This window comes from Eucalyptus grandis, chromosome 2 (genome assembly GCF_016545825.1).
Source record: "Eucalyptus grandis isolate ANBG69807.140 chromosome 2, ASM1654582v1, whole genome shotgun sequence".
Taxonomy (NCBI): domain Eukaryota; kingdom Viridiplantae; phylum Streptophyta; class Magnoliopsida; order Myrtales; family Myrtaceae; genus Eucalyptus; species Eucalyptus grandis.
Genome location: NC_052613.1, coordinates 10089138 through 10160660, shown reverse-complemented (window position 1 = coordinate 10160660; position 71523 = coordinate 10089138). Strand labels below are relative to the sequence as shown.

Here is a 71523-nt window from a genome sequence, read left to right as displayed (position 1 = left end):
TAAATCGATGGGAAGGATAGAGGAAGCACCCAAGATCGCAGCACGGAAGTCATGAAAGTTGTCGCAGGTGAAGCAGCAAACGAGAAAGACGACAAACGGAAGCACTATGGCGAGAATCTGCCCAGGACAAAGGGATTAGTCTTCTTTCTCGAGATATATATATATATATATATAGAGAGAGAGAGAGAGAGAGAGAGAGAGAGAGAGAGAGAGAGATTGGCCATGAGGACGGAGATTACGTTGCAGATAGCAGCACCTGTGGAGTGAGAACACTTACCGGGACAGCCCAAAAGAGCCCAGTGTTGGTCTTAAGAGGAGGGTATTTCATGTCTGTCATTATGTCTTCTCCTGCAAGACGGCGAAACGGTTCTATCATAAGCAAGATGGCTTCTATCACCAAGAGAAGCAAAAGAATGAGCCATCCATGTTTATGTATCGTCGCCACCTGGGATTGAGGAGTGTGAGATCCCCACTCGATGTCTGGCATTCCTGCACAGCCGAATCGTTTGGAAGCAAGAAAGACCATTTTCCGCAATCCATTTCATCCGAAGAGCCAAAGCAGAAACGAAGGGTTGAACAGAGTCAGAAGAGCATGACACGGATAGAGCGAGACAGAGGGAGAGGGAGAAAGTCGAAGAAGCTGAACCTTGCGATACCGATCCAATCTGCGAGAAGCCTTGAAGCGAAGCGGAGCCAAGAGCATCACTTCCTAAGTGCAACGTGCATGGTAATGTGTACCCACAGAGGCTAAACGCAACGCAAAGCATGAAATGAAATGTCTAGTCGAACCTGGACGCTCGGACACGTGGGAATGGCATTGATGGCTCGCCCAAAATAAAAGAAGTCGCTTTTGTTGTCAGGTCAGAAGTCGCAAGAAGTCAACACGAAAACCTTCGGTTTCTCTGGGGAGGTGGGCCGGAGCTACGACCGTCGGGAATTTGCGTACCAAAGGAGAACATCATCTACCCCTAACCTCTTATTCCAAAACTAGAGAGCGAGCGAGCGAGCGCGCACACGACCGGCACCTTTTGTTCCTCTGACTCCGTCAACGAGTTCTCAAAGAAATTCGAAAAGATATATTTATTTTAATAGCTCGAGCTCACTCAGAATTAAATCAAGGCATCAAATTTAAAAGATAATACACCTGATTAATAGAATTATCATTTGAAGTGTAAGTCACTAAGACAAAGAGATATATTGAAATAAATCTACTTCATTTGAAATTAAGGTAGAATGTAAAAATGAATAACTAATACAATCCATCCATGGAAAAAAAAGTTCTTACAGTTTCAATCGTAATATTACTTCCATTCAGCAACATATATTCTTACTCTAAAAAGATCAATAAATTTAATTGAAGGATTACAATGAAATTACAGTTCACTTAATCAAATGATGGGATTAAAAATCGGAAAAAGGGGGAGGAACACATGTTTATATATAAGAAACAAGGTATGCAAATATCAAGGCAATGTGGAGTTGCAGAATGCAAGGAAAAGGAAGGAAGACAAGAATCCCTTTGCTTAACTTCTTGTTGTCATAACTGGCTTAGCTACCATTCAAAGGCCCCTCCTACTGGTCTTGCCAACCAAGCTTTTTCATGTCTACATACATGAGCTGTCAACCAAAAGGTATCATATGTAATGGTGCTTGATTCTGACTTAATGATGGCATAATGTGTATGAACATAGGTATTTGGCGCATTTTGCATGCAGATTACCGTCGTTGTTCATCGGGACAACTCATCCGGCGAAGCGCCCGTCTTTCTAACATATAAGCATCCTGGATCCTCTTCAACGGCTCGTTGTCCGACATCGCGATCTTCGGTGGCCGTTTCATCCGAAGGAAGAAGATCATTCGTCCCAAAAATTATTTCTCCAGTTAGAAGCACCATTAATCATGATCACATAAATCTGCTATCGTCGGATGCATTTGATTCTGATTTCTTGCGTAAGCTCTTCAAATCAAATGAATTTTGTGCGAATCGCAATTTAAGTGGAAGTTATAATCGGCACATAATCAAAATAAGTAAAGATGTCTTTGTTAATAAGGTCGTTGATTACGAAAACTTAAAGGAATTGGTTGTTTTTTTTTTTTTTTTTTTGTAGTGTCTATTATTTTATATAATTTGTGATTATTGAATTGAAGATGGTGGTCAAACTTTTTTGATAAAATATGGAGACCACTCCATTATTTAAGCAGGCCCCGTACTTTCTCAAAATAGCACCAGACGAGGACCACGACCTTGGATACAATAGGCGCAAGTTCTTACACGGGAGAATTTCCTTAAAAAGACCTGAGCAAAAAGCGAAAAGGACGAGAAAAATAACGAGATCCGACAACGCAGACAGCAGCGGCCCTGCACAGGCTTGTCCACGCTGGTCCCTCACTCACCTCAACAAAATCAGTAGATCGAAGCACACGCACCATTCGCTCTCCCGTATCCAACGACGCCCGCCCGCCCACCACACCGTCTTCTGCTCCGCCTCCAGATTCGCCCTCAAAAATTCAAAATGCATAATTGTTCCCGCACAGTTCGTTCTGCATTTTCAGCACGAGGAGGTGGGTCGGGAGGGGTGCTGGCCCAAGCGGCCGAGCCTAAGTCACAATTTCTGGCAGCGGCGGGCCTGCGTTCGCGCGGCCCCTACCCAATTCCTTAGTCCAAGATTCGTGTTTTTGGATTGTGGGAAGCTCCGTTCGCTGATTTTAGTAATCCGAGGGTTCTCCGCCAAAATGAAGAGAAAAACATGTGAGATTTAATTTAAAAAAGAAAAATCCTTAAAAGTAATCACTTCTGTTTCACAAAAATATTTAGATGAAAATTGTTGTCTTCAATGAAAGTATTTTTCACAAACTAATTATTTATTTCAAGCAAGCCAAGGGAATAATTTTAGGAAAAATATTTTTCAAATCTTAGCGGAAGAAAAAAAAAAGATTGAGATCTCTTACTTAAAAGTAGTAAGCTCTTTCTACTTTATATAATAATAGTGTAGATCAATAACTAGAAGTGGATTTATGTCATCATAATCTAGCAAAGAATCAAAGTTGGCGCCCCTCTTTAATTTAACAAGAAATAATGCTTTTTTGTTTAAGGAAAAAAAGACAAAAAATTATGTGTAAATCCATTTACTGAACTTATCTTATTAAATTCGGGCTAGGAAATAGGTTTATGACCAATTCTCACATGTCTAGCCCAAACCAAATCAGCTTGGGAAAATTATGCCAAGCCATTTCTTTCTAAGAAAAGCTCAGCCTGTTCACACCGCTATGCTAGAGGGGGTCGAGGGAGTGAAGGACCTCCTACACAACCAAAAAGAAAAAAATTCAGAAACACGAAAATAAAATCGAAGATATCTTATTAAATACGGGCTCGGAAATAGGTTTATGACCAATTCTCACATGTCTAGCAGAAAAGCTCTTCTTCTTCTTCTTCTTCTTCTTCTTCTTCAACCACAAAGGAAAAAATTCAGAAACACGAAAAAAAATAAAAATCGAAGAAATGCTCTTTAGAATCTCTCTCTCTCTTCCAGTGGCCCTAAAGCCCTCTTTCTAAAGCAAAGATAATTGTGGCCCCTGTGACATAAAATATTATCTTTCTTATCTAGCTTTCTTCTTCTTCTTCTTCGGACCAAGCGAGGCTTGACCTCGTTGGAATCTAGCAAGCTGGAGCCTCGCCGGCTTATGGCGAGGCTTGAGCTCGCCTATGGCCGATCATAGGTCATGGTCGACAACTGACTAAGGAAGAAGAAGAAGAAAAAGAAAGAAAAGGAAAATTTCAAATTTGATCTAAAAAATAAAATAATAGAAAAGAAATTATTGAATAGAGTGCATGGAGGAAAAGATTTTCCTTAGCAAACTGTAGAAGATATTTTGTAGCTCGTTTCAAGTTTCAGCCGAGCACCAAGAAAATATTATCATATTCTTAAAAAACATTTTCCAACAACGCCATACTTTTTACAAAACGAAGGGCGATTGGCATTTTTACCGGAAGGCGATTCGTTGCGTTGCGTTGCGTGCTGTTTCAGCTCATCTTCTTCCGGAAGCGATCCCGTCCCCACCCCCGCGTTTCATTTCTGCTAGCGCATTTCAGCCGAGCAGCGCCCCCGCCCGGTTCTTTTGTGGCTAGAAGAGCGATTGGCATTTTCCAGGAAGGCGATTCATGGCGTGCTGTTTCAGCTCTCCTTCTCTCGTAACCGCTTCCCACCGTTCTTCGCTCTTGCATTTCAGCCCGAGCACGGAAGAGGTGGGTGGATTGTATTATTGATGTCGAAGGCCCGGGCCGTCCTGCATCCCCTACCTAATTCAAAAGTCCAAGATTCTTGTTTTTGCATTACGTTGGCGAACCGAGCTTTACGTTGGCTTCACCTTCCTGGAAGCTCGGTAAGCTCGGTTCGCCAATTTTAGGAATGTGTGGGTTGGGGAGTCGCGATCGCGTCTATTGCCTTGTCGCCGCTCTCCTCACGTTGGAGCCTGGACCGTGAAATACAAGTCACATAAGGGAAAGTGCAATGTTGGGCGTTGACCGTGAGATATACGGCTTTAGAGAAATGGATGGGTTTATTCAAGAATGACATCCAAGAAAAAATAGTGTTCAAGCCAATTAAATTTTATGAGTTCAAGATTTGTGTGTAATTCTATCGTGAGATTGAAAGATTATTTATCGAAGAATTGTATGACTAAATATTGCATGAATTAATTGATGTTATTAGGGCTTGGAAAACACTTGAGAGTGTTTGAGCAATTCGAGTGTGATTGTAATCTTTGTTATATCGCTTAATGTCTAGTAGAATTCGTTTCCGCTTTGATTGGCTATGATTTTTTTTTTTTGGGTTGAACTATTGGCTATGTTGACAATGTACTTAGACAATCTCTCTTCACGAACAGGGTTTGTTTGGATGCACCGCATTCATCAGTATTTGATAGCCAGAAGGAGAGGACGCCGTTCTAAAACCATAATGACAAATGATAGGTAGAGACTTGCCTTAGGTGGAAGGGCCAAGCTCAGCACACATCGTATAAATGATTCAAAGGTGTGCTTTATAGTTGCCTCCAACAAACATTCGACCACAGCACGTCCAGCTACTAAAAGCATGGTTTCGTGCCGAAACCTGCAATTGAGCTTTCTCTACAAGTAGTTGTATAAGCCCAGTCGCTGCGGCTTGATCACTCCGTTTAAGTCGAGTTTAGACACCAGCCTGTGTCGCAGATAAACTCTTAACCGATGCATCTGATCGATCACTCGGTTTAAGTCAAGTCTTGACATTAGGCTTGTCATATAAATAAGTTTTTGACTGGAACATCATGCAAGCAGTCATGGGGACAATAGCGTATCCATTGATTCCGAACTTTCCATGCCATTATTTCATCCCGTGAATGAAGCTTCGACTTGTGGTTGTTGCGGATGAGAAGAGTTAACCCTTTGAGCTGAAGAATGAACCTCATTTCTCTCTTCCATCGTATGAAAAAATGCACGAGGCGCCCAACCTGCATGAACATTTTACAACTGTCGATGAGTGGCATACGGGACAATGAACTAAAACATGCGAACTAGACTCTGTTGTGCCCTCCAATCATTTTAAATCACGAGAAGTTTCTTATGACATACTGATGATGAACAATGATATGAACATACAGCTGAAGTAGGATATAACCCACGAAGGACATGACTTAAAAAGAAAGAAGTTGCTATTTTCGGAGCTTTATTGTTTGAGCTAGCTGCAAAGCGTGCAGACATACCATTTATATCATTTGGATAAGGGAAGAACTGCATGTAACAAAATGCAGCAACGACCGAACCTGCATAAAAAGAAAAATTGGAAAGGTTGTGGACGAAAGTTATGTATTTCATCTGCAAAGACTAATTCGCACAACCTTTTCTTTTTTATCATTCATGCCACTTCTGCTACTAACCTAAAAGAGCGCCGGCAAATACATCCTGACAATGGCGCCAATAGTCATCGACACGGGAAATAGCGACAAGAGCCACAAGAAGCCAACGGAAATGTATGATGCAGAGTTTTGCAATGTGGCTCTGACGGTCAAATTCTCTAATTTTCCCTGCTAGATACCATGAAAGGTAACTGAGACCTGCGAAGGACCCTGGATGTGGACAATCAATGAGCCTTCTGCACCGTCATACCATGGAAACAAAATAATAATAAGAAAAGTCAACTACGAAAGCCAATTGTCTCAGGTTACCATCTGATTTCGCAATTAATTTGAGAATTGTCGAGAGATTTTAATTGCAGTTTAGCTATTCTCAACATTTGCAGGATCATGTTGACCGACATCTTTACGAAAGGTTACGAACTATACTTGAGCTGTGTGAATTCCTGAGTCAAATTTGTAAACCAGTATGGCGTTCCAGCAAAAAAAAACTTGCAGATATATCAAGATTGTTCCGTTTTTTCTAATTCCAGTATCATGATCTTTGGCATCTGGACAAGAATTATTTAGAAGTCTTGCATCGAGTAAACCTAAGAAAATTGGTGACCCAGCGAAGAGGGCGGAGTCTTGTGTGACATTAAAAAGTGCTGACTGTTTTTCCTATCCAGGTGGTCCAGTTCAAAAGGCCTTTCGAGGAGAACTCAGGATTGAAGAAAGCCGCATTACGAGAATCGAATCAACCCATTCTTATGTTTTCACACGAGCATGACGAAAAAATCAGTCGTTTCACGTATACTCACAAGAGGTATGCCCACTGGGGAAGCTTTTGTAGCCTTCCTTTATCACAGCCTTATCTCCATGACAGATGACATCCTTCATCATAGGATCAAAAACCTGGCATGCGAATGACCATGGGAAGTTTAAGGAATTGAATAACGCAAGAGAATTCTTATGCTTACGCCTGGGGAAGGGAGGGGTGTTAAGCGAAACCAAATGCCTGCAGCATGAGGATCGGAACTTACCCCTATTCCATCAGGGAAACTCCGCCAGAACAAGTCTGGTCTTGGTCGTCCAACAGTATCTTTCAGAGCATCGGTGATCATCGCAGTCAAAGCCACGGAAGATATAAGCCCTGCAGGTTGCATATATTCTCCACGTCAGCTAAAGGTTCTCTCGAAAAATATTTGAGGACGAACAGAGTTCGTCTAAATCGATGGGAAGCATAGAGGAAGCACCCAAGATCGCAGGACGGAAGTCATGAACATCGTCGCGGGTGAAGTAGTAAATGAGAAAGACGACGAACGGAAGCACTATGGCGAGAATCTGCCCAGGACAAAGGGTCGGGATTAGTCTTCTTGAGAGAGAGAGAGAGAGAGAGAGAGAGAGAGAGAGAGAGAGAGAGATTGGCCATGAAGACGGAGATTACGTAGCAGATGGCAGCACCTGTGGAGTGAATATTTCAAGACTTAGCGAGAACACTCACCGGGACAGCCCAAAAGAGCGCAGTGTTGGTCTTAAGAGGAGGGTATTTCATGTCGGTCATCATGCCAACAAGACGGCGAAACGGTTCTATCATAAGCAAGATGGCTTCTATCACCAAGAGAAGCAAAAGAATGAGCCAGTCATGCTTCTGCGTCATTGCCACCTTGAATCGAAGGGATCGAGAAGTGTGAGATCCCAACTCGATGTCCGGCATTTTTGCGTGCCTGCATAGCCGAATCGATTACTTTGGAAACAAGAAGGGAAGCCAGAAGCCATGGAAAAGTCAGATAAACGAAAGGCTTCACCCACAAAGAATGGGACATGAAAAGCACGTAGATACTTTAAACAAGCGATCTTAAAGGCCGGGAACCAATCACGCAGATTTAGTCAAGGAAAGGTGGACATTGCAGTTAAAGTCAAAAATGGGGAGAAGTTGCGTTTAGACTAGAAAAGTTGTAAGTAGACAAAAGCTTCGGCCAGAAAACAAAATATCAAGAAAATGTGAAAACACCCGTCTTTTTCTGGGAATGATATGGAGTTGGTGAAGAGCAAAGGCGACTGCAAATTTGTAGTCTACAACGCCCAAACCAAGGAAAAAAAAAAAGCAACGGCACATGCAAAGTTAGAAAGCAAAAAGGTTTGTTAAGAAACTGAAATCGATATTGTCGGGTTCATCGGCTTCATCTTCAAGTTAGAACGTTACCCCCACACACACCCATGCAAACCAGAAGGATCATTTCTGGAATCCATTCCATCGGAAAAGCCGAAGCAGAAACGAAGGGTCGAATAGATGCAGAAGCGCATGAGAGAGACAGAGGGGAGAAAGTCGAAGAAGAAGCTGAACCTTGGGAAAATCGGTTCAATCGGAGAAGCGAAGCAGAGGCAAGAAAACTCGTTTCGAGAATGGACGTGCATGGGTCTGGAGTCTGGACCGAGTTGTATATATATGCAGCATCGCAGGACGAAGACGGACAAGCTAGTCCGAGTTGAATCGCAGGATGAAAACTGACACCATAGACCGAGAAAGGGACGTGCGTGGGCAATGGACCGATTTATACATTTATGCAGCATCTCAGGATGAAAACGGAGCCTAAAGACCGAGAAAGGGACGTGCGTGGGCGATGGACTGATTTATACATTTATGCAGCATCTGAGGACGAAAACGGAACCTACAGTCCGAGAAAGGGACGTGCGTGGGCAATGGACTGATTTATACATTTATCCAGCATCTTAGGATGAAAACGGAGCCTACAGACCGAGAAAGGGACATGCGTGGGCAATGGACCGATTTATACATTTATGCAGCATCTGAGGATGAAAACGGAACCTACAGTCCGAGAAAGGGACGTGCGTGGGCAATGGACTGATTTATACATTTATCCAGCATCTTAGGATGAAAACGGAACCTACAGTCCGAGAAAGGACGTGCGTGGGCAATGGACTGATTTATACATTTATCCAGCATCTTAGGATGAAAACGGAGCCTACAGACCGAGAAAGGGACATGCGTGGGCAATGGACCGATTTATACATTTATGCAGCATCTCAGGATGAAAACGGACTCCATAGACCGGGTTGAATCGCAAGATGAGAAGGGGCACCAAAAATCGTGTTGACCACCTGAATGCGTATCAACGGAAGATCATAAGATTTAGAAAAGAAGAAGGAAAGAAATTGCTTAGCACGCAGAGTGACCCCAAATTCAAGTGAACGCGATCCATCTTGTGGCATCGACGGCATCGACGACCCCTGTGGAAGGCACGTACGAAGCAAGAACGGCACCTACCCTGACGGGCTGCACGGCTCTTTCGATCATCCCGGAATTCATGTCCCCAACCACAGCGAGCGAGCACGCGTCGACGCCCTTTTGTTCCTCCAAGAACAAGAAATCAATTTTAAGCGAAAGTTATGATCGGTGCATAATGAAATTAAATAAGGATATTTTAGTTAACGAGGTTGTTGAGCATGATAACCAAAAGGTTCTCTTTTCTATATAATTTGTGAGTACCGTGTTGAAGATGGTGGTGATCTTTCTTATGAAGTATGTGTTCCGCTTAGACACGATTGGACCGCCAAGAAAGATTTGGGGGCCCCGAGTTCGGGACAGCGATTTGACTTGTGTTTACCGGAAGGCGATTCATCGCGTGCTGTTTCAGCTCTCCTTCTCTCGTAACCGCGTCCCCCCGGTTCTTCGTTCTTGCATTTCAACCCGAGCACGAAGAGGTGGTTGTATTATTATTCATGTCCAAGGGCCCCGCCGTCCTACAGCCCCTACCTAATTCAATAGTCCAAGATTCTTGTTTTTGCATTACATTGGCTAACCTCACCTTCCTGGAAGCTCCGTTTGCCGATTTTAGGAATGTGTGGGTTCTCTACTAAAAGGGAGAGAAAAACATATGAGATTTATTTTGAAAAAGAAAAGTCCTTGAAACTGATTGCTCCTGTTCCATGGAAAATGTTTAAATGAAAATTATTGTCTACAATGAAAACTTCTTCCCCCGACTAATTATTTATGTCAAGCAAGATAATCAATTATTTTTAGGAAAAATATTTTGCTAAATTTGGTGGAAAAAAAAACGATCAAGATCTCTCTTTCCATTGTATATAATAATCATGTAGATCAATAACCAGAAGCAGATTTGTCGAGAAGCCGCAATCGATATTTTCGCATTCATCAGCTTCATCTTCACGTTAGAACGTTACCACACACACAAACCCATGCAAGCAAGATGTCACGCCCCGAACCTCAAGAGCGCGCACATCCCACTGCAGTTGATAGAAAAGCAACTTCCCAGGACACGTCATCGACCCATTCTCTTTTTAATGCACATGCGAAGCAAGTAAATAATCCCGAGACAAAATTCAATTGGGATAGAAAAGCAGGATCACATTTTCAAAACCAACCACATACTTTTATACATATCAAACCAGTTCATTTACAGGACTAAGCTATTAACAAAAGATCTACGAAGATCGGTCCTCAAAAACTAAGCTGTCCTAAGATCGGCTAGACAGTCCATTCGCTAGCTCTTCAATCGGGATCAACGAAGTCAAAATTCTCTCGGCGACCCTCATTGGTCTACCAAAAAGCTTGAAGGATCCGCCATCTAGGGACCTGAAATATTATCCCACAACCGGGATGAGATAATGTCTCAGCGAGTCCTACCCTCTAAAACTCGATTAGGAAGAAAATAAGCCTGAGGATGCTCTAGCCACACAAAGAGAATAGAGAACTTACGTCGCCTCAGTCCTTCCTGCACGTCAGTGAAATTCATATGTCGATAAATTCATACCATCTATCTATCCATCCATTAATAAATCACGGCTCACACAAGCTGACATGGATGCAATGCTCTCACAAGTTGATATAGATGGTAGCTCGCACAACCGATATATGGATCGTTGCTCTCACAAGGTGATAAACGATCATTGCTCTCACAAGTGACATATAGTGCTCACACAAGCTGACATATATAAACCAATTGCTCACCAAAGCGGTACATATATTTAAACCATAGAACTAGGTATACAATCCAATAACATCCAATGATTCAAACTGATCTTACAAACCAATTACGGTGCCAAAAGCCAACACCGGGTATTTTCAAGTTAAATACCAAAACTTCTCCAATTTCACTCAATTCCACACTTTGGAATTATTAACCATAATCATTCTTTCCACTCAATTTCTCAATTTAACAAATAATTAGCACAAATCAACCGCACTCTTTGCGATCAACGCGAAATTCTAACGACCGGTCATCCCAGCAAAATTTTCGAAATTATTAAATAATTAAATTTAATTCCGAAAATTAAATAATTAAATATTATATTATAATAATTTAATATAATAAAATAATATTTAAAAAAGTGAAATAATTAATTAATTAAAAATAATTAATTAGGGCTTAAACTAGATTACACTAATTTAAACATACAATTAGCCATAATTAAACATCCATTAAAATAATCATACAACTAATCTAATTTACATTAAAATAATCTAATCTAACCACCAAAACCTAATTAGACTAATCTAAACACTCCTTAAGCATGATTATCTTACTAAGCGAGGTTTAGAGGATAAACTCACCGGTTTTGCGCGTCGGTGAGTTCATGGCGACTACGACGCCAAGGCGGTTGATAAACCTTGAAGTGTCGACACCAACGAAGGCCGAGAAGACACTGAAAACGGGCCTCGAAGTCTGGAACTTCTTGCTGTCTTCTGCTTCGATGCAGGCCGAACCGCAGAGAAGAAACCAGCAACTTCAACGGCGAAAACGGGCCGATCGGAGCTTCGGCGAGCGGGTGTTTGGCAACCGGCAGCTCCCGAGGGTCAAGGGAATCTTATTGGAGGTTGGTATGGGTGGAGGTAGGGTAGAAATTGGGAGAAAATGGCTGAAAACCGCGAAACGGACAAAACAGGCGGAACCAGGCGAGTCTAGATGGTCCGGCGAGTGGCGGCTTCGGGCGGCCGTACGGGACGGCCGGAGAATCGTTCCGGCGGCGAGGTGCTCCGGAACGGTCTGGATGTCATCTTCACGGCCATGGGTGGCTCGTTCGCGATTCAACCGGGAAGTTAACTTTTTACTCGAATCTTTGGCGAAAGGTGGCTGGAGCAAAAACGGAACGAGGGAAAACAAAGGAGGAAATGGGGTCCGATGGGCATGCGACGGTGGAGGGCTGATGCTGCTCAGTTCCTCTGGTTTTTGCTGAGCTTCTCTCCTTCAACAATAATGGAGAAAGCCTTGGATTAAAGGAGAAGAAGCTGTTGAAGAGTGGGGGATCTCCTTGGGCTCTCTAGAGCTCAACACTTGCCATCTTCTCATTGGCTTTGCCCCCACCATGATACCACATGACCTTAGCCACTCTCTCTCTCTCCTCCAATCTTCCTTTACAAGCTTGGCAATAGGTGCAAAATGTGGTGTGCCATGGGAGCTACGAATTTTAGACATTCCCCATTCAATTCTCTCTCAATTCCATCCAATTGAAGCTCAATTAAATCAACCCATGTGTCATCGGCCTTCTCATGACATTTCCTGTCAAATGATTCAACTCGCATCCCGAAGATTCGATTAAAACGACCCTCCGACAATCCCGAACAAAAATAGCCTTACTTTGCTTTTCCGCCAAAAATGTCGGTTTGTAGAAAAATCTTCTGAAGATGAGTTGACGTTCCTAAAATGAATTGTGACATGGCAGAACTTTCAATTTCTAAATTCGGGTTTAAAATCACGGTTAATTTCAATCTGGCGCGATTCGAGCTCGTCCTAATCTACCGAGAAGCTTTTAGGAAATTTTCAGTGCAATTGACCCGTGGTTGATTATTTTCAAGCCACGAAGTAATATTCGACACATTGGCGACTCTCGATCGTCGTGAAAATCTTGAGATTTTAAATACGAACGCAGGGTACCCAAAACGACAGAATAATCAGTTCAGTGTTGGTCGACGAGAATATTGAAATCAGGTGGAATCACCCACACTCTAATTACATAACTCAGTCGAATCGACATATTACTCGATCTGTTCGATTTCGACGGTATCATAATGATCCTTGCAGATTTATACGATCGAGCGGTCGGTTCATGGTCAGATTCTCAAGCCTATTGCATTTAAATTCCTTAACGGCTTCACCTACTAGACTAGTTATCTCATGAGTGATCAGCTTGGAGAATTAAACTATAAGCGCGTCGATGAAAAGTCTGTCTCATTTAATTTGAAAATAGAATCATAAATTTGGGATGTCACACAAGAATGACCATTTCTAGAATCCATTTCATCTGAAAAGCCGAAGCAGAAATGAAGGGTCAGATAGATTCAGAAGCACATGACAGAAACAGTGGAGAATATTGGAGAAGCAAGACCTTGCGAAATCGATCCGATCTGCTAGAAGCCTTGAAGCAAAGCGAAGCCAAGAGTATTATCACTTGCTAAATACAAAGCGCGGGCACGGTTCAGACGATGTATACCCACATATAGTAGAAGGTAGGCGCACCACTTAGGGTGAAATGTCAGTCCTACCCTTGCGAGGATTAGGAGTGCTAAATTTGATAATGACATGATGGTAAGTCAAAATTTAGGTAGTCCTCTAGCGCACGGCAATCTTTTTTTTTTTTTTTTTTTTTTCCAAATCTAGGGAGCTAGTGATTGCGCGGTCAAGCGACCAACCGGCACCTTTCTCTCCTCCGACTCCATCAACGAATTCTCAAACAAATTCGAAAAGATATATTTATTTTAATAGCTCGAGCTCACTAAGAATTAAACCGAGGCATCAAATTTAAAAGACAATACCCCTTATTAATAGAATTATCATTTGAAATGTAAGTCGCTAAGACCAAAAATATATTGACATAAATCTACTTCATTTCAAATTAAGGTAGAATTTAAAAATGAATAACTAATACAATTCATCAACGGAACGAAAGTTCTTCTAGTTTCGATCGTAATATTATTTCCATTCAGCAACATATATTCTTACTCTAAAAGTATCAATAAATTTAATCAAAGGATTACAATGAAATTACGGTTCACTTAATATAGAACGATGGAATTTAAAAAATCGGAAAAAGGGGAAAAATACATCTTTGTATATATGAAACAATGTATCCAAATTATCATGGCAATTTGGAGTTGCAGAAAATGCAAGGAAAAGGAAGGAAGGTTATCCACTTGTTTCACATAAAAATAATTTTCGGGAAAACATTTTCCGAATTTTCAAGCATTGGTTTCATGGAAAACAAACTAGTTGAGAAAATATTTTCCATCAATGGAACAAAAAAGTATTCTAAAATTGGGGAAAATGTTTCCCACTTTTCAAGTACAGGAAAATATTTTTCCATATTTTCTTTTACCTCACCTTTTTTTCACAAAACAACTCTTCCTTTTACTTTTATTTTTATTTTTTTATATATTTTTGAAAAATGGAGTTTTTATTTCTTCTTCTTCTTCTTCTTCTTCTTCTTCTTCTTCTTTTCATTTTCTTTATTTTTCTTGCTCTTCTTCCTCAGTAGATTGCTGGCCATAAGATAGCGAGGATCTAGCTTGCTATCGTCGAGTGAGCTCAGCTTCGTTGGATCAAGTGAGGCTCGACCTCATTGGAATCTAGTAAGCTAGAGCCTCGCCGACACCCTATGGCGAGGCTCGAGCTTGATATAGCTAGTAATAGCACCTCAAGAGGGGTGAATAGGTGTTTAAATAATTTCTCGAGATATGAAAGTAATACTAGGCAAACAATAGAAAGAAAGCTCTCCTTTAGTTAACAAAACGAACTAAGAACAAGTAAAGTAGAGAGTAGAGAAGAGAAAATTGAACACAAGGTTTATAGTGGTTCAGCTTATTTCAAGCCTACGTCCACTCTTCTGCACTGACAGCCTACTGGCTGGATTTCACTATGAACAAAAGAAATATTACAGCACTACTTTCCCTTGATTCCACAGTATAGATATTCTATCACACTTCCTCAAGATATCTCAAAGTATAGACTCTTTTTTGCGTATAAAATTTCGCTTAGCAATTGAATTGACTAAGAATCAAAGAGCTTCGGACTTTGGAATTCTTCTATCGTACACACCTCAAACACCTGGAATGTCTTCCTTTTATACTCCTTTGTGCCATCATACCTGTTGGCACTTACCAAAGGAATTCTTCCAATCCTCCCGTTGGACAGAATCAATTAAGAAGATTGTTCGAGCTATTAGAGGAACATGTCGATAGCCCATCAATCTGCTCGCCCATACAATCAAGATCTTGGTTTCCATAAGTAGAACCTTCCAAGAATACTTCGCCAATCATCGAATCTTTAATCATTCTTGATTTGAATAAAGAAATCCCTTACGTCATATCTAGCCAAGAGATCTTCTCCAGTCGATAAGGCCAAATCCTTAATGAAGTAGATCTGGATAGTCTTTCAATGAGAATAGACTTTGAATTTTGAGTCTGGTAGTCCGGAGGTCTTCAGACTTTAATAGTAGAGTATGCAAAGCTTCGGACTAGACTGATAGAAACGTTTTGTCAGCTTCAAAATATTCAGAAAGATTTCTCCAACAATCTCCCCTTTTTATGGTGACAAAACTTTCCTGCTTGATTTGAATAATTTGACCTCGCAAAATATTACTCAAGCAAATATGGATATCTCATAAAGATTAATAGCTTAATGATAACACTAGAATCTGCAATCACGGAAGATAGGTTAGTCTTTCATGAGAGCTTAGCCATTCATAAGATATCAATAGTACTTAATATAAACAGCAGTCAAACCAAATCCAAATCCACGTTCAGTCAATCCTCATCAAGACACGAGACACACAAGTCGAGACACACATCAAAACAACTAAAAATTCAACAAGTTTAAGTTCAAAGATTTCAAATCTCGCATCTCTCCCCCTTTTTGTCATCATAAAAAGGTTGAGATGGGAATAGAATGGAGTCAAGTTTGCTTGGGAATGCGAACAAGCTGGAAATCTCCATGGACTGGATGATGCATTCCATCTTTTTCAGTTCTTCCTTTAGATGATTCACCTCTTCACCTTTAGCATTGGCTTGAATCTGAAGAGCAAGGGCTTGGATCTAATCAGACAATGAAACGGAAGAAGCTTGTCCTGCATTCTTCAAGTTCTGAACTTCGCTTTCCAAAGCATATATCTGACCCCGCATTTCCAAAAGAACATCAACGATTCTGCGAAAATCTGCTGAGTTATCACCGCGTGCGCATCAAGCCAGACGATCTCGATGGGGTAAAAGCAGACGATGGTATATCAGCATAATCACGCAGATTTGGCGATGAAGCACCGTGTCCCTCCTCAGGAAATTGAGAGGCATGAATGTCCTCTGGATCTACTAGAGAGCAACTGACTCCTTCATCGATAACAGGATATGAGGACATTCCTCTGTTTTCACCATCTCCCCCTTTTCCATGGCTTCGGTGGAGAAGAGTTCCTCATGCTCTCCTTCCCGTTGATTTTCTCTGTCTTCATCTTCAAACCTTTTCTTCTCTTCTTTCTTTCTTTAGCTTCTCTCTCCTCTTCTTCCTTCTCCTCTGCTTCTTGCTTCTCTCTGTTTCTGTTTTTTTCTTCTTCTATCTCTGTTCTTCTCTCTCATTTGCTTCTTTCTCCTGTCGTTCCATTGATTAACGAACAACGACTCAGCTTCTTTAATGCTATGGCAGAAATTGTGAGGTCATCCTCATCATCTTCATCGGTAATGAGAACTTTTCTCTTTTTGGATGGAGCAACCATGGGCTCATTCCCTTTCTTTTCGCTGCGAGAAGAGACTTGATGAGATTTGACAGGGTTTTCTCCTTAAATTTCTCCAACTCCTTGTCGAGTTCTTTCAGACGCATTTTGGACACCATTTTCAGTCCTACCACCATCTTGTCACATGGTCGAACGTAGAGAATTTGTGGAGGCTGAATATTCAAATGTCTCGAATATCTTTGACATAAGACTTGGATAAGGAAGTTGGCCATTGTTCTTCTGCTCTATACATGTGAAACGAATAGTGTGAGGAAGAGAAAACTTTTCCCAAAGCATTGATGGCGTACATCGGCTTTGCCTCGAATTAGAAACACGAGTCTTGGAGGTTGATTTCGATCTGAGGCAATTAATCACAATTTTGTGAAGCAGAATATTGAACGCATGCATCCTTGAGTAGGAAATCCTTCCCTCTGTCATTCTGTCTTTAACAAGTTCCAATGTGGCACGAGCTATAGAGACACTGATGGGTTGATATCTCCCTCTCTCAACCCTAATCACATCTGCCAACATATCCACATCCACTACAAAGTCTTGATCTCAGACACTGAAAGAAATTCTATTCGCATCCAAAAAACTAAGATTTGAATAGAAATATGCATTAATTGAGCATAGCACTTCGTGGTGTCGGAAACGTAACTGCTCAAGCTGAAGAAAACTGAACTTTTCCCTCCTATTTACATTTACAGCATCAAAGAAATCAAAGTCCACACTCCTAGGGTTTATCACCCCACGCTTCAACAATTTGGAATATAGATCCTTCTGTTCTTTCGATCTAAACAACTCTGTTCTTTTTCCTCGAATTTTCGACGCAACACCCATTCTTGGTTGAAATTCTCTGTACAATCTGTCATCATCATTTCCATCTATCGGATTAAATCCCCCAACACGCGGATCACTTGGGATATTTGCAAGGGTTTTTTGGTCAACCCCTTTGGAGCAATTTCCAAACTCTCGTTTTTCGCAAAAAGATGTACTCATTCCCATATCCCTTGTCCTTAAGAAACTCATCGATGTAGTTCAATGGAGTACCAATGCTCTTTAAAGCACGGTAAAGCTTATAAATAAAAGAGGGTTTTTGAACTCTTACAGGATCTGCATCTTCAATGATTTCTTCCTCTTGTTAATGACCAGCATCCTGTGGACTAGATGGTGGAGAATGGCGTTCTTTGAGAATGTTGTGGGCTCTACTCGGCTTGGTGACTCCTCTTCCTCGGTGAGATCAAAGTGAGTAGGCCCCTTACTCATTCGCCGTGGTCCTTGCGATTCTCGAAGACTTTCTTGAAGACGACATCTTTCTCAGTCTTTGAAAGATTCCTTGCTTGAAGTCAAGAACCATGATTGTTTGAGACTGAGAGTCTCTAGACTTTAACTTCTTCAAGCTTCAAAATGTTGAGTCTGGAACAGATGATTTCAAATTGACTTTTCTCCAAAGGCTTTGTAAATATATCCGTCAGTTGGTTCTTTGAGTCAACAAACTGAATTGAAACTTCTCCATTTTGAACATGATCTCTAATGAAGTGATGTTGAATTTCTATATGCTTTGCTCTTGAGTGAAGAATCGGATTTTTGGTAAGATTGATTGCACTAGTGTTGTCACAGTTAATCTCCGTGCATGAATCTTTAATTCCAAAGTCTCTTAGCTGTTGTTTTATCCTGAGAATTTGTGAACAACAACTTCCAAGAGCTACATGCTACCTCAGAAAGAGCTCACGTATTTTGCTTCATTGAAAACCAAGACACTCGTCCTACTTCCAAAATGGCGACAGGTACAGAGGTGCTCTTTCTATCAACTGCAGAATCGGCTAGATCTGCGTCTGAATATCCAAGAAGAGTAAAGTCTCCATTTTTAGGATACCAAAGGCCGATGCTTGAAGTTGAAGCAATGTGTTTAATAATACGCTTTGTAGCGCTTAGATGAGATTCTTTAGGAGTCGCTTGAAATCGCACAAATGCAAACACTATACAAAATGTCGGGTCTAGAAAGCAAGTAAGATAGAGAAGTGAACCGATGATACTCTTTGTATAGCTTCTCGGTCAACTTTCTTTCCTCTTTCATCTTTGTCTATCTTCAAAGAACTTGACATTGGTATTTGTCTTTTTGCAATTTCCGGTCAAACTTTTGACAAGATCTTTAGCATATTTTTCTTGATGAATAAAAGTCCCTTCCTTCAATTGTTTCACTTGAAGTCCAAGAAAGAAGGTTAGTTCACCCATCATGCTCATTTCAAATTCATCGCATAGACTTAGAAAATTTCTTGCACAAACTTTCATTAGATGATCCAAAAATGATATCATCAACATATATTTGAACAAATAGAAAACTTTTGCTTTCTCTTTTGATAAACAAAGTAGTGTCTACTTTACCTTTTTTAAAGCCATTTTGAATTAAAAACTTACTTAGCCTTTCGTACCAAGCTCAAGGTGCTTGCTTCCAATCCATACAAGGCTTTTTCGGTCTAAATGCGAAGTCGGGCTTCTTTGGGTCTTCAAACCCGGTGGTTGTTCCACATAGTCTTCCTCATGGATAAATCCATTCAGAAAAACACTTTTTACATCCATTTGAATAACCTGAAATTCTTATAACAAGCAAAAGCAAGTAATAATCGAATTGCTTCTAACCTCTTCTTTGGTGCGTAAGTTTTCGTCATAGTCTATCCCTTCTTCTTGCGTATATCCTTGGCCACGAGTCTTGCTTTGTTTCTTACAACTTTACCTTTTTCATTCATCTCGTTTAAAAAAACCCATTTAGCTCAATAATAGATTTACCTTTTGGTTTAGGAGTTAACTCCAAGACATCATTAATACTTGAATTATGAGTTCTTCTTGTATAGCTTCAATTCAGCTTTCATCAGATAGAGCTTCTTCTATGCTTTTTAGTTCTATTTCAGAAATAAGGGCCACAGCGCTAGACTCTTCGCGCCTTTTGGATCTTGTGCGAATTCCTTCATTAATGTCGCCAATAATGAGATCTTTGGGATGACTAGACTTATGCTTCCAGTTACTGGTTGATTTGTCAGGTTGATGATCACTTCCTTCATTTGAATCTTCAATAACCATTTGTTCTTTGGTCTTTCATGGTGTACATAGATCGACTTTTTGGTATGTTAGACCACAAACAAGCTTCTTTTGAGATTTAGACTTTGTAAAGTCTGTATTTGCTAGAGAATAACAATTTTGTTGATAGTGAAGAATTTCGGGTGGACTCCGGTCTCGTGGTTTTTTATCTCCTCACATTGAGGAGGTTTTCCACGTAAAAAAAAATTGTCTTGTATTCGCATGATTGGTATTTATTTTACTCTACTATATCGATTCCTATTAGGTTTACACAAGATGAGAGATTATTTTATTCAACTGCATTGATTCGATATTGTTCGAATTATTATTGTTCTCCCATCAGAGTGGTATCAGAACATCTGGTTATTGCTTGATTTTTCTGCCTTGTGTTAAACAATGGAAACGAATACAAGTAGATGGTTATACTGAATGGTTCAAATTATCATATTTGAAAAGGGAAGATGGAAGACATTTTATATGTAAAAGATTTTTATTTGCCCATATTTGCCAAGAAGAAACCAGAGAATAAAACTGATGTTGAATTGTCTATATTTCATCATCAAGTGTGTGGTTATATTAGGCAGTGGATAGATGATAATGTTTTGAACCATATTATTGAGAAAACACATGCACGCAGTTTATGGGATAAGCTCGAACAGTTATATGCTCGAAAGACGGGAATAATAAGTTATTTTTGATAAAACAGATAATGGCTCTGAGATATCAAGATGGTACTTATTTGACTGATCATTTAAATTCTTTTAAGGAATTATAAATCAGTTGGTTACGATGGGAATCAAGTTTGATGATGAGATACAAGCACTATGGTTGCTTGGTACTTTGTCAGATTCTGGGAGATGTTTCGAACATCTTTGTCTAATTCTGCCCTAAATGGTATGATTACCATGGATTTGGCCAAAAGTAGTATTTTGAATGAAGAGATGAGAAGGAAGACACAAGGATCGCCCTCTTCACATTATGATGCCTTGGTTGTCAAGAAAAGGGGAAGAAATGAGTCTCAAGGTCCGAAAAATAGAGATAAAAGTCGAGACAAAAGCAGAGGTAAGTATAATAAATTTGCTAATGTTGAGTGCCATTATTATCATCAGAAGGGACATATTCAAAGGTTTTGTCGCCATTAAAATTTGAGAAACAAAAGGAGAAAGGTAAAGAGAAGAAAAGTGATAATGACAAAGTGATGACAATCGTGTCGCTGCACTTAAAGAAGACTTTCTCATTATTTTTTATGATGATGTGGTAAATTTTGTATTTCATGAGACTAGTTGGATAATTGATAGTGGTGCATCCGTTCATGCTACATCTCGTAGGGATTTCTTTACATTATACAGGTCAGGTGATTTCGGATTTCTAAAGATGGGAAACAATGGACTAGCTCAAGCTGTAGGCATTGGTGATATGTGCCTAAAAACCAGCAATGGCACAAGGTTAGTATTGAATAATGTTAAACATATACCGATATCCACTTGAATTTGATTTCTACGGGCAAGTTGGATGATGAGGGGTGTTGCAGCACTTTCAATAATGGTTAATGAAAGCTCACCAAAGGTTCTCTTGTTATGGCTAGAGGTAAAAACATTCTTCGTTGTACATTATGCAGCAAAGTTATCCACAGACAAAATTAATGTAGTAGACAGCTAAGATGCAACTGAATTATGGCATAAGAGGCTCAGTCACATCAGTGAAAAGAGTTTGTCAATATTGGCTAAAAAGAAGCTCCTTTCAGGATTGAAAAGTTCAGCGCTAAAGAAGTGTGCTCACTGTTTAGCAGGAAAACATAACAGAGTTGCATTTAAAAGCTCCCCTCCTTCAAGAAAGTCAAGTATATTGGATTTAGTGCATTTTGATGTTTGCGGTCCTATGAAAACAAAATCACTTGGTAGCTCTCTTTATTTTGTTACCTTCATAGATGATTTTTCAAGGAAAATTTGGATTCATACCTTGAAAACTAAAGATCAAGTGTTATATGCTTTTAAGCAATTTCAGGCTTCAGTTGAGAGATAGACTGGAAAGAAATTGAAATGCATCAAAACTGATAATGGGGGAGAATATATTGGACCTTTTGATGAATATTGCAGACAACAAGGTATTTGACATCAAAAGACACCTCCCAAGACGCGTCAGTTAAATGGCTTAGATGAGAGAATGAATAGAACACTAATTGAAAGGGTAAGATGCTTACTTTCATAATCAAAGCTACCTAGATCCTTTTGAGGTGAGGCTTTTAAGTATAGTTGTGCATGTATTAAATCTTACTCCATGCATTCCTTTAGAGTTTGATGTTCCTAATAAAATTTGGACAGGCAAAGATGTTTCTTATGATTATTTGTGTGTCTTTGGGTGCAAAACATTTGTGCATATTCCCAAAGATGAGAGGTCTAAACTTGATGTGAAAACACGACAATGCATATTTATCGGTTACGGACAGGATATGCTTGGCTACAAATTTTATGATTGTTGAAAAGAAAATTGTAAGAAGCAGAGACATTGTGTTTATGGAAGATCAAACAATAGATGATATTGAGAAAGCAGAGATGATTTCAGCACCACAAGTTAGTGATAATCTGGTTGATTTGGATCCAGTTCCTCTTACAAATATTCCTACACAGGTTGATGAAGAGCAGCATGAAGTCAATGTTCCAAATAACGCACATGTTCCTGAACATGTTGAAATAGATAATACTATTCCTAAACCAGAGGCTCAATTAGATGTTCCACTTTGCATGTTCCAATCCGGAACCCGTTAGAGACCGACGACCTTCCACCAGTATTCTGAAAATGAGTATGTATTATTGATTGATGCAAGTGAACCGAGTGCTATGAAGTAATAGAAAATGAGTACAAAAACAATTGGTTCGATGCTATACGAGATAAGATGCAGTCACTTTATAATAATAATACTTTTAAGTTGGTGAAGTTACCTAAAGGTAAAAGAGTTTTGAAGAACAAGTGGGTATATAGGTTGAAGCAAGATACTTCACAACCACGGTACAAAGCTAGATTGGTTGTTAAGGGATTCGATTAAAGAAAGGGTATTGATTTTGATGATATATTTTCTCCGGTAGTGAAAATGTCTTCTATTCGTGTGGTACTAGGGCTTCGCAGCTACCCTAGATTTGCAAATTGAGCAAATGGATGTTAAAACATCATTCTTACGAGGTGACTTGGAGGAGGAGATATACATGGAACAACTTGATGGTTTCAAAGTGAAAGGGAAATAGGATTATGTGTGTAAATTGAAGAAAAAGTCTCTATGACCTAAAACAAGCACCGAGACAATGGTATAAAAAGTTTGCGTCAGTTATGACAAAACAGGGCTATAAGAAGACTTCATCGGATAAATGTGTGTTTGTCCAAAAATTTTCTGATGATGATTTTATTATTCTCTTACTTTATGTTGATGATATGCTGATTATTGGCAGAACGTTTCAAGAATTGAGTTATTGAAGAAACAGTTGAGCAAATCTTTTGCCATGAAAGACTTGGGCTGCGAAGCAAATTCTTGGCATTAGAATTACCCGAGATAGGGATGCTAAAAAGTTGTTTTTGTCACAAGAGAAATATATCGAAAAGATCCTTCATAAATTTTACATGGACGAGGCTAAAGTGGTTAGTACTCCTCTTGCTACCTACTTTAAGTTAAATATGAAGCAAAGTCCTATGATTGATAAAGAGAAGAAAGATAGGGAAAGTGTTCCATATGCTTCAGCTATAGGAAGCTTAATGTATGCGATGGTATGTACATGCCCAGACTTGGTGCACTCAATTGGTGTTGTTAGTCACTATTTGTCAAATCCAAGCAGAGAGCACTGGAATGTAGTGGAGTGGATTATGAGGTATCTTCGAGGAACTTCAAATTTGAAACTCAATTTCGGGACCGGGAAACTTAAGTTAGTTGGATGCACAGATTCCGACTTGGCAGGAGATATTGATACTTGTAAATTTATTTTAGGTTATTTGATTTCTTTTATGGGTGGAGTTGTGTCATGGAAGTTAAGATTGCAGAAGTGTGTTGCACTTTCTACAACCGAAGCTGAATTTATTGCAACCACCGAAGCTAGTAAAGAGATGTTATGGATGAAAAAGTTCTTAGAAGAACTTGAGTTCAAGCAAAAGAGGTATGTGCTATTTTGTGATAATCAAAGCGCAATTTATCTTGGTAAGAATTCATCTTTTCATTTTTGATCAAAACATATTGATGTTAGATATCATTGTATAAGAGATGTTCTAGATGAAAAGTTGTTGGAACTTGAGAAAATTTATACGGATCATAATGGCTCTGATATGATGACGAAAACTCTACCAAGAGAAAAACTTGAACATTGCCAATTGATAGCAGGGATGGTGAATCCCTCCACATTGTTGTGATGGAGAAATTTATTAGCTGGGTTCACTCTTATGTGGAGGAAGCCCAATGAGTTGCAAGCCTAAAAAAAGTTTAAGCCCATATGGTAAGTTATATGAGGAAATAGGATTTCTCACTATTTATATAAAGTGATAGTTGCAAAAGGAAATAGAAATAAGAGAAAAGAGAAAGCAAAAATCCGAGATTTAGCGCAATTTCTGATTTACATCAAGTTGGCATTGGAGGTCGATTCGTGATCCGATTGAGCTGAATTTTGTCAGCATGTTCATGGCGCAATTTTATCGAATTTGAATGGTTTGATTTTCATTTGAAGCTCCCAACATCAGGTTTTTCATGGATTGATCAAAACCTACGTTTTTTGTCAGATTTATCATTGATCTCTTGTGAAATTCATGTGTGTTGCCAAGAATTATGTTCTTGAGGTCTTTGCTGCTATGTACCTCTAGTATTTGCTAGAGAAGAACAATTTCGTTGATAGTGAAGAATTTCGGGTAGACTCCGGTCTCGTGGTTTTTGATCTCCTCACATCGAGAAGGTTTTCCACGTAAAAGAATCATCTTGTGTTCACAAGAGGGGAGATTATTTTATTTCGCTACATTAATTTGATATTGTTCGAATTGTTACTGTTCTCCCATCAATCATTTTCTTAAAAAATATTTTCCAACAATGCCATATTTTTTGTAGAACGAACGGCGATTGGCATTTTTACTGGAAAGCGATTCATCGAGTGCTGTTTCAGCTCTTGTTTCGTAACGGCGTCCGCCCGTTCTTTGTTTTTTCTCTTCAGCCCGAGCACGAAGAGGTGGATCGTATTATTTACGTCAAAGGGAAGGGCCCCGCCATCCAGCAGCCCCTCCCCGATTCCATAGTCCAAGATACTTGTTTTTGGATTATATTGGCTAATCTCATCTTCCGGAAAGCTCCTTTGCTGATTTTAGGAGCGGTGGGTTCTAGAAAAACATATGAGATTTAATTTTAAAAAGAAAAATCCTTAAAACTAATCACTCCCATTCCATCCCCGACTAATTATTTATGTCAAGCAAAACGATCGATTATTTTTAAGAAAAATATTTTGCAAATTTTGGCGGAAGAAAAAAAAACGATTGAGATCTCTTCCTTAAAAGTAGTAAACTCTTTTTACTTTCTATAATAATCGTGTAGATAAATAACTAGAAGCACATTTATGTGATCATAATCTAGTAAAAAATCAAAATCCAACCCCACTCTTTAATTTAGCAAGACATAATGCTTTGTTGTTTAAGCAAAAAAAAAAAAAACAAAGGAAAAAAGAAAAATATTTATATTTAAACCCATCTATTGAACTCATCCCATCACATATGGGTTACAAAATAGATTTACGACCCATTCTCACATATCTAGCCCAAACCGAATTGGCCCGGGAAAATTGTGCCAAGCCATTTCTTTCATAGAAAAGCTCCACCCGTTCGCACCTCCACGCTGGAGAGGGTCAGGGAGTCAGAGACCTCCTGCACAGCCGAAAGAGAAAATTTCAGAAATGCAAAATGAAAAATACAAAAAAAAAAAAAAAAAAAGTCCATAAAATGCTTTTTTAGAATCTCTCTCCGTTCTAGGGGCGCAAAAACCCTATTTCTAGAGCAAAGATAACTAAGGCGCGTGGGATCCAAAAAAATTCATCCCGTTTCTCGGTGCTGCAAAGCAGTCGCGATCGCGTCTATTGCCTTGTCACCACTGTCCTCACGTTGGAGTCTGAACCGTGAAATACAAGTCAGAAAAGAAAATGTTGGGATTGATCGTGACTTATATATGCGCTAAATAGAAATTAAAAAAAAAAAAGGAAAATAAAATCCTATTTGAAGTTGGCGAAAGCAGTTGATTCGGATTCCTAGGACAGAGACATATATACATCTAGATATGTGCTCGTGGCCGCGGGTTGCTTTCGTTGGTCAAGAAATATTGAAGCACAGTTTCTCAAGCGAGTGCCTTTCGGGGCTATTTCGTGAGTTTATTCGTGAATGACATCCAATAAGAAATATTGTTCAAGCCAATTAAATTTTATGAGTTTAAGATTTGCGTGTAATTCCATCATAAAATGAAAAGATTATTTATCAAAAAATTGTAGGACTAAATACTGCATGAGTTATTTGATATTATTAGGGTTTGGGAAACACTGAGAGTGTTTAAACAATTCGAGTGTAATTGTAATTTTCGTTGTATCGCTTAATCTCTAGTAGAATTCGTTTCCGCATTGATTGGCTATGTTTTTTTGGGGGGGGTTGAATTATTGGCTATGTTGACAACGTACTTAGACAATCTCTCAGGAACAGAGTTTGTTTGGACGCACCGCATTCATCAATATTTGATAGCCGGAAGGAGAGGACGCCGTTCTAAAACCGTAATGACGAGTGATAGGTAGAGACTTGCCTTAAGTGGAAGGACCAAGCTCAACACACATCGTATAAATGATTCAAAGGTGTGCTTTATAGCTGCCTCCAACAAACATTCGACCAAAGCACGTCCAGCTACTAAAAGCATGGTTTCGTGCCGAAACCTGCAATTGAGCTTTCTCTACAAGTAGTTGTATAAGCCCAGTCGCTGCGGCTTGATCACTCCGTTTAAGTCGAGTTTAGACACCAGCCCGTGTTGCAGATAAACTCTTAACCGATGCATCTGATCGATCACTCGGTTTAAGTCAAGTCTTGACATTAGGCTTGTCATATAAATAAGTTTTGGATAGGAAAATCATGCAAGCAGTCATGGGGACAATAGCATATCCATTGATTCCGAACTTTCCATGCCATTATTTCATCCCGTGAATGAAGCTTCAGACTTGTGGTTGTTGCGGATGAGAAGAGTTAACCCTTTGAGCTGAAGAATGAACCCCATTTCTCTCTTCCATCGTATGAAAAAATGCACGAGGCGCCCAACCTGCATGAACATTTTACAACTGTCGATGAGTGGCGTACGGGACAATGAACTGAAACATGCGAACTAGACTCTGCTGTGTCCTCCAATCATTTTAAATCACGAGAAGTTTCTTATGACATACTGATGATGAACAATGATATGAACATACAGCTGAAGTAGGATATAACCCATGAAGGACATGACTTAAAAAGAAAGAAGTTGCTATTTTCGGAGCTTTATTGTTTGAGCTAGCTGCAAAGCGTGCAGACATACCATTCATATCATTTGGATGAGGGAAGAACTGCGAGTAACAGAATGCAGCAACGACCGAACCTGCATTAAGAAAAATTGGAAAGGTTGTGGATGAAAGTTATGTATTTCATCTGCAAAGACTAATTCGCATGACCTTTTCTTTTTGATCATTCATGCCACTTCTGATACTAACCTAAAAGAGCGCCGGCAAATACATCCTGACAATGGCGCCAATAGTCATCGACACGGGAAATAGCGACAAAGGCCACAAGAAGCAAAGGGAAATGTATGATGCAGAGTTTTGCAATGTGGCTCCAACGGTCAAATGCTCTAATTTTCCCTGCTAGATACCATGAAAGGTAACTGAGACCTGCGAAGGACCCTGGATGTGGACAATCAATGAGCCTTCTGCACGATTATACCATAGAAACAGAAGAATAAAAAGAAAAGTCGACTACGAAAACCGATTGTCTCAGGTTACTGTCTGATTTCGCCATTAGTTTGAGAATTGTCGAGAGATTTTAATTGCAGTTAAGCTATTCTCAACATTGGCTGCATCACGTTGACCAACATCTTTCTGAAAGGTTACGAACCATACTGAGCTGTGTGAATTCCGGAGTCAAATTTGCACGCCAATCTGGCGTTCCAGCAAAAAAAAAAACCTGCAGATGTATCAAGATTGCCCCGTTTTTTATAATTCCAGTATCTTGATCTCTAGCATCTGGGCAAGAATTGTTTAGAAGTCTCGCATCGAGTAAAATTAAGAAAACTGGTGACCCAGCGAAGAGGGCGAAGTCGAGTGTGACGTTAGAAAGTACTGCCTGTTTTTCCTATCCAGGTTTTCCTATCGAGGAGAACTCTGAAGCAAGATAGACATCAACTGGTTGAAGAAAGCCGCATTACAAGAATTGAATCAACCCTTTTATATCTTCTCACACGAGCACGATAAAAATGCTAGTCATTTAACGTATACTCACAAGAGGTATGCCCACTGGGAAAGCTTTTGTAGCTTTCCTTTATCACAGCCTTATCTCCATGACAGATGACATCCTTCATTATAGGATCACAGACCTGGCATGCGAATGACCATCGGAAGTTAAGGAATTGAATAACGCAAGAGATTTCTTTTGCTTATGCCTGTACGAGTAGCGGTTTATTCGAAGAAATTTGATCTCAGGGGAAGGCAGAGGGTGTTAAGCGAAAACCAAATGCCTGCAGCATGAAGATCGGAACTCACCCCTATCCCGTCAGGGAAACTCAGCCAGAGCAAGTCTGGTCTCAGTCGTCCGACAGTATCTTTCAGAGCATCGGTAATCATCGCAGTCGACACCACAGAAGATATAACCCCTGCAATTTGCATACATTCTCGACGTTGGCTAAAGATACTCTCGAACAATATTTCAGGGCGAACAGAGTTCGTCTAAATCGATGGGAACGATAGAGGAAGCACCCAAGATCGCTGGACGGACGTCATGAACGTCATCGCGGGTGAAGTAGTAAATGAGAGACGATGAACGGAAGAACTGTGGCGAGAATCTGCCCAGGACAAGTGTCGGGATTAGTCTTCTTTCGAGAGAGAGAGAGAGAGAGAGAGAGAGAGAGAGAGAGAGAGAGAGAGATTGGCGATGAGGACGGAGATTACATAGCAGATGGCAGCACCTGTGGAGTGAATATTTCGAGAGTTAGCGAGAACACTCACCGGGACAGCCCAAAAGAGCGTAGTGTTGGTATTTCATGTCGGTCATCATGTCTTCTCCAACAAGACGGCGAAACGGTTCTTTCATAAGCAAGATGGCTTCTATCACCAAAAGAAGCAAAAGAATCAACCAGTCATGCTTATGTGCCGTTGCCACCTTGAATCGAAGGGATCGAGGAATGTGAGATCCCAACTCGATGTCTGGCATTTTTGCGTGCCTGCACAGCCGAATCCATCATTTTGGAAGGAGAAGGAAATGTAGAAGCCACGGAAAAGTCGGATAAACGAAAGGGTTCGCACGCGAGGCGTGGGACATGAAAAGCACCTAGATACTTTAAACAAGCGATCTTGAAAGCCAGGAACCACACAGATAGCTAAACAGAGCAGCAAGTTAGCTAGGACAGACGATATTTTCCCTACAACTGTACCGTTTACCCCCGTCTTTCTGGGGATGATATGGAGTTGGTGAAGAGCAAGAGTGACTACAAGTTTGTAGTCGGGAAGGCCCAAACCATTTACGTCTGTTTCCGAAGTAGCCCTTTGCCTCGTCGAACGAGAAAAAGAGCAACAGCAACAACACATGCAAAGTTAGAAACCAAAAAAAGTCTGTCGGAAAGCTGAAATCGATATTTTTGGGTTCATCGGCTTCATCTTCAAGTTAGAACGTTACCAGACGCGCACACACCCATGCAAGCAAGAAGGATCATTTCCAGAATCCATTTCATCCGAAGAGCCGAAGCAGAAACGAAAGGTTGAATAGATTCAGAAGCGCATGACACAGACAGAGCGAGAGGGAGGGAGAGGGAGATAGTGGAAGAAGCCGAACCTTGCGAAACCGAATCAATCTGCGAGATGCCTTGAAGCGAAGCGGAGCCAAGAGTATTACTTCCTAAATGCAACGTGCAGGGGTCGCTTATATAAGCTTATACGGCGAAAGCGCCATGATGAAAACTGAAGCATGAAACGTCCTGCAGACCCCTGAGAAGCTGCGAGGATCGGAGGGATGACAATGACATTAACAATAAAGACAACGAAAAGAAATTGCTTTGCTTTCAGAAGTTACCCAGGTCAAATGAACTACGTTCGTCTTGCCAGATCTTCTTTCACCTCACTTCTTTTTTTCCTTTTTTTTTTTTTTTTCACAAAACACCTCTTCCTTTTACTTTTATTTTTTTCTTTCCGTTTTTATTTTTATATATTTTTTGAAAAATCGAGTTTTATATTATTTTTCTTTCTCATTTTCTTTTTTTTTTTTTTTTTCATTTTCTTTATTTTTCTTGTTCTCCTTCCTTGGCGTTCGCCAACCACAAGCCATAGACTCAAAGGTCACCTTTGGCGGGTTATTGGCCATCATAGTGGCTAGCAACCGGCCATGGGAAAAGAAGAAAAAAAAAAGAAAAACAAAGAAAAGAAAAATAATTTAAAATTTGATTTAAAAAAATTATCAAAAGGAGTGCATGGAGGAAATGATTTTCCTTAGCGAATGGTGGAAAATATTTTCTAGTTCATTTTCAAGTTTTGCCGACCATCGAAAATATTATCATTTTCTTGAAAAAGCCAAAGCACCTTGCTTAACTGAGACCTGCGAAGGACCTTGGATGTGGACAATCAATGAGCCTTCTCCACGGTCATACCATAGAAACAGAAGAATAAAAAGAAAAGTCGACTGCGAAAGCTGATTGTCTCAGTTCTGTCTGATTTCTGTCGATTTCGCAATTACTTTGAGAATTGTTGAGAGATTTTAATTATTGCAGTTTAGCTATTCTCAACATTTGCTGCATCATGCTGACCGACATCTTTCTGAAAGGTTACGAACCATACTGAGCTGTGTGAATTCCCGAGTCAAATTTGTAAACCAATCTGACGTTCCAACCAAAAAAAACCTGCAGATATATCAAGATTGCTCCGTTTTTTTTCTAATTCCAGTATCATGATCTTTGGCATCTGGGCAAGAATTGTTTAGAAGTCTCGCATTGAGTAAAACTAAGAAAATTGGTGACCCAGCAAAGAGGGCGAAGTCTAGTGTGACATTAGAAAGTGCTGGCTGTTTTTCCTATTCAGGTGGTCCAGTTCAAAAGGCCTTTCGAGGAGAATTCAGGATTGCAGAAAGCCACATTACGAGAATCGAATCAAACCATTCTTATGTTTTCACACGAGCATGATAAAAAAACCAGTCGTTTCACGTATACTCACAAGAGGTATGCCCACTGGGGAAGCTTTTGTAGCCTTCCTTTATCACAGCCTTATCTCCATGACAGATGACATCCTTCATCATAGGATCAAAAACCTGGCATGCGAATGACCATGGGAAGTTTAAGGAATTGAATAACGCAAGAGAATTCTTATGCTTACGCCTGGGGAAGGGAGGGGGTGTTAAGCGAAACCAAATGCCTGCAGCATGAGGATCGGAACTTACCCCTATTCCATCAGGGAAACTCCGCCAGAACAAGTCTGGTCTTGGTCGTCCAACAGTATCTTTCAGAGCATCGGTGATCATCGCAGTCAAAGCCACGGAAGATATAAGCCCTGCAGGTTGCATATATTCTCCACGTCAGCTAAAGGTTCTCTCGAAAAATATTTGAGGACGAACAGAGTTCGTCTAAATCGATGGGAAGCATAGAGGAAGCACCCAAGATCGCAGGACGGAAGTCATGAACATCGTCGCGGGTGAAGTAGTAAATGAGAAAGACGACGAACGGAAGCACTATGGCGAGAATCTGCCCAGGACAAAGGGTCGGGATTAGTCTTCTTGAGAGAGAGAGAGAGAGAGAGAGAGAGAGAGAGAGAGAGAGAGAGATTGGCCATGAAGACGGAGATTACGTAGCAGATGGCAGCACCTGTGGAGTGAATATTTCAAGACTTAGCGAGAACACTCACCGGGACAGCCCAAAAGAGCGCAGTGTTGGTCTTAAGAGGAGGGTATTTCATGTCGGTCATCATGCCAACAAGACGGCGAAACGGTTCTATCATAAGCAAGATGGCTTCTATCACCAAGAGAAGCAAAAGAATGAGCCAGTCATGCTTCTGCGTCATTGCCACCTTGAATCGAAGGGATCGAGGAGTGTGAGATCCCAACTCGATGTCCGGCATTTTTGCGTGCCTGCATAGCCGAATCGATTACTTTGGAAACAAGAAGGGAAGCCAGAAGCCACGGAAAAGTCAGATAAATGAAAGGCTTCACCCACAAAGAATGGGACTTGAAGGCCAGGAACCAATCACGCAGATTTAGTCAAGGAAAGGTGGACATTGGAGTGTAGATCGAAAAGTAAAAAATGGGGAGAAGTTGCGTTTTAGATTAGAAAAGTTGTAAGTAGACAAAAGCTTCAGCCAGAGAACAAAATATCAAGAAAATGTGAAAACACCCGTCTTTTTCTGGGAATGATATGGAGTTGGTGAAGAGCAAAGGCGACTGCAAATTTGTAGTCTACAACGCCCAAACCAAGGAAAAAAAAAAAGCAACGGCACATGCAAAGTTAGAAAGCAAAAAAGGTTTGTCAAGAAACTGAAATCGATATTGTCGGGTTCATCGGCTTCATCTTCAAGTTAGAACGTTACCCCACACACACACCCATGCAAACCAGAAGGATCATTTCTGGAATCCATTCCATCGGAAAAGCCGAAGCAGAAACGAAGGGTCGAATAGATGCAGAAGCGCATGAGAGAGACAGAGGGGAAAAAGTCGAAGAAGAAGCTGAACCTTGGGAAAATCGGTTCAATCGGCGAAGCGAAGCAGAGGCAAGAAAACTCGTTTCGAGAATGGACGTGCATGGGTCTGGAGTCTGGACCGAGTTGTATATATATGCAGCATCGCAGGACGAAGACGGACAAGCTAGTCCGAGTTGAATCGCAGGATGAAAACTGACACCATAGACCGAGAAAGGGACGTGCGTGGGCAATGGACTGATTTATACATTTATGCAGCATCTGAGGATGAAAACGGAACCTACAGTCCGAGAAAGGGACGTGCGTGGGCAATGGACTGATTTATACATTTATCCAGCATCTTAGGATGAAAACGGAGCCTACAGACCGAGAAAGGGACGTGCGTGGGCAATGGACCGATTTATACATTTATGCAGCATCTCAGGATGAAAACGGACTCCATAGACCGGGTTGAATCGCAAGATGAGAAGGGGCACCAAAAATCGTGTTGACCACCTGAATGCGTATCAACGGAAGATCATAAGATTTAGAAAAGAAGAAGGAAAGAAATTGCTTAGCACGCAGAGTGACCCCAAATTCAAGTGAACGCGATCCTTCTTGTGGCATCGACGGCATCGACGACCCCTGTGGAAGGCACGTACGAAGCAAGAACGGCACCTACCCTGACGGGCTGCACGGCTCTTTCGATCATCCCGGAATTCATGTCCCCAACCACAGCGAGCGAGCACGTGTCGACGCCCTTTTGTTCCTCCAAGAACAAGAAATCAATTTTAAGCGAAAGTTATGATCGGTGCATAATGAAATTAAATAAGGATATTTTAGTTAACGAGGTTGTTGAGCATGATAACCAAAAGGTTCTCTTTTCTATATAATTTGTGAGTACCGTGTTGAAGATGGTGGTGATCTTTCTTATGAAGTATGTGTTCCGCTTAGACACGATTGGACCGCCAAGAAAGATTTGGGGGCCCCGAGTTCGGGACAGCGATTTGACTTGTGTTTACCGGAAGGCGATTCATTGCGAGCTGTTTCAGCTCTCCTTCTCTCGTAACCGCGTCCCCCCGGTTCTTCGTTCTTGCATTTCAACCCGAGCACGAAGAGGTGGTTGTATTATTATTCATGTCGAAGGGCCCCGCCGTCCTACAGCCCCTACCTAATTCAATAGTCCAAGATTCTTGTTTTTGCATTACATTGGCTAACCTCACCTTCCTGGAAGCTCCGTTTGCCGATTTTAGGAATGTGTGGGTTCTCTACTAAAATGGAGAGAAAAACATATGAGATTTATTTTGAAAAAGAAAAGTCCTTGAAACTGATTGCTCCTGTTCCATGGAAAATGTTTAAATGAAAATTATTGTCTACAATGAAAACTTCTTCCCCGACTAATTATTTATGTCAAGCAAGATAATCAATTATTTTTAGGAAAAATATTTTGCTAAAAAAACGATTAAGATCTCTCTTTCTATTGTATATAATAATCATGTAGATCAATAACCAGAAGCAGATTTGTCGAGAAGCCGCAATCGATATTTTCGCATTCATCAGCTTCATCTTCACGTTAGAACGTTACCACACACACAAACCCATGCAAGCAAGATGTCACGCCCTGAACCTCGAGAACGCGCACATCCCACTGCGGTCGATAGAAAAGTGACTTCCCATGACACGTCATCGACCCATTCTCTTTTTGATGCACATGCAAAAGCAAGTAAATAATCCCCAAACAAAATTCAATTGGGATAGAAAAGCAGGATCACATTTTCAAAACTAACCACATACTTTTTATACATATCAAACCAGTTCATTTACAGGACTAGGCTATTAACAAAAGATCTACAGAAGATCAGTCCTCAAAAACTAAGCTGTCCTAAGATCAGCTAGACAGGTCCATTCGCCAGCTCTTCAGTCGGGATCAACGAAGTCAAAAATTCTCTCAGCGACCCTCACTAGTCTACCAAAAAGCTCCGAAGGATCCGCCATCTAGGGACCTGAAATATTATCCCACAGCCGGGATGAGATAATGTCTCAGCAAGTCCTACCCTCTAAAACTCGATTAGGAAGAAAATAAGCTTGAGGGTGCTCTAGCCACACAAAGAGAATAGAGGACTTACCTCGCCTCAGTCCTTCCTGCACGTCAGTGAAATTCATACGTCGATAAATTCATACCATCTATCAATTCATATCATCTATCAATTCATACCATCTATCTATCCATCCATTAATAAATCACGGCTCACACAAGCTGACATGGATGCAATGATCTCACAAGCTGATATAGATGGTAGCTCGCACAAACTGATATATGGATCGTTGCTCTCACAAGCTGATAAACGATCATTGCTCTCTCAAGCTGACATATATAAACCAATTGCTCACCAAAGCGGTGCATATATTTAAACCATAGAACTAGGTATACAATCCAATAACATCCAATGATTCAAACTGATCCTACAAACCAATTACGGTGCCAAAAGCCAACACCGGGTATTTTCAAGTTAAATACCAAAACTTCTCCAATTTCACTCAATGCCACACTTTGGAATTATTAACCATAATCATTATTTCCACTCAATTTCTCAATTTAACAAATAATTAGCACAAATCGACCGCACTCTTTGCGATCGGCGCGAAATTCTAACGACCGACCATCCCAAAGACAAAATTTTCGAAATTATTAAATAGTTAAATTTAATTCCGAAAATTAAATAATTAAATATTATATTATAATAATTTAATATAATAAAATAATATTTAAAAAAGCGAAATAATTAATTAATTAATTAAAAATAATTAATTATGGCTTAAACTAGATTACACTAATTTAAACATACAATTAACCATAATTAAACATCCATTAAACTAATCATACAACTAATCTAATTTACATTAAAATAATCTAATCTAACCACCTAAACCTAATTAGACTAATCTAAACACTCCTTAAGCATGATTATCTTACTAAGCGAGGTTTAGAGGATAAACTCACCGGTTTTGCGCGCTGGTGAGTTCACGGCGACTACGTCGCCAAGGCGGTCGATAAACCCTGAAGCGTTGACACCAACGAAGGCCGAGAAGACACTGAAAACGGGCCTCGAAGTTTGGAACTTCTTGCTATCTTCTACTTCTGATCTAGGCTAAACTGCATAGAAGAAACCAGCAACTTCAACGGCGAAAATGGGCCGATCGAAGCTCCGGCGAGCGAGTGTTTGGCAACCGGCGGCTCCCAAGGGTCAAGGGAATCTTATTAGAGGTTGGTATGGGTGGAGGTAGGGTAGAAATTGGGAGAAAATGGCTGAAAACCGCGAAACGGGCCAAACAGGCGGAACCAGGCGAGTCTAGACGGTCCGGCGAGCGACGGCTTCGAGCGGCCGTACGGGACGGCCGGAGAATCGTTCCAGCGGCGAGGTGCTCCGGAACGGTCTGGATGTCATCTTCGCAGCGATGGGTGGCTCATTTGCTGATTTAACCGGGAAGTTAACTTTTTACTTGGATCTTTGGCGAAAGGTCGGTTGGAGCAAAAACTGGAACAAGGGGAAAACAAAGGAGGAAATGGGGTCCGATGGGCATGCGATGGTGGAGGGCTAATGCTGCTCGGTTCCTCTGGTTTTTGCTGAGCTTCTCTCCTTCAACAATAATGGAGAAAGCCTTGGATTAAAGGAGAAGAAGCTGCTGAAGAGTGGGGGGTCTCCTTGGGCTCTCTAGAGCTCAACACTTGCCATCTTCTCATTGGCTTTGCCTCCACCATGACACCACATGACCTCAGCCACTCTCTCTCTCTCCTCCAATCTTCCTCTACAAGCTTGGCAATAGGTGCAAAATGTGGTGTGCCATGGGAGCTACGAATTTTGGACATTCCCCCATTCAATTCTCTCTCAATTCCATCCAATTGAAGCTCAATTAAATCAACCCATGTGTCCTCGGCCTTCTCATGACATTTCTCCATCAAATGATTCAACTTGCATCCCGAAGATTCGATTAAAAACAGCCCTCTAACAATCCCGAACAAAAACAGCCTTAGTTTGCTTTTCCGCCAAAAATTTCGGTTTGTAGAAAAATCTTCTGAAGATGAGTCGACGTTCCTAAAATGAATTGTGACATGGCAGAACTTTCAATTTCTGAATTCGGATTTAAAATCACGGTTAATTTCAATCTGGCATGATTCGAGCGCGTCCTAATCTATCGAGAAGCTTTTAGGAAATTTTCAGTGCAATTGACCCGTGGTTGATTATTTTCAAGCCATGAAGTAATATTCGACACATTGGCGACTCTCGATTGTCGTGAAAATCTTGAGGTTTCAAATATGAACACAAGATACCCAAAATGACAGAATAATCAGTTCAGTGTCGGTCGACGAGGATATTGAAATCAGGTGGAATCACTTATGCTCTAATTACATATCTTAGTCGAATCGACCTATTATTGATTTCTGTTCGATTCTGACAGTATCATAATGATCCTTGCAGATTTATACGGTCGAGCAGTAGGTTCATGGTCAGATTCTCAAGCCTATTGCATTTAAATTCCTTAACGGCTTCACCTAATAGACTAGTTATCTCGTAAGTCATCAGCTCGGAGAATTGAACTATAAGCGCGTCGATGAAAAGTCTGTCTCATTTAATTTGAAAATAGAATTAGAAATTTGGGATGTCACACAAGAAGGACCATTTCCAGAATCCATTTCATCCGAAAAGCCGAAGCAGAAATGAAGGGTCAGATAGATTCAGAAGCACATGATAGAAACGGTGGAGAATGTCAGAGAAGCAAGACCTTGCGAAACCGATCCGATCTGCCAGAAGCCTTGAAGTAAAGCGAAGCCAAGAGTAATATCACTTGCTAAATGCAAAGCGTAGGCACGGTTCAAACGATGTATACCCACATATATTAGAAGGTAGGCGCACCACTTAGGGTGAAATGTCAGTCCTACCCTTGCGAGGATTAGGAGTGCTAAATTTGATAATGACATGATGGTAAGTCAAAATTTAGGTAGTCCTCTAGCGCACGGCAATCTTTTTTTTTTTTTTTTTTCCAAATCCAAGGAGCCAGTGATTGCGCGGTCGAGCGACCGACCGACACCTTTCTTTCCTTCGACTCGGTCAACGAATTCTCAAACAAATTCGAAAAGATATATTTATTTTAATAGCTCGAGCTCACTAAGAATTCAACCGAGGCATCAAATTTAAAAGACAATACCCCTTATTAATAGAATTATCATTTGAAGTGTAAGTCGCTAAGACCAAAAATATATTGACATAAATCTACTTCATTTCAAATTAAGGTAGAATTTAAAAATGAATAACTAATACAACCCATCAACGGAACGAAAGTTCTTCTAGTTTCGATCGTAATTTTATTTCCATTTAGCAACATATATTCTTACTCTAAAAGTGTCAATAAATTTAATCGAAGGATTACAATGAAATTACAGTTCATTTAATATAGAACGATGGAATTTAAAAAAATCTGAAAAAAGGGGGAAAATACGTCTTTGTATATATGAAACACTGTATCCAAATGATCATGGCAATTTGGAGTTGCAGAAAATGAAAGGAAAATGAAGGAAGGTTTTCCACTTATTTCACAAAAAAAATAACTTTCAGGAAAACTTTTCCGAATTTTCAGGCGTTGGTTTCATGGAAAACAAACTAGTTGAGAAAAATATTTTCCATCAATGGAACAAAAAGTCTTCTAAAATTGGGGAAAATGTTTCCCACTTTTCAAGTACGGGAAAATATTTTTCCATATTTTCTTTTACCTCACCTTTTTTTTTCACAAAACAACTCTTCCTTTTACTTTTTTTTTTTTTTTTTTTTATATATTTTTGAAAAAAGGAGTTTTTATTTCTTCTTCTTCTTCTTCTTTTCATTTTCTTTATTTTTCTTGCTCTTCTTCCTCAGCCGATTGCTGGCCATAAGATAGCGAGGATCTAGCTTGCTATCGTTGAGCGAGCTCGGCTTCGTCGGATCAAGCGAGGCTCGACCTCATTGGAATCTAGTAAGCTAGAGCCTCGCCAACAGCCTATGGCGAGGCTCGAGCTTGATATAGCTAGTAATAGCACCTAGAGGGGGGTGAATAGGTGTTTAAATAATTTCTCGAGATATGAAAGCAATATTAAGCAAACAATAGAAAGGAAGCTCTCATTTAGTTAACAAAACGAACTAAGAACAAAGTAAAGTAGAGAGTAGGGAAGAGAAAATTGAACATAATGTTTATAGTGGTTCGGCTTATTTCAAGCCTACGTCCACTCTTTCGCACCCTGACGACCTCGGGGCTGGATTTCACTATGAACAAAAAAGATGTTACAACACTGCTTTCCCTTGATTCCACAGTGTAGATATTTTATCACACTTCCTCAAGATATCTCAAAGTATAGACTCTCTTTTGCGTACAAAATTTCGCTCAGCAAATGAATTGACTAAGAATCAAAGAGCTTCAGACTTTGGAATTCTTCTATCATACACACCTCGAACCCTTGGAACGTCTTTCTTTTATACTCCTTTGTGCCATCATACTCGTTGGCACTTACCAAATGAATTCTTCCAATCCTCCTGTTGGACAGAATCAATTAGGAAGATTGTTCGAGCTATTAAAGGAACATGTCGATAGCCTATCAATCATGCTCGCCCATACAATCAGGATCTTGGTTTCCATAAGTAGAACCTTCCAAGAATACGTCGCAAATCATCAGATCTTTAATCATTCTTGATCTGAATAAAAAAATCCGTTATGTCATATCCAGCCAAAAGATCTTCTCCAGTCGATAAGGCCAAATCCTTAATGAAGTAGATTTGGATAGCCTTTCTTCAACGGATTAGAAACTATCAATGAGAATAGACTTTGAGTCTTGAGTCTAGTAGTCCGGAGGTCTTCAGACTTTAATAGTAGAGTCTGCAAAGCTTCAGATTAGACTGATAGAAACGTTTTGTCAGCTTCAAAATATTCCAGAAAGATTTCTCCAACAATCTCCCCCTTTTTGATGATGACAAAACTTTCCTGCAGATTTGAATAACTTTGACCTGCAAAATATTACTCAAGCAAATATGGATATCTCATAAAGATTAATAGCTTAATGATAACACTAGAATCTGCAACCACAGAAGATAGGTTAGTCTTTCATGAGAGCTTAGCCATTCATAAGATATCAATAGTACTTAATATAAATAGCAGTCAAATCCAAATCCAAATCCACGTTCAGTCGATCCTCATCCAGACACAGACACACAAGTCACACACACATCAAAACAACTAAAAATTCAACAAGTTTAAGTTCAAAGATTTCAAATCTCGCATCTCTCCCCCTTTTTGTCATCATAAAAAAGGTTGAGATGGGAATATAATGGAGTCAAGTTTGCTTGGGAATGCGAACAAGCTGGAAATCTCCCATGGACTGGATGATGCCTTTCAACTTTTTTAATTCTTCCTTTAGATGATCCACCTCTTCACCTTTAGCATTGGCTTGAATCTGAAGAGCAAGGGCTTGGATCTGATCAGACAATGAAACGGAAGAAGCTTGTCCTGCATTCTTCAAGTTGTGAACTTCGCTTTCCAAAGCATATATCTGACCCCGTATTTCCAAAAGAACATCAATGATTTTGCGAAAATCTGCTGAATTATCAGTCTGCGTACTGCTTTGGCACGATCTGATGGGGTAAAAGCAGACGATGGTATATCAGCATAATCACGCAGATTTGGCGATGAAGCACCATGTCCCTCCTTAGGAAATTGAGAGGCATGAATGTCTTCTAGATCTCTTTGGAGAGCGATCGACTCCTTCACGGTTGAAACAGGATATGAGGACATTCCTCTGTTTTCACCATCTCCCCCTGTTTCCATGGCTTTAGGTGGATAAGAGAGTTCCTCATGCTCTCCTTCCTATTGATTTTCTCTGTCTTCATCTTCAAACCTTTTCTTCTCTTCTTCTCTTTCTTTAGCTTCTCTCTCCTCTTCTTCCTTCTCCTCTGCTTCTTGCTTCTCTATTTATGTTTCTTCTTCTTCTATCTCCTGTTCTTCTCTCTCCTCTGCTTCTTTCTCCTGTCATTCCATTGATTCTGGAACAGAACGACTCGGCTTCTTTAATGCTATGGCAGAAATTGTGAGGTCATCCTCATCATCTTCATCAGTAATGAGAACTTTTCTCCTTTTGGATGGAGCAACCATGGGCTCCTTCCCTTTTCTTTTCGCTGCTGAAGAGACTTGATGAGATTTGACAGGGGTTTTCTCCTTAAATTTCTCCAACTCCTTGTCGAGTTCTTTCAGACGCATTTTGGACACCATTTTCAGTCCTACCACCATCTTGTCACATGGTTGAATGTAGAGAATTTGTGGAGGCTGAATATTCAAATGTTTGAATATCTTTGACACAAGACTTGGATAAGGAAGTTGCCCCTTGTCCTTCACCACTACTCTATACATGTGAAACAGAATAGTGTGAGGAAGAGAAAAATTTTTCCCAACATTGATGGCGTACATCAGCTTTGCCTCTGAATTAGAAACATCAGTCTTGAAGGTTGATTTCGATCTGAGGCAATTAATCACAATTTTGTGAAGCAGAATATTGAACGCATGCATCCTTGAGTAGGAAATCCTTCCCTCTGTCATTCTGTCTTTAAAAAGTTCCAATGTTGCACGAGCTATAGAGACATTGATGGGTTGATATCTCCCTCTCTCAACCCCAATCACATCTGCCAACATATCCACATCCACTACAAAGTCCTGATCTCGGACACTAAAAGAGATTCTATTCGCATCCAAGAAACTAAGATTTGAATAGAAATATGCAGTTAATTGAGCATAGGCTTCTGTGGTGTCCAAACAGAACTGTTTAAGCTGAAGAAAACTGAACTTTTCCCTAAAATTTACATTTACAGCATCAAAAAAATCAAAATCCACACTCCTAGGGTTTATCACCACACGCTTCAACAATTTGGAGTATAGATCCTTATGTTCCTTCAATCTAAACAACTCTGTTCTTTTTCCTCGAATTTTCGACGCAACACCCATTCTTGGTTAAAATTCTTTGTACAATCTGTCATCATCATTTCCATCTATCGGATTAAATCCTCCAACACGCGGATCACTTGGGATATTTGCAAGGGTTTTTTCTGCCAACCCCTTTGGAGTAATTTCCAAACTCTCCATTTTTTGCAAAAAGATGTACTCATTCCCATATCCCTTGTCCTTAAGAAACTCATCGATGTAGTTCAATGGAGTACCAATGCTCTTTAAAGCATGGTAAAGCTTATAAATAAAAGAGGGTTTTTGAACTCTTACAGGATCCGCGTCTTCAATGATTTCTTCCTCTTATTGATGACCAGCATCCTATGGACTAGATGGTGGAGAATGACACTGCTGAGAATGTTGTGGGCTCTGCTGCTGACTTGGTGACTCCTCTTCCTCGGTGAGATCAAAGTGAGTAGGCCCCTTACTCATTCGCCGTGGTCCCCTGCTTGCGATTCTTGAAGACTTTCTTGAAGACGACATCTTTCTCAGTCTTTGAAAGATTCCTTGCTTGAAGTCAAGAACCATGATTGTCTGAGACTGAGAGTCTCTAAACTTTAACTTCTTCAAGCTTCAAAATGTTGAGTCTGGAACGGATGATTTCAAAATGACTTTTCTCCAAAGGCTTTGTAAATATATCCGCCAGTTAGTTCTTTGAGTCAACAAACTGAATTGAAACTTTTCCATTTTGAACATGATCTCTAATCAAGTGATATTGAATTTCTATATGCTTTACTCTTAAGTGAAGAATCGGATTTTTGGTAAGATTGATTGCACTGGTGTTGTCACAGTTAATCTCCGTGCATGAATCTTCAATTCCAAAGTTTCTTAGCTGTTGTTTTATCCACAGAATTTGTGAACAACAACTTCCAAGAGCTACATACTCTACTTCTGTTGTAGAAAGAGCTATTGTATTTTGCTTCCTTGAAAACCAAGACATTGTCCTGCTTCCAAGTAACTGACAGATACCCGAGGTGCTCTTTCTATCAACTCTGCAACCGACTAGATCTGCGTCTGAATATCCAAGAAGAGTAAAGTCTCCCTTTTTAGGATACCAAAGGCCGATGCTTGAAGTTGAAGCAATGTATTTGATAATACGCTTTGCAGCGCTTAGATGAGATTCTTTAGGGTCGCTTGAAATCGGCACAAATGCAAACACTAAACAAAATGTCGTCTAGAAGCGATAAGTAAGATAGAGAAGTGAACCAATGATACTCTTGTATAGCTTCTGGTCAACTTTCTTTCCTCTTTCATCTTTGTCTATCTTCAAAGAACTTGACATTGGTATTTCAATCTTTTTGCAATTTTCCAGTCCAAACTTTTTGACAAGATCTTTAGCATAATTTTCTTGATGAATAAAAGTCCATTCATTCAAATGTTTCACTTGAATTCCAAGAAAGAAGGTTAGTTCACCCATCATGCTCATTTCAAATTCATCCTGCATAGACTTAGAAAATTTCTTGCACAAACTTTCATTAGATGATCCAAAAATGATATCATCAACATATATTTGAACAAGTAGAAAACTTTTGCTTTCTCTTTTGATAAACAGAGTAGTGTCTACTTTACCTTTTTCAAAGCCATTTTGAATTAAAAACTTACTTAGCCTTTCATACCAAGCTCGAGGTGCTTGCTTCAATCCATACAAGGCTTTTTTTAGTCTGAATACTGAGTATGGCTTCTTTGGGCCTTCAAACCCAGGTGGTTGTTCCACATAGACTTCCTCATGGATAAATCCATTCAGAAAAACACTTTTGATGTCCATTTGGAATAACCTGAAATTCTTATAACAAGCAAAAGCAAGTAATAATTGAATTGCTTCTAACCTTGCTACTAGTGCATAAGTTTCATCATAGTCTATCCATTCTTCTTGCGTATATCCCTTGGCCACGAGTCTTGCTTTGTTTCTTACAACTTTACCTTTTTCGTTCATCTTGTTTCTGAAAACCCATTTCGCTCCAATAATAGATTTCCCTTTTGGTTTAGGAGTTAACTCCCAGACATCATTAATACTGAATTGTCTGAGTTCTTCTTGCATAGCTTCAATCCAGCTTTCATCAGATAGAGCTTCTTCTATGCTTTTTGGTTCTATTTCAGAAATAAGGGCCACAGCGCTAGACTCTTCGCGCCTTTTGGATCTTGTGTGAATTCTTTTATTAATGTCACCAATAATGAGATCTTTGGGATGATTGGACTTATGCTTCCAGTTACTGGTTGATTTGTCAGGTTGATGATCACTTACCTTCATTTGAATCTTCAATAACCATTTGTTGCTGGTCTTTCAGAGTCTGAGTTGCTTCTTGAGATTTAGACTTTGTAAAGTCTGGAGCAGGTTCAAATTTTTCAAGATGAGTCTGAGCAGATTCATTTTGCATAGAATCCTGGAATTTGACATTCATTGATTCCTCCACAGATTGACTCTTCTTGTTATAGACTCTGTAGGCTTTGCTTGAGGTAGAATATCTGAGGAAGATGCCTTCGTTTGATTTTTCTTCAAACTTACCAACTCTATCATTTGCATTTTTCAATATAAAGCATTTGCATCCAAACACATGAAAATATGAAACAATAGGCTTCTTTCCTTTGAATAACTCATAGGGGTTTTTTTTTTCCATAATAGGCCTTAGAAAAACTCTATTTATAATGTAACATGCTGTTGAAACTGCTTCAGCCCAAAAATGTGAAGAGACGTTACTTTCAATTAAAAGAGTTCTAGCCATTTCTTGAAGTGATCTATTCTTTCTTTCCACAACCCCATTTTGCTCTAGAGTATATGGAGATGAGAACACATGCTGAAAACCAAATTCATCACAGAATTTTGTAAAATCATGATTTTCAAATTCATCACAGAATTGTCTTATACTTGAGATAACATACCCTTTTTCATTTTGAACATTTTTTGCAAACTTTTCAAAGTAAGAGAAAGTTTCAGACTTACTTGCCAGGAAATATACCCAAGTAAATCGTGAGTAATCATCCACAATTACTAGGCAATATTTCTTACCTCCAATACTTTGAGTTCTGGTAGGTCCGAAAAGGTCAATATGCAAAAGCTACAGTACACGATTAGTGGAAACTTGATTTATTGGTTTAAAGGAATTTCTTACATATTTTCCCAGTATGCATGGTGTACATAGATTAGACTTTTGGTATGATAATTTGGGTAGACCACGAACAAGCTTCTTTGCTGAAATTTTGGCTATCTGCTTCATATTGATATGCCCAAGCTTTATGTGCCATAAGTTTGCTTTATCTTGAATTGAGATTAGACATTGCGATTCATCTGGTTTCACATCCAAGAGGTAGATATTTCCATGTCTTCGGCCCATGAATGACTGAGTAGAGTCTTTACTGGTTCCTGAACATATTCCTTCTTGAAAATTGATTTTGAAACCAGTATCACACAGCCGACTAATACTGAGCAGATTGTAGTTGAGTCCTTCAACTAGGGAAACATTGCTTATTGTGAGCTTTCCAATCTTTACAGTTCCAAATCCCACAATTCTTCCTTTGTTGTTTCCTCCAAATGAGACTTTTCCACCATTTACTTGAACGAGCTTAATGAAGCAATTTGAGTCTCCTGTCATATGCCTTGAGCATCCACTATCCAGATACCATTTATCTTTTTCTTGATAGTGACCTGCATTTAAAAAGACTTAAACTTTTTTTGATACCCATATTTTCTTGGGTCCATTGGTGTTAGTATGATATGTGGTTTTTGCCCATACTTTCTTAACAGGTTTCCAAACCATAGGACACTCTTTTTCAAAATGATCGCACTATTGCATTTTGAACATCCGAGAGCATTTCGACCCCTTTGGTTTTACAAATACTTTTTGAAAATGATTTTTGTAAAATGTCTTTGAAGGTCTCTACTTAATTCTTTCCTTTACTTTAGGAAAATCAATTAAAGGAATGGTTTCTGCTGTCATTCCTAAACCAGATTTGTTGAAATAAGGTCTTTATGCTGAAAGAATTTTTTCAAGTTTCTCAGATTCTATTGAGAATCTTTTTGAAATATTTGATAAGTCATTTTTTTAAAATGCATTTTCTTTCAATAGATTATCTTCGCTTTCTTTAAGAGTAGAAACATTCGTGTCTTAATGTTTCAACTTTTCTTTCAAAATATTTTCTTGTTGTTTTAGTGCAGAGTTTTCCCTTTTAAGTTCGGAAATCCTTTTAAGGGAAGTCTTAAGACTAAAACACAGCTCATCAATGTATTTGGAAACTTTAACAGGGATTTTAAAGTTACTTACCTCAAATTCACTATTTGAATCTGAGTCTGTCTCGGAGTTTGAATTTGAATCTGATTGTGCCATTAGACATATGTTGGCATAATCATCATCACTTTCTTCACACTCTGTATCACTCCAGGTTTCTTCTTTAAGAGCCTTTCGATACTTTTCAGCTTTTCCTTTCTTCTTTTTCAGAAGAGGACAGTTAGGTCTGATGTGTCCCTTTTTCTTATATTCAAAGCAGACTACATCTTTGTTTGATTCATCATCATCAACAGACTTGGTCTGTTGCTTTTGAAAATTCTGTTTCTTTGGATTGAATCTTCTTCCTTTTCTGTTTAGCTTTTTGAATCTTCTTATCATGAGAGCAAGCTCCTCATTGTTCATATCGTCTTCAGAATCTGTGACATTAGAATCATCATTGGATTTTAATGCAATTGATTTCTTACCTTTAGGATCTTCGTCTTCATTGATTCGTTCCACTTCATAAGATTGAAGAGTTCCAACCAACTCATCGACAGACAGTGGCATGATTCTTTGTGTCTCTCTTATTGAGGTCTTTATGTGATTCTAATCCTTGGAGAGTCCACGCAGTAACTTGTTTACCTTCATGAGATCATAAATTGGTTTACCTTGAATTTGAAGACCATTCACGATTTATGTAAAACGACTAAACATGTCAGTTATAGATTCTCCTTATTTCATTTTGAAGGCTTCATATTGACCGAGGAGAATATTGATTCTGGTCTCTTTCACTCGATCAGTTCCTTCATAGGTGATATGTAATTTATCTTAGACTTTTTTTGCTGTATCACAAGAAGATATTCTATTATATTAAGTAGGTGATAAAGCACAATATAAAGAATAAATTGCTTTTGCATCAAGAGCTTGTCTCTTGATTATCTCTTCCTGAGTCATTTCACTTGACTCCACAGTTTCTTTTCCTCTTTCTGTGACAAATGCAGCTTTAAAAGTGATTCCTTTTTCTACAACGTCCCATTCCAGAGGATCATTTGATCGTAGAAACACTTTCATCTTGTTTTTCCAGATATTGTAATCATTTCTATCAAAGTAAGGTGGTCTGGTATTGCTCTGCCCTTCCACTAGCCTTGGAGCTAGCATACTAGCCATGGATCTTTAACTCTGAAGTAAAACACTTCAAACAGAGTGAGTACACAAGCTCTGATACCAATTGATATAGCTAGTAATAGCACCTAGGGGGTGAATAGGTGTTTAAATAATTTCTCGAGATATGAAAGCAATACTAGGCAAACAATAGAAAGGAAGCTATCCTTTAGTTAACAAAACGAACTAAGAACAAAGTAAAGTAGAGAGTAGGGAAGAGAAAATTGAACACTAGGTTTATAGTGGTTTGGCTTATTTCAAGCCTACGTCCACTCTTTTGCACTGACAGCCTACTGGCTGGATTTCACTATGAACAAAAGAGATGTTACAGCACCGCTTTCCCTTGATTCCATAGTGTAGATATTCTATCACACTTCCTCAGGATATCTCAAAGTATAGACTCTCTTTTACGCACAAGATTTCGCTCAGCAAATGAATTGACTAAGAATCAAAGAGCTTCAGACTTTAGAATTCTTCTATCATACACACCTCAAACACCTGGAACGTCTTCCTTTTATACTCCTTTGTGCCATCATACCCGTTGGCACTTACCAAAGGAATTCTTCCAATCCTCCCGTTGGATAGAATCAATTAGGAAGATTGTTAGAGATATTAAAGGAACATGTCGTTAGCCCATCAATCCTGCTCGCCCATACAATCAGGATCTTGGTTTCCATAAGTAGAACCTTCCAAGAATACTTCGCCAATCATCGGATCTTTAATCATTCTTGATATGAATAAAGAAATCCGTTATGTCATATCCAGCCAAGAGGTCTTCTCCAGTCGATAAGGCCAAATCCTTAATGAAGTAGATCTAAATAGCCTTTCTTCAACGGATTAGAAACTGTCAATGAGAATAGACTTTGAGTCTTGAGTCTGGTAGTCTGGAGGTCTTCAGACTTTAATAGTAGAGTCTGCAAAGCTTCAGATTAGACTAATAGAAACGTTTTGTCAGTTTCAAAATATTCCAGAAAGATTTCTCCAACAGAGCTCACCTATGACCGATCATAGGTCGTGGTCGACAATTGGCTAAGGAAGAAGAAGAATAAGAAAAAGAAAGAAACCGAAAGAAAAGGAAAATTTCAAATTTGATTTAAATAAAATAAAATAATAGAAAAGAAATTATTGAATAGAGTGAATGGAGGAAAATATTTTCCTTAACAAACAATAGAAAATATTTTGTAGCTCGTTTTCAAGTTTCAGTTGAACACCAGCAAAATATTATCATTGTTAACTGGGTTCACTCCTATGTGGAGGAGGCCCAATGAGTTGCAAGCACAAAAAGGGCTTGAGCCCATATGATAAGTTATATGAGGAAATATGGTTTCTCACTATCTATATAAAGTGATAGTCACAAAAGGAAATAGAAACAAGAGAAAAAGAGAAAGCAGTAAATCTGGAATTTTGGGCAATATTTGATTTACATCAAGCTGACATCGGAGGTTGATTCGTGGTCCGATTGAGTTGAAATTTTGTTAGCATGTTCGTGGCGCAATTTTATCAAATCTGAACGGTTTGATTTTCGTTTGAAGCTCCATACATCAAGTTTTCATCAATTGATCCAAACCTGCATTTTTGGTCAGATTTATCATTGATTTCTTCTGAAATTCATGTGTATTGCCAAGAATTATGTTCTTGAAGTCTTTGATGTTATGTACCTCTAGTATTTGCTAGAGAATAACAATTTTGTTGATAGTGATTAATTTCAGGTGGACTCCGATCTCGTGGTTTTTTATCTCCTCACATCGAGGAGGTTTTCCACGTAAAAAAAAAAAAATTGTCTTGTATTCGCGTTATTGGTATTTATTTTACTCTACTATATTGATTCCTATTAGGTTTACACAAGAGAAGATATTATTTTATTCCACTGCATTGATTCGATATTGTTCGAATTGTTACTGTTCTCCCATTAGAGTGGTATCAAAGCATCTGGTTATTGCTTGATTTTTCTGTCTTGTGTTAAACAATGGAAACGAATACAAGTAGAATGGTTATACTGAATGGTTCAAATTATCATATTTGAAAAGGGAAGATGGAAGACCTTTTATATGTAAAAGATTTTTATTTGCCCATATTTGCCAAGAAGAAACCAGAGAATAAAACTGATACTGAATTGTCTATATTTCATCATCAAGTGTATGGTTATATTAGGCAGTGGATGGATGATAATGTTTTGAATCATATTATTGAGAAAACACATGCATGCAGTTTATGGGATAAGCTCGAACAGTTATATGCTCAAAAGACTGGGAATAATAAGTTATTTTTTATAAAACGGATAATGGCTCTGAGATATCAAGATGGTACTCATTTGACTGATCATTTAAATTATTTTCAAGGAATTATAAATCAGTTGGTTACGATGGGAATCAAGTTTGATGATGAGATACAAGCACTATGGTTGCTTGGTACTTTGCCGGATTCCTGGGAGATGTTTCGAACATCTTTGTCTAATTCTGCCCTAAATGGTACGATTACCATGGATTTGGCCAAAAGTAGTATTTTGAATGAAGAGATGAGAAGGAAGACACAAGGATCGCCCTCTTCACATTCTGATGCCTTGGTTGTCGAGAAAAGGGGAAGAAGTGAGTCTCAAGGTCCGAAAAATAGAGATAAAAGTCGAGACAAAAGCAGAGGTAAGTATAATAAATTTGCTAATGTTGAGTGCCATTATTATCATCAGAAGGGACATATTCAAAGGTTTTGTCGCCAGTTAAAAATTGAGAAACAAAAGGAGAAAGGTAAAGAGAAGAAAAGTGATCATGACAATGATGACAATCGCGTCGCTGCACTTAAAGAAGACTTTCTCACTATTTTTTATGGTGATGTGGTAAATTTTGTATCTCATGAGACAAGTTGGATAATTGATAGTGGTGCATCCGTTCATGCTACGTCTCGTAGGGATTTCTTTACATTATACAGGTCAGGTGATTTCGGATTTCTGAAGATAGGAAACAATGGACTAGCTCAAGCTGTAGGCATTGGTGATCTGTGCCTAAAAACTAGCAATGGCATAAGGTTAGTATTGAATAATGTTAAACATATACTTGATATCCACTTGAATTTGATTTCTACAGGCAAGTTGGATGATGAGGGGTGTTGCAACACTTTCAGTAATAGTTAATGAAAGCTCACCAAAGGTTCTCTTGTTGTGGCTAAAGGTAAAAAATATTCTTCGTTGTACATTATGCAAGCAAAGTTATCCACAGACAAAATTAATGTAGTAGATAGCTAAGATGCAGCTGAATTATGGCATAAGAGGTTCAGTCACATCAGTGAGAAGAGTTTGTCAATATTGGCTAAAAAGAAGCTCCTTTCAAGATTGAAAAGTTCAGCGCTAAAGAAGTGTGCTCACTGTTTAGCAGGAAAACATAACAAAGTTGCATTTAAAAGCTCCCCTCCTTCAAGAAAGTCAAGTATCTTTTGGATTTAGTGCATTTTGATGTTTGCGGTCCTATGAAAACAAAATCACTTGGTAGCTCTCTTTATTTTGTTACCTTCATAGATGATTTTTCAAGGAAAATTTGGATTCATACCTTGAAAACTAAAGATCAAGTGTTATATGCTTTTAAGCAATTTCAGGCTTCAGTTCAGAGATGGACTGGAAAGAAATTGAAATGCATCAGAACTGATAACAGGGGAGAATATATTGGACCTTTTGATGAATATTGTAGACAACAAGGTATTTGACATCAAGAGACACCTCCTAAGACGCCTCAGTTAAATGGCTTAGATGAGAGAATGAATAGAACACTAATTGAAAGGGTAAGATGCTTACTTTCATAATCAAAGCTACCTGGATCCTTTTGAGGTGAGGCTTTAAGTACAGTTGTGCATGTATTAAATCTTACTCCATGCATTCCTTTAAAGTTTGATGTTCCTAATAGAATTTGGACAGGCAAAGATGTTTCTTATGATTATTTGTGTGTCTTTGGGTGCAAAACATTTGTGCATGTTCCCAAAGATGAGAGGTCTAAACTTGATGTGAAAACACGACAGTGCATATTTATCAGTTATGGACAGGATATGCTTGGCTACAAATTTTATGATTGTTGAAAAGAAAATTGTAAGAAGCAAAGACGTGTTTATGGAAGATCAAACAATAGATGATATTGAGAAAGCAGAGATGATTTCAGCACCACAGGTTAGTGATAATCTGGTTGATTTGGATCCAGTTCCTCTTACAAATATTCCTACACAGGTTGATGAAGAGCGGCATGAAGTCAATGTTCCAAATAACGCACATGTTCCTGAACATGTTGAAATAGATAGTACTATTCCTAAACCAGAGGCTCAATTAGATGTTCCACTGCATGTTCCAATCCGGAATCTGTTAAAGATCGACGACCTTCCACCAGGTATTCTGAAAATAAGTATGTATTATTGATTGATGCAGGTGAACCAAAGTGCTATGCAGAAGTAATAGAAAATGAGTACAAAAACAATTGGTTCGATGCTATACGAGATAAGATGCAGTCACTTTATAATAATAATACTTTTAAGTTGGTGAAGTTACCTAAAGGTAAAAGAGTTTTGAAGAACAAGTGGGTATATAGGTTGAAGCAAGATACTTCACAACCACGGTACAAAGCTAGATTGGTTGTTAAGGGATTCGGTCAAAGAAATGGTATTGATTTTGATGATATATTTTCTCCGGTAGTGAAAATGTCTTCTATTCGTGTGGTACTAGGCTTGGCAGCTACCCTAGATTTGGAAATTGAGCAAATGGATGTTAAAACAGCATTCTTACGAGGTGACTTGGAGGAGGAGATATACATGGAACAACTTGAGGATTTCAAAATGAAAGGGAAAGAGGATTATGTGTGTAAATTGAAGAAAAGTCTCTATGGCCTAAAACAAGCACCAAGACAATGGTATAAAAAGTTTGCGTTAGTTATGACAAAATAGGGCTATAAGAAGACTTCATCGGATAACTGTGTGTTTGTCCAACAATTTTCTGATGATGATTTTATTATTCTCTTACTTTATGTTGATGATATGCTGATTATTGGCAGGAACGTTTCAAGAATTGAGTTATTGAAGAAACAGTTGAGCAAGTCTTTTGCCATGAAAGACTTGGGCTCAGCGAAGTAGATTCTTGGCATTAGAATTACCCAAGATAGGGATGCTAAGAAGTTGTTTTTGTCGCAAGAGAAATATATCGAAAAGATCCTTCAGAAATTTTACATGGACGAGGCTAAAGTGGTTAGTACTCCTCTTGCTACCTACTTTAAGTTAAATATGAAGCAAAGTCCTATGACTGATAAAGAGAAGAAAGATAGGGAAAGTGTTCCATATGCTTCAGCTGTAGGAAGCTTAATGTATGCGATGGTATGTACATGCCCAGACTTGGCGCACTCAGTTGGCGTTGTTAGTCACTATTTATCAAATCCATGCAGAGAGCACTGGAATGCAGTGAAGTGGATTATGAGGTATCTTCGGGGAACTTCAAATTTGAAACTCAATTTCGGGACCGGGAAACTTAAGTTAGTTGGATGCACAGATTCCGACTTGGCAGGAGATATTGATACTCGTAAATCTACTTTAGGTTATTTGATTTCTTTTATGGGTGGAGTTGTGTTATGGAAGTTAAGATTGCAGAAGTGTGTTACACTTTCTACAACCGAAGCTGAATTTATTGCAGCCGCTGAAGCTAGTAAAGAGATGCTATGGATGAAAAAGTTCTTAGAAGAACTTAGGTTCAAGCAAAAGAGGTATGTGCTATTTTGTGATAATCAAAGCGCAATTTATCTTGATAAGAATTCATTTTTTCATTCTTGATCAAAACATATTGATGTTAGATATCATTGTATAAGAGATGTTCTAGATGAAAAGTTGTTGGAACTTGAGAAAATTTATAAAGATCATAATGGCTCTGATATGATGACGAAAACTCTACCAAGAGAAAAACTTGAACATTGCCAATTGATAGCAAGGATGGTGAATCCCTCCACATTGGTGTCAGGGGGAAATTTGTTAGCTAGGTTCAATCTTATGTGGAGGAGGCCCAATGAGTTGCAAGCCCAAAAAAAGCTTAAGCCCATATGATAAGTTATATAAGGAAATATAGTTTCTCACTATTTATATAAAGTGATAGTTGCAAAAGGAAATAGAAATAAGAGAAAAAGAGAAAGCAAAAAATCTGAGATTTAGCGCAATTTCTGATTTACATCAAGTTGGCATTGGAGGTCGATTCGTGGTCCGATTGAGCTGAATTTTGTCAGCATGTTCGTAGCGCAATTTTATCGAATTTGAATGGTTTGATTTTCGTTTGAAGCTCCCAACATCAGGTTTTTCATGGATTGATCAAAACTTACGTTTTTTGTCAGATTTATCATTGATCTCTTGTGAAATTCATGTGTATTGCCAAAAATTATGTTCTTGAGATATTTGCTGCTATGTACCTCTAGTATTTGCTAGAGAAGAACAATTTTGTTGATAGTGAAGAATTTCGGGTGGACTCCAGTCTCGTGATTTTTTATCTCCTCACATCGAGAAGGTTTTCCACGTAAAAGAATCATCTTGTGTTCACAAGAGGAGAGATTATTTTATTTCGCTGCATTGATTTGATATTGTTCGAATTGTTACTGTTCTCCCATCAATCATTTTCTTAAAAAATATTTTCCAACAATGCCATATTTTATGTAGAACGAACGGCGATTGGCATTTTTACTGGAAAGCGATTCATTGAGTGCTGTTTCAGCTCTTGTTTCGTAACGGCGTCCGCCCGTTCTTTGTTTTTTCTTTTCAGCCCGAGCACGAAGAGGTGGATCGTATTATTTACGTCAAAGGGAAGGGCCCCGCCATCCAGCAGCCCCTCCCCGATTCCATAGTCCAAGATACTTGTTTTTGGATTATATTGGCTAATCTCATCTTCCGGAAAGCTCCTTTGCTGATTTTAGGAGCGGTGGGTTCTAGAAAAACATATGAGATTTAATTTGAAAAAGAAAAATCCTTAAAACTAATCACTCCCGTTCCATCCCCGACTAATTATTTATGTCAAGCAAAATGATCGATTATTTTTAAGAAAAATATTTTGCAAATTTTGGCGGAAGAAAAAAAAACGATTGAGATCTCTTCCTTAAAAGTAGTAAACTCTTTTTACTTTCTATAATAATCGTGTAGATAAATAACTAGAAGCACATTTATGTGATCATAATCTAGTAAAAAATCAAAATCCAACCCCACTCTTTAATTTAGCAAGACATAATGCTTTGTTGTTTAAGCAAAAAAAAAAAAAAACAAAGAAAAAAAGAAAAATATTTATATTTAAACCCATCTATTGAACTCATCCCATCACATATGGGTTAAAAAATAGGTTTACAATCCATTCTCACATGTCTAGCCCAAACCGAATTGGCCCGGGAAAATTGTGGCAGGCCATTTCCTTTCCGTTTGCACCGCTACGCTGGAGAGGGTCGGGGAGTCAGAGATCCCCTGCACAACCGAAAAAGAAAAAATTCAGAAACGCAAAATGAAAAAATACAAAAAAAAAAAAAAAAAAAAAAAGAAGTCCATAAAATGCTTTTTAGAATCTCTCTCCGTTCTAGGGGCGCAAAAAACCCTACTTCTAGAGCAAAGATAACTAAGGCGCGTGGGATCCAAAAAATTCATCCCGTTTCTCGGTGCTGCAAAGCAGTCGCGATCGCGTCTATTGCCTTGTCACCACTGTCCTCACGTTGGAGTCTGAACCGTGAAATACAAGTCAGAAAAAGAAAATGTTGGGATTGATCGTGACTTATATATGCGCTAAATAGAAATTAAAAAAAAAATAAGGAAAATAAAATCCTATTTGAAGTTGGCGAAAGCAGTTGATTCGGGTTCCCAGGACAGAGACATATATACATCTAGATATGTGCTCGTGGCCGCGGGTTGCTTTCGTTGGTCAAGAAATATTGAAGCACAGTTTCTCAAGCGAGTGCCTTTCGGGGCTATTTCGTGAGTTTATTCGTGAATGACATCCAATAAGAAATATTGTTCGAGCCAAATAAATTTTATGAGTTTAAGATTTGCGTGTAATTCCATCATAAAATGAAAAAATTATTTATCAAAAAATTGTAGGACTAAATACTGCATGAGTTATTTGATATTATTAGGGTTTGGGAAACACTGAGAGTGTTTAAGCAATTCGAGTGTAATTGTAATTTTCGTTGTATCGCTTAATCTCTAGTAGAATTCGTTTCCGCATTGATTGGCTATGTTTTTTTTTTTTTGGGGGAGGTTGAATTATTGGCTATGTTGACAACGTACTTAGACAATCTCTCTTCAGGAACAGAGTTTGTTTGGACGCACCGCATTCATCAATATTTGATAGCCGGAAGGAGAGGACGCCGTTCTAAAACCGTAATGACGAGTGATAGGTAGAGACTTGCCTTAAGTGGAAGGACCAAGCTCAACACACATCGTATAAATGATTCAAAGGTGTGCTTTATAGCTGCCTCCAACAAACATTCGACCAAAGCACGTCCAGCTACTAAAAGCATGGTTTCGTGCCGAAACCTGCAATTGAGCTTTCTCTACAAGTAGTTGTATAAGCCCAGTCGCTGCGGCTTGATCACTCCGTTTAAGTCGAGTTTAGACACCAGCCCGTGTCGCAGATAAACTCTTAACCGATGCATCTGATCGATCACTCGGTTTAAGTCAAGTCTTGACATTAGGCTTGTCATATAAATAAGTTTTGGACAGGAAAATCATGCAAGCAGTCATGGGGACAATAGCATATCCATTGATTCCGAACTTTCCATGCCATTATTTCATCCCGTGAATGAAGCTTCAGACTTGTGGTTGTTGCGGATGAGAAGAGTTAACCCTTTGAGCTGAAGAATGAACCCCATTTCTCTCTTCCATCGTATGAAAAAATGCACGAGGCGCCCAACCTGCATGAACATTTTACAACTGTCGATGAGTGGCGTACGGGACAATGAACTGAAACATGCGAACTAGACTCTGCTGTGTCCTCCAATCATTTTAAATCACGAGAAGTTTCTTATGACATACTGATGATGAACAATGATATGAACATACAGCTGAAGTAGGATATAACCCATGAAGGACATGACTTAAAAAGAAAGAAGTTGCTATTTTCGGAGCTTTATTGTTTGAGCTAGCTGCAAAGCATGCAGACATACCATTCATATCATTTGGATAAGGGAAGAACTGCAAGTAACAGAACGCAGCAACGACCGAACCTGCAATAAGAAAAATTGGAAAGGTTGTGGATGAAAGTTATGTATTTCATCTGTAAAGACTAATTCGCGTGACCTTTTCTTTTTGATCATTCATGCCACTTCTGCTACTAACCTAAAAGAGCGCCGGCAAATACATCCTGACAATGGCGCCAATAGTCATCGACACGGGAAATAGCGACAAAGGCCACAAGAAGCAAAGGGAAATGTATGATGCAGAGTTTTGCAATGTGGCTCCAACGGTCAAATGCTCTAATTTTCCCTGCTAGATACCATGAAAGGTAACTGAGACCTGCGAAGGACCCTGGATGTGGACAATCAATGAGCCTTCTGCACGGTTATACCATAGAAACAAAAGAATAAAAAGAAAAGTCGACTATGAAAACCGATTGTCTCAGGTTACTGTCTGATTTCGCCATTAGTTTGAGAATTGTCGAGAGATTTTAATTGCAGTTAAGCTATTCTCAACATTGGCTGCATCACGTTGACCAACATCTTTCTGAAAGGTTACGAACCATACTGAGCTTGTGTGAATTCCGGAGTCAAATTTGCACGCCAGTCTGGCGTTCCAGCAAAAAAAAAAACCTGCAGATGTATCAAGATTGCCCCGTTTTTTATAATTCCAGTATCTTGATCTCTAGCATCTGGGCAAGAATTGTTTAGAAGTCTCGCATCGAGTAAAATTAAGAAAACTGGTGACCCAGCGAAGAGGGCGAAGTCGAGCGTGACGTTAGAAAGTACTGCCTGTTTTTCCTATCCAGGTTTTCCTATCGAGGAGAACTCTGAAGCAAGATAGACATCAACTGGTTGAAGAAAGCCGCATTACAAGAATTGAATCAACCCTTTTATATCTTCTCACACGAGCACGATAAAAATGCTAGTCATTTAACGTATACTCACAAGAGGTATGCCCACTGGGAAAGCTTTTGTAGCTTTCCTTTATCACAGCCTTATCTCCATGACAGATGACATCCTTCATTATAGGATCACAGACCTGGCATGCGAATGACCATCGGAAGTTAAGGAATTGAATAACGCAAGAGATTTCTTTTGCTTATGCCTGTACGAGTAGCGGTTTATTCGAAGAAATTTGATCTCAGGGGAAGGCAGAGGGTGTTAAGCGAAAACCAAATGCCTGCAGCATGAAGATCGGAACTCACCCCTATCCCGTCAGGGAAACTCAGCCAGAGCAAGTCTGGTCTCAGTCGTCCGACAGTATCTTTCAGAGCATCGGTAATCATCGCAGTCGACACCACAGAAGATATAACCCCTGCAATTTGCATACATTCTCGACGTTGGCTAAAGATACTCTCGAACAATATTTCAGGGCGAACAGAGTTCGTCTAAATCGATGGGAACGATAGAGGAAGCACCCAAGATCGCTGGACGGACGTCATGAACGTCATCGCGGGTGAAGTAGTAAATGAGAGACGATGAACAGAAGAACTGTGGCGAGAATCTGCCCAGGACAAGTGTCGGGATTAGTCTTCTTTCGAGAGAGAGAGAGAGAGAGAGAGAGAGAGAGAGAGAGAGAGATTGGCGATGAGGACGGAGATTACATAGCAGATGGCAGCACCTGTGGAGTGAATATTTCGAGAGTTAGCGAGAACACTCACCGGGACAGCCCAAAAGAGCGTAGTGTTGGTATTTCATGTCGGTCATCATGTCTTCTCCAACAAGACGGCGAAACGGTTCTTTCATAAGCAAGATGGCTTCTATCACCAAAAGAAGCAAAAGAATCAACCAGTCATGCTTATGTGCCGTTGCCACCTTGAATCGAAGGGATCGAGGAATGTGAGATCCCAACTCGATGTCTGGCATTTTTGCGTGCCTGCACAGCCGAATCCATCATTTTGGAAGGAGAAGGAAATGTAGAAGCCACGGAAAAGTCGGATAAACGAAAGGGTTCGCACGCGAGGCGTGGGACATGAAAAGCACCTAGATACTTTAAACAAGCGATCTTGAAAGCCAGGAACCACACAGATAGCTAAACAGAGCAGCAAGTTAGCTAGGACAGACGATATTTTCCCTACAACTGTACCGTTTACCCCCGTCTTTCTGGGGATGATATGGAGTTGGTGAAGAGCAAGAGTGACTACAAGTTTGTAGTCGGGAAGGCCCAAACCATTTAAGTCTGTTTCCGAAGTAGCCCTTTGCCTCGTCGAACGAAAAAAAGCAACAGCAACAACACATGCAAAGTTAGAAACCAAAAAAAGTCTGTCGGAAAGCTGAAATCGATATTTTTGGGTTCATCGGCTTCATCTTCAAGTTAGAACGTTACCAGACGCGCACACACCCATGCAAGCAAGAAGGATCATTTCCAGAATCCATTTCATCCGAAGAGCCGAAGCAGAAACGAAAGGTTGAATAGATTCAGAAGCGCATGACACAGACAGAGCGAGAGGGAGGGAGAGGGAGATAGTGGAAGAAGCCGAACCTTGCGAAACCGAATCAATCTGCGAGATGCCTTGAAGCGAAGCGGAGCCAAGAGTATTACTTCCTAAATGCAACGTGCAGGGGTCGCTTATATAAGCTTATACGGCGAAAGCGCCATGATGAAAACTGAAGCATGAAACGTCCTGCAGACCCCTGAGAAGCTGCGAGGATCGGAGGGATGACAATGACATTAACAATAAAGACAACGAAAAGAAATTGCTTTGCTTTCAGAAGTTACCCAGGTCAAATGAACTACGTTCGTCTTGCCAGATCTTCTTTCACCTCACTTCTTTTTTTTTCCTTTTTTTTTTTTTTCACAAAACACCTCTTCCTTTTACTTTTATTTTTTCTTTCCGTTTTTATTTTTATATATTTTTTGAAAAATCGAGTTTTATATTATTTTTCTTTCTCATTTTCTTTTTTTTTTTTTTCTTTTTTCATTTTCTTTATTTTTCTTGTTCTCCTTCCTTGGCGTTCGCCAACCACAAGCCATAGACTCAAAGGTCACCTTTGGCGGGTTATTGGCCATCATAGTGGCTAGCAACCGGCCATGGGAAAAGAAGAAAAAAAAAGAAAAACAAAGAAAAGAAAAAATAATTTAAAATTTGATTTAAAAAAATTATCAAAAGGAGTGCATGGAGGAAATGATTTTCCTTAGCGAATGGTGGAAAATATTTTCTAGTTCATTTTCAAGTTTCGGCCGACCATCGGAAAATATTATCATTTTCTTGAAAAAAGCCAAAGCACCTTGCTTAACTGAGACCTGCGAAGGACCCTGGATGTGGACAATCAATGAGCCTTCTCCACGGTCATACCATAGAAACAGAAGAATAAAAAGAAAAGTCGACTGCGAAAGCTGATTGTCTCAGGTTACTGTCTGATTTCTATCTGATTTCGCAATTACTTTGAGAATTGTTGAGAGATTTTAATTATTGCAGTTTAGCTATTCTCAACATTTACTGCATCATGCTGACCGACATCTTTCTGAAAGGTTACGAACCATACCTGATGTGTGTGAATTCGAGTCAAATTTGTAAACCAATCGACGTTCCAACCAAAAAAACCTGCAGATATATCAAGATTGCTCCGTTTTTTTTTCTAATTCCAGTATCATGATCTTTGGCATCTGGGCAAGAATTGTTTAGAAGTCTCGCATTGAGTAAAACTAAGAAAATTGGTGACCCTGCAAAGAGGGCGAAGTCTAGTGTGACATTAGAAAGTGCTGGCTGTTTTTCCTATTCAGGTGGTCCAGTTCAAAAGGCCTTTCGAGGAGAATTCAGGATTGCAGAAAGCCACATTACGAGAATCGAATCAAACCATTCTTATGTTTTCACACGAGCATGATAAAAAAACCAGTCGTTTCACGTATACTCCCAAGAGGTATGCCCACTGGGGAAGCTTTTGTAGCCTTCCTTTATCACAGCCTTATCTCCATGACAGATGACATCCTTCATCATAGGATCAAAAACCTGGCATGCGAATGACCATGGGAAGTTTTAAGGAATTGAATAACGCAAGAGAATTCTTATGCTTACGCCTGGGGAAGGGAGGGGGTGTTAAGCGAAAACCAAATGCCTGCAGCATGAGGATCGGAACTTACCCCTATTCCATGAGGGAAACTCCGGCAGAACAAGTCTGGTCTCGGTCGTCCAACAGTATCTTTCAGAGCATCGGTGATCATCGCAGTCAAAGCCACGGAAGATATAACCCCTGCAGGTTGCATATACGTCAGCTAAAGGTTCTCTCGAACAATATTTGAGGACGAACAGAGTTCGTCTAAGTCGATGGGAAGCATGGAGGAAGCACCCAAGATCGCAGGACGGAAGTCATGAACGTCGCCGCAGGTGAAGTAGTAAATGAGAAAGACGATGAACGGAAGCACTATGGCGAGAATCTGCCCAGGACAAAGGGTCGGGATTAGTCTTCTTGAGAGAGAGAGAGAGAGAGAGATTGACCACGAGGACGGAGATTACGTTGCAGATGGCAGCACCTGTGGAGTGAATATTTCAAGAGCTAGCGAGAACACTCACCGGGACAGCCCAAAAGAGCACACTGTTGGTCTTAAGAGGAGGGTAGTTCATGTCGGTCAACATGTCTTCTATAACAAGACGGCGGAACAATTCTATCATAAGCAAGATGGCTTCTATCACCAAGAGAAGCAAAAGAATGAGCCAGTCATGCTTATGCATTGTTGCGGCCTTGAATGGATGGGATCGAGGAGCAGGAGATCCCGACTCGATGTCCGGCATTTTTGTGTGCCTGCACAGCCGAATCGATTACTTTGGAAGCAAGAAGGAAAACTCGAAGCCATGGAAAAGTCAGATAAACGAAAGGGTTAGCACACGAAGCATGGGACATGAACAGCACCTAGATACTTTAAACAAGCGATCTTGAAAGCCAGAAACCACACAGATAGCAAAACAAAGCAGCAAGTTACCTAAGATAGACGATATTTTCCCTACAACTGCACTATTTACCCGGTGGTCAAGAGCTTTCGGTGCTGAAAAGGGATATTCGCTGCTCATATTTTAGTTATGGATCGGTAGACATTGCAGTTCAGCTCGAAAAGTCGAAATGGGGAGAAGTTGCGATTAGATTAGAAAAGTCGTAAGTAGACAAAGCTTCAGTGCAAAATATCAAGAGAATGTTAAAACCCCCTTCTTTCTGGGGATGATATGGAGTTGGTGAAGAGCAAGAGTGAGTACAAGTTCGTAGTCTGCAACGCCCAAACCATTTAAGTCTGTTTCTGAAGTAGCCCTTTGCCTCGCCGAACAAGAAAAAAGCAACAGCAACAGCACATGCGAAGTTAGAAACCGAAAAAGGTCTGTCGAGAAGCCGAAATGGATATTTTGGGGTTCATTGGCTTCATCTTCAAGTAAGAACGTTACCACACACGCACTCACACACGCCCATGTCAAATAGATTCACAAGCGCATGACAAACAGGGGAGAAAGTCCAAGAAGAAGCTCAAATCAATATTTTGGTCTTCATCGGCTTCAAGTTAAAACGTTACCCCACACACCAACGCGAGCAAGAAGGACCATTTCGGGCATCCATTTCATCCGAAAAGCTGAAGCAGAAACAAAGGGTCGAGTACATTCAGATGCGCATGATAGAAACAGGGGAGAAAGTCGAAGCTCAAATCGATACTTTGGTCTTCATCGGCTTCATGTTAGAAAGTTACCACACACACCCCCACGCAAGCATGAAGGACCATTTCCAGAATCCATTTCATCCGAAGAGCCGAAGCAGAAACAAAGGGTCGGATGGGTTCAGAAGCACACGACAGAAAAACAGGGGAGAAAGTCGAAGAAGAAGCTCAAATCGATATTTTGGTATTCATCGGCTTCAAGTTATAACGTTACCCCCACACACACCAACGCGAGCAAGAAGGACCATTTCCAGCATCCATTTCATCCGAAAAGCTGAAGCAGAAACAAAGGGTCGAGTACATTCAGATGCGCATGATAGAAACAGGGGAGAAAGTCGAAGCTCAAATCGATACTTTGGTCTTCATCGGCTTCATGTTAGAACGTTACCGCACACACCCCCACGCAAGCATGAAGGACCATTTCCGGAATCCATTTCATCCGAAGAGCGAAGCAGAAACAAAGGGTCGGATAGGTTCAGAAGCATATGACAGAAACAGGGGAGAAAGTCGAAGAAGCCGAACCTTGCGAAACCGATCCGATCTGCGAGAAGCCTTGAAGCGAAGCGGATGCATGCGCGGGCATGGTTAGGCCAATGTATACTGGCATTGGATGAAATGTCAATCCGGCCCTTGCGAGGATGAATTGATGATGACTAATCAATCCAAAATAATCAAAGTTGAAAAGTGAATTTGATTCCGTTCATTCTTCAGCCGAGGGAACGCGGGTCCCAGCTAGATTATGACGCTCGGATTTATCAAAAAAAAAAATTTCTAGTTATAATCTACTTCTATCATAACTCTCACTCTCAGACTTTTGCTCTATTTATTTGTAGAGCGTGAAAGTCAAAACCAACATTCGAAACTAAATCGTCCCCACCTCAACCCTCCTTAAGAAGGTGGGGATTCAAATCCCACACCTCACCTCAACCCTCTTTTATCAAATCTATGGAGCCAGCGATTAAGCGAGCGACTAGCACCTTTCGTTCCTCCGACTCCATCAATGAATTCTCAAACAAATTCGAAAAGATATATCTATTATAATAGCTCGAGCTCACTAAGAATTAAATCGAGGCATCAAATTTAAAAGACAATACACCTTATTAATAGAATTATCATTTGAAGTGTAAGTCGCTAAGACAAAAAATATATCGAAATAAATCTACTTCATTTCAAATTAAGGTAGAATTTTAAAAATGAATAACTAATACAATCCATCAACGAAACGAAAGTTCTTCCAATTTCAATCATAATATTATTTCCATTCAGCAACATATATTCTTACTCTAAAAGTATCAATAAATTTAATTGAAGGATTACAATGAAATTATAGTTCACTTAATATGGAATGATGGAATTAAAAAATGGGAAAAGGGGGATAAATACATGTCTGTATATATGAAACAATGTATCCAAATGATCACGGCAATTTGGAGTTGCAAAAAATGCAAGAAAAAGGAAGGAAGGTTATCCACACATTTCATAGAAAAATAACTTCCAGGAAAACATTTTTCGGATTTTCCAATGTTCATTTAACAGAAAATGAACTGGTTGAGGAAAACGAATTGGTTGAGGAAAACATTCTCCATCAATGAAAAAAAGAGTCTTCTAAAACTGAAAAAAAAAAAAAAAAAATACTTCCCACTTTTCAAGTACTTTTATTTTTCTTTTTTTTTTTTTATATATTTTTAAAAAATCGAGTATTTACTTGTTTTTTTCTTCTTCTTTTTCCTTTTCTTTTTTTTTTTTTTTTTTCATTTTCTTTATTTTTCTTACTCTTCTTCCTCATCCGGTCGCCGGCCACAGGCCAGCAAGGCTCCAACTAGCCACCGTTGAGCGAGCTCGGCTCGTCGAACCGCGCTAGAATCTAGCAAGCTAGGGCCTTGTTGGCCTGTGGCGAGGCTCGAGCTTACCTATGGTTAGTTGTCAACTGTCATTGTGGTCGGCAACTAGCTAAGGAGAAGGAAGAAAGAAAGAAAAAGAAAGAAAAGGGAAGGAAAAAATAGAAAATAATTTTAAATTTGATCTAAAAAATTTCTAGAAAATAAATTATTGAATAGAGTGCATGGAGGAAAAGATTTTCCTAAGCGAACGGAAGAGAATTTTTTTGTAGCTTGATTTCAAGTTTTGGCTAAACATCGAAAAATATTATCATTTTCTTGGAAAACATTTTCCAGCAACGCCACATTTTTCACGTAATGATCGGCGATTGGCATCTTTGCCGGAAGGCCTTTCATTGCGTGCTACTTCAGCTCTTCTTTTCTCGTTGCTCTTCAGCCCAATCGTGAAAAAGGTGTTTAATTATTCATGTGGAAGGGCCCCGCCCGGCCGCCCCCGCCCAATTCCATCGTGCGACATTATTGGTTTAGGATTATATTTCTCACCTTCCGGAAAGCTCCTTTGCTGATTTTAGGAATGTGTGGGTTCTAGAAAAACATATGAGATTTAATTTGAAAAAGAAAAATCCTTAAAACTAATCGCTACCATTCCATCCCCGACTAATTATCTATGTCAAGCAAAAAGATCGATTATTTTTAAGAAAAAATATTTTGTGAAATTTTGGTGGAAAGAAAAAAACAGTTGAGATCTCTTCTAGTAACCTCTTTCTACTTTATATAATAATCGTGTAGATCAATAATCAGAAGCAAATTTATGTGTTCATAATCTAGTAAAGAATCAAAGTCGACCCTCCTCTTTAATTTAGCAAGGCATAATGCTTTTATGTTTAAGAAAAAAAAGGGAAAAAGAAAAATATTTATGTTAAGAAATAGATTTATGACCATTCTCACGTATCCAGGCCAAACCGAATCCAGGCCATTCCTTTCTTGTTTGCGCCGCTACGCTGGAGAGAGTTGGGGAGTCAAAGGCTGCGCATGATAAAATTTCCGTTTCTTGATTTCTCTGTTTCTCTGTTCCCCGGAACAGGTTTGGAATAGAAATTCATTTGGTAACGCAATTTGATTTCTCTATTTTTGAAACAGATTTCTGTTCCAGAAATAGATTTGAAGAAAAAATCAGAAGCTAAAATTTTTAGTTTCTCAGTTTCTAAAAAAGAAATTGAGAAATCAATTTCTGTTTCAGAAATTTTGTCATGCGCACCCAAAGACCCCACGCACAACCGAAAAGACAAAATTCAGAAGCGCAAAACGTTTGTTGGAATCTCTATGCTTTAGGAGACCAATAACCCACTTTTATTATATAAAAAAAAAAAAAAAAAACAAAATAACCCACTTTCTAAGACAAAGATAACATCCACCGTGGGACCCAAAAAAATTATTTTTTCCCTCTCTTGCTAGAAAAAGTTAATCACTTTTCGTCCGTCACGAGTCGTGTTGTGTCGTCACAACTCCACTTACGTTGGAATCTGAACCGTGAAATACAAGTCAGAAAAAGGAAATGTTGGGATTGACCGTGACTTATATATGCGCTAAATAGAAATTAAAAAAAAAGGAAAATAAAATCCTATTTGAAGTTGGCGAAAGCAGGTGATTCGGGTTCCTAGGACAGAGACATATATACATCTAGATATGTGCTCGTGGCCGCGGGTTGCTTTCGTTGGTCAAGAAATATTGAAGCACAGTTTCTCAAGCGAGTGCCTTTCGGGGCTATTTCGTGGGTTTATTCGTGAATGACATCCAATAAGAAATATTGTTCAAGCCAATTAAATTTTATGAGTTTAAGATTTGTGTGTAATTCCATCATGAAATGAAAAGATTATTTATCGAAGAATTATAGGACTAAATACTGCATGAGTTATTTTGTGTTATTAGGGTTTGGGAAACACTGAGAGTGTTTAAGCAATTCAAGTGTGATTGTAATCTTCATTGTATCTCTTAATCTCTAGTAAAATTCATTTCCACATCGATTGGCTATGTTTTTTTTTTTTTTTTTTTTTTTTTTTGGGGTTGAATTATTGGCTATGTTGACAATGTACTTAGACAATCTCTCTTGAGGAATAGAGTTTGTTTGGATGCACCGCATTCATCAATATTTGATAGTCGGAAGGAGAGGACCCCGTTCTAAAACCGTAATGACGAGTGATAGGTAGAGACTTGCCTTAAGTGGAAGGACCAAGCTCAACACACATCGTATAAATGATTCAAAGGTGTGCTTTATAGCTGCCTCCAACAAACATTCGACCAAAGCACGTCCAGCTACTAAAAGCATGGTTTCGTGCCGAAACCTGCAATTGAGCTTTCTCTACAAGTAGTTGTATAAGCCCAGTCGCTGCGGCTTGATCACTCAGTTTAAGTCGAAGAAGCTGAACTTTGCGAAACCGATCCAATCTGCGAAAAGCCTTGAAACGAAGCGGAGCCAAGAGAATCACTTGCTAATTGCAAGGTGCGTGCACGGTTCAGACAAATGTCTGCACGCAGAGCGCAAGCGCACCGCATAGGATGAAGAAAAAGCAAAGAAATTGCTTGGCAATAAAAAAAGTTCAGAAAAGTTACCCCAAAGTCATGAATCCTTGGGACGCGCTTACCAAGAGATACCATTCCCCACCGGAATGCCCTTTTCGGCACCCTCTGTTCCTCCGACTCCGTGGACGAATTCTCAAACAAATTCGAAAAGATATATTTATTTTAATGGCTCGAGCTCACTCGGAATTAGATCAAGGCATCAAATTTAAAAGATAATATACCTGATTAATAGAATTATCATTTGAAGTGTAAGTCGCTAAGACCAAAAATATATTGAAATAAATCTACTTCATTTCAAATTAAGGCAGAATTTGAAAATGAATAACTAATACAATCCATCCGTGGAATGAAAGTTCTTACGATCTTAATATTATTTCCGTTCAGCAACATATATTCTTACTCTAAAAGTATCGATAAATTTAATTGAAGGGTTACAATGAAATTTTGTTTCACTTAACATCGAACGATGGAATTAACAAATCGGAAAAAGAAGGGAGAAAAATACATGTTCGTATTTATATGAAACAATGTATCCAAATGATCAATGCAATGTGGAGTTGCAGAAAATGCAAGGAAAATGAAGGAAGGCTCTCCACTCATGTTACAGAAAAATAACCTTCAGAAAAATATTTTTTGGATTTTCTGGCATTTATTTCACTGAAAACAAATTGGTCGAGGAAACCATTCTCCATCAATGGAAAAAAGTTTTCTAAAATCGGGAAAAATATTTTTCACTTTTCAAATACAGGAAAACATTTTCCATATCTTCTTTCACCTCTTTTTTTTTTTTTTTTTATAACAAAATGCCTCTTCCTTTTACATTTATTTTTTCTTTTCCTTTTTTTTTATATATTTGTGAAAAATCAAGTTTTTATTTGTTTCTCTTGTTCTTTTTTCTTCTTTTCATTTTCTTTATTTTTCTTGCTCTTCTTCCTTGGTCAGCGAGGCTCAGCTTGCCACCATCAAGCAAGCTTGACTCCATCGACTCAGGCGAGGCTCGACCTCACCGAAATTTGGTAAGTTGGAGCCTTGCTGGCTTGTGGCAAAGCTCAAGCTCGCTTTTGGCCGGTCACTGGCCGTTGTCGTGGTCGATGACTGGTTGAGGAAGAAGGAAAAAAAAAAAAAAAAAAAGGAAAAGAAAAAATAGAAAATGATTTCAAATTTGATCTAAAAACTAAAATAATCGAAAAGAAATTATTGAATAGTGCATGAAGAAAAAGATTTTCCTTAGCAAATGGTAGAAAATATTTTCTAGCTCATTCTCAAGTTTTTGCTGAATATCGAAAAATATTGTGATTTTCTTGAAAATATTTTCTAGCCGGTGATTGGCATTTTTACCGGACTATTTCAGCCCACCTTCTCCGCGTTGTTGCATTTCAGCCCGAGCACCGAAGAGGTGGATGTGGAGCGGGGCCAGCCGAAGGGCCCCGCCGTCCTGCAGCCCCTACCCCAATTACATGGTCCAAGGTTCGTGTTTTTAGATTAAATTGGCTAATCTCACCTTCCTAGGAAGCTCCGTTTGCCAATTTTAGGAATGTGTGGATTCTCTACTAAAATGAGGAGAAAAATTTATGTGATTTCATTTAAAAAGGAAAAATCCTTAAAACTAATCACTCCCGTTCCATCCCCGACTAATTATTTATGTCAAGCAAGATACTCGATTATTTTTAAGAAAAATATTTAGAGTGCAAGGAACACGAGGCGAGTCTAGGTTCGGCTGGTGCTAACTTGAACGATGAGACAAGACGGACCCGATTCAGTACTATACAACACAACCCATCTGATCACCAGCCTGTGCCCTCGGCGTCTGCTGCCTCCGCCCAATTCTGTCTTGTTTCGCTACTACTCCAGGAAGTCACATTCCTTCACGTCTCGCTCGCGGCTCGGGACTACACTGAATTTAATCGAACTTCTCGCTCTTCCAGTTTCGATCCTAATATTATTTTCATTCAGCAACATATATTCTTACTCTAAAAGTATCGATAAATTTAATTGAAGGATTACAGTGAGATCACAGTTCACTTAACAATGAACGAAGGAATTAAAAAATGGGAAAAAAAAAGGGGGAAAAAACTGTTTGTTCGTATATATATATATATATAAACGATGTATCCAAATGATCAACGCAATGTGGAGTTGCAGAAAATGCAAGGAAAAGGAAGGAAGGCTATCCACTCGCTTCATGGAAAAATAACTCTCAGAAAAATATTTTCTGGATTTTTTAGCGTTTGCTTCACGGAAAACAAACTGGTTGAAGAAACCATTCTCCATCAATAGAAAAAAGTCTTCTAAAATTGGGGAAAATATTTCCCCATTTTCAAGTACAGAAAAACATTTTCCACATCTTCTTTCACCTCATTTTTTTTTTTTTTTTCACAAAAACCTCTTCCCTTTACTTTTATTTTTTATTTTTTATTATATTTTTTGAAAAATCAATTTTTTATTTGTTTTTCTTCTTTTTTTCTTTTTTCGTTTTCATTTTCTTAATTTTTCTTGCTTTTCTTCCTTGGCTGGCACACCTCTAGCTTGCTGCCGTCTAGCAAGCTTGGCTTCATCTAATCGGGCGAGGCTCAACCTCACCGGACTCTAGTAATCTGAAGCCTCGCTAGCCTGTGGCAAGACTCGAGCTCTCCTATGGCCGGTCGTCGGCCGTCATCGTGGTCGACGATTGGCTAAGGAAGAAGAAGAAAGAAACAAAAGAAAAGGAAAGGAAAGGAAAAAATAGAAAATAATTTCAAATTTGATCTAAAAAAATAATAGAAAAGAAATTATTGAATAGAGTGCATGGTGGAAAAGATTTTCCTTAGCGAACAGTAGAATATATTCTCTAGTTCAATTTCAAGTTTCGGCTTGACCATTGAAAAATAGTCATTTTCTTGGAAAACATTTTCTAGTAACACTACATTTCCTGCTAAACAAACGGCAACATCACAGCAACAATTACCCAAACCAACATAACGGGTTCAGCTACCACTCAAAGGCAAGCCTACAAAATGCACCAGGTATCATATGCATTGGTTCTAGAATTTGACTTATTCATGGCGTACGTATGGAACAATTTTAGATGGGGACCTCCATAGGTATCTGGCGCAGTTTGCCTGCAGATTACCGGCGTTGTTCATCGGGACAACACATCCGGCAAAGCGCAATGTCTTTCTAACATATAAGCATCCAGGATCCTCTTCAACGGCTTCTTGTCCGACGTCACGATCTTCGGTGGCCATTTCAGGATCCTCTTGATCTTCGGAACCTCGGAACTTTTCCCAACCGGCAGAGGAATCTTCGCATTTTCCAGTCTCTGGTACTTCCCTTCTCTTCTTCATTTCATTTCCGCTAAGAACGACTAAATGCCACCATCGTGCGTATAGAGAAGTGGTAATACGAATGTTAAGTGGTAACTAGTCAGGCCATTAGAAAGCTAACTTAGCTCCGTCCGTTTCGCGGAAAATGTGACGTTTCTGAAAAATATTTTCCAGGAAGTTATTTTCCGGAAAAATATAATTATTTTCGATGTTCGATGAAACCTGAAAATGAAGCGGAAAATATTTTTCGCTATTTGGTAAGGAAAATATTTTCCTTCATATACTCTTTTTATTTATTTTATTTTTTTAAATGAATTTTTCTTATTTTTAAAAATTGATTTTTAAAATCTATTATTATTATTTTTCTTTTTATTTTTATTTTCTTTTTCTTTATTTTCCATCTCCTTTTTCTTGGCCGATCACCGGCCACGGCGATGGCTCACAATTGGCCACCAGCGAGTCTCGAGCTCGTCGACGAGCACGAGGCTTGAGGCTTGCTAAATCGACAAGCGCGAGCCTCAAGCTCAAGGCTCGCCAAATTGACAAGCACGAGCTTGAGATCGACGAGCTCGAGGTTCTCTTGGCGATGGCTGACAACTAGCCAAGAAAGAAGAAGATGGGAAACAAATAAAAGAAATAAAGAAAAGAAATTAAAAAAAAGAAATTAAAAATAATTCGAATTAAAAAAGAAAAAAATAATTCGAATAGAAAAAGAAAAGAAGAAGACGAAGGGGGAGGAGGAAGTGATGATTTGTAGAAGTGTAAGATGAGAGAGATCAAGTGAGGAAGATGTATTCTACTTTTCAAAAGTGGAAAACATTTTCTCCTAATTTAGAAGACTTTTTTTTTGCTTTTATGGAAAATATTTTTCCCAAGGAGTTTATTTTCCACAAAATGAACACTGAAACTTCAGGAAAAGAGGCCTTCATGTAGAATGATGAGGACCTACTCCTCGAAACTTGGATTGCCTTCATGTTGATAATGTACTTTGACAATCTCTCTTCAAGAAGAAAGTTTGTTTGGATGCACAGCATTAATCAGTATTTTTTTTTTTTTTGGTAACCTAGGATTGCTGGGCCTGACTTGCTTACGCTCACCAACCCACGGCCCGTAGAGTGCACGGTGCACCCTAGACCAAGCATCAATTCCTGAGGAGAAGCTAGCATATGACCCCACCACCATGGCCATCCACTTAAGACATGTTAGCAGCTGTGAGTTTCGATCCTCGAACCTTTGTAATGAAGTGTTCAAAGCCGAACCAACTCAACTACCCATCGTGGGGTTTGCATTAATCAGTATTTGACAGAGGTAAGAAGTCACCGTTCTGAAACCGTAATGACGACTGATGGGTAGAGACTTGCCCTAAGTGGAAGGGCCAAGCTCAGTACACATTGTGTAGAAGATTCAAAGGTGTGGTTTATTGCTGCCTCCAACAGACATTTGACCAAAGCACGCCCAGCTATTAAGAACATGGTTTTTCATGCCGAAACCTTCGATAGAGCTTTCTCTACAAGTAGTTGTAGAAGCCCTGTCGCTGTGGCTTGATCACTCGGTTGAAGTCGAGTTGAAACACCACCCTGTGTTGCAGATAAACTCTTAACCGATGCATCGTATGATCGATCACTCGGTTTAAGTCAAGTCTTGACATTAGGCTTGTCATATAAATAAGTTTTTGACAGGAACATCATGCAAGCAGTCACGGGGACAATAGCGGATCCATTGATTCAATATCATTTGGTTCTCTTCATGAATTGGTCGTGCTTTTTTTATTTTTTGTAATCACTTCATAAAATTGGTGTTCCAATGAAAACTATCGAAGAAGAAGCTTAAGCCAAGCACTCTCTCAATTTGCATGTGCAACGAGTCTAAGATCTACACTCGATCTTAGCCAAAAGGCCGCAAAAGGTGGTAACGAATCTACGATCCATGGGAAAAGTACTGGAAAAGTCATAAACCTATAATATTAATATCAATTCAGTCCCAAACTTTTCGATTGAATCATTTAGTCATAAACATTTTTATAAGGGTTCTAATTCAGTCCATCTGATCAATTTTAATCAACTTACACTAACGCGGATGTTAGTCGTCCGGCCAACTAACGTGGCAAATTTTAATAATTTTTTCCGTA

General features: G+C 39.3%; 4 protein-coding genes across 4 annotated transcripts in view; all 4 read right to left on the bottom strand.

The window, feature by feature from the left end:
• Positions 1 to 487, bottom strand: part of LOC120290484 (lipid phosphate phosphatase 2-like) — a 951-nt gene extending 464 nt beyond the window's left edge. The window contains exons 1-2 of the mRNA XM_039306758.1: positions 278 to 487; positions 30 to 117 (exon numbers count right to left, since the gene is read on the bottom strand). Of these exons, the coding sequence (XP_039162692.1) occupies positions 30 to 117; positions 278 to 487 (298 nt within the window). The remainder of the gene's footprint in view (positions 1 to 29; positions 118 to 277) is intronic.
• A 4875-nt stretch (positions 488 to 5362) lies between these two features.
• On the bottom strand, positions 5363 to 7582 carry LOC104421932 (lipid phosphate phosphatase 2-like). Its single transcript, XM_039306757.1, has 7 exons — positions 7370 to 7582; positions 7122 to 7209; positions 6909 to 7018; positions 6687 to 6780; positions 5911 to 6099; positions 5737 to 5796; positions 5363 to 5484 (listed from the first exon to the last, which is right to left on the bottom strand). The coding sequence occupies exons 1-7, from the start codon at positions 7580 to 7582 to the stop codon at positions 5363 to 5365; spliced, it is 876 nt and encodes a 291-aa protein (XP_039162691.1).
• Positions 7583 to 25482: 17900 nt separating this feature from the next.
• Positions 25483 to 31982, bottom strand: LOC120290483 (lipid phosphate phosphatase 2-like). Its single transcript, XM_039306756.1, has 7 exons — positions 31770 to 31982; positions 31522 to 31609; positions 31309 to 31418; positions 31086 to 31179; positions 27390 to 27578; positions 27114 to 27277; positions 25483 to 25545 (listed from the first exon to the last, which is right to left on the bottom strand). The coding sequence occupies exons 1-7, from the start codon at positions 31980 to 31982 to the stop codon at positions 25483 to 25485; spliced, it is 921 nt and encodes a 306-aa protein (XP_039162690.1).
• Positions 31983 to 54329: 22347 nt separating this feature from the next.
• LOC120290482 (lipid phosphate phosphatase 2-like) lies at positions 54330 to 60773 on the bottom strand. The gene is made up of 7 exons (XM_039306755.1): positions 60555 to 60773; positions 60331 to 60418; positions 60125 to 60234; positions 56989 to 57082; positions 56204 to 56392; positions 56032 to 56091; positions 54330 to 54340 (listed from the first exon to the last, which is right to left on the bottom strand). Exons 1-7 carry the CDS (start codon positions 60771 to 60773, stop codon positions 54330 to 54332), a joined length of 771 nt encoding a protein of 256 aa, XP_039162689.1.
• Positions 60774 to 71523: the final 10750 nt, after the last annotated feature.

Excerpts from the sequence above, each read along its gene's own strand:
- LOC120290483 (XM_039306756.1), bottom strand. The coding sequence starts at position 31,982 with ATGCCGGACATCGAGTTGGGATCTCACACTCCTCGATCCCTTCGATTC. Across the intron at positions 27,278-27,389 it reads ATTTGCCGGCGCTCTTTTAG|GTTCGGTCGTTGCTGCATTC; the intron begins GTTAGTATCAGA and ends TTCTTAATGCAG. Across the intron at positions 25,546-27,113 it reads GGTTATATCCTACTTCAGCT|GAGGTCTCTGACTCCCTGAC; the intron begins GTATGTTCATAT and ends TCGGCTGTGCAG.
- LOC120290482 (XM_039306755.1), bottom strand. The coding sequence starts at position 60,773 with ATGCCGGACATCGAGTCGGGATCTCCTGCTCCTCGATCCCATCCATTC. Across the intron at positions 60,419-60,554 it reads TGCTCTTTTGGGCTGTCCCG|ATTCTCGCCATAGTGCTTCC; the intron begins GTGAGTGTTCTC and ends TGTCCTGGGCAG. Across the intron at positions 56,092-56,203 it reads ATTTGCCGGCGCTCTTTTAG|GTTCGGTCGTTGCTGCGTTC; the intron begins GTTAGTAGCAGA and ends TTCTTATTGCAG.
- LOC104421932 (XM_039306757.1), bottom strand. The coding sequence starts at position 7,582 with ATGCCGGACATCGAGTTGGGATCTCACACTTCTCGATCCCTTCGATTC. Across the intron at positions 7,210-7,369 it reads CGCTCTTTTGGGCTGTCCCG|ATTCTCGCCATAGTGCTTCC; the intron begins GTGAGTGTTCTC and ends TGTCCTGGGCAG. Across the intron at positions 5,485-5,736 it reads TTATCCAAATGATATAAATG|GTTGGGCGCCTCGTGCATTT; the intron begins GTATGTCTGCAC and ends ATGTTCATGCAG.